Raw genomic sequence first — 72,089 nt, forward strand, 5'->3', positions numbered from 1 at the left:
CCACCCAGCTGGAAACAATAGGCTTACCTCCTGCTATGCCCTCTGAGATAGCAGACCCACTACCTGCTGTGTCCATCAAGTGCTGTGCTAACAGGGCAATCTTGTGACTATTGTGGAAGGGACATTTCAATCATATGTGAAACAGCCTGTTTGGGGGTATACAACCACTCTGTATACCTCACTTCCTTGGTGTCCTTTCTTCCTTCGGGAAGAAAGTCCCCGGGCCATGGTCCTCAGATTTAGGCTCAGAATAAACTCTCCCAAATTTTCATTTATAGATTGGTTATTGATTATTTTCATCAACATACCGAACCCTGTATATACTGTGTGTTTTCCTACACATACATACCTGTGATAAGGTTTAATTTATAAATTAGGCACAGTAAGAGATTAACAACAACAATAATAAAATAGAACAATTATAATAATATATTGTAGTAAAAGTTACCATAGATCTTAGCAACTTCGGCATGATCTTTTACTTTCCTTATTAAGTAGAGAACGTTTACCTTTCCGCTTAAAGGAAGCACTTTATGGCTTCTCTTTGGCACATCCATAATGCCAGCATCACTACTCTTGCACTTTGGGGCCATTATTAAGTAAAATAAGGGTTACTCAAATATAAGCACTGTGATACTGAGACAGACGGCTGCTAAGTGACTAGGGGGCACGTAGCAAATACAGCATGAATATGTGGACAAAGGGGTGATTCACGTCTTGGGTGGGATAGAGCGGGACAGTGTGAGATTTTGTCATGCTACTCAGAACAGCACTGCAATTTAAAACTTATGAATTGTTTATTGCTGGAATTTTTCATTTACTGTTTCAGACTGTGGGTAACTGAAACCATGGAAAGTGAAAGGACAGATAAGGGGGGCCTACTATATCTCAGATTAGATGAAGGATGTGAATAGAGTAGAAATTGCACTTTTATAAAAAGACAGTTGTATCTGGCTAAGATGGTAGGTTCTGGGGGCATTATTTTCTTTTTATTTCTATTATTGGGGTTATAATAAAGTTTGAACAATGCATTTAACCATGTAAATCACGCTTTTCTGTAGATATGCATTCATTGCACTTTTAGGAAGAAATGTCTGTGTGAGGTATGGGAACAAGCAAAGGGTGGGGCAAGCTTGGGAACTATGAGGAGAGGAGAAAAAATGATCCCCATGACACCCCCTGGATTCTCTTCATCCAGTTCCTTTCAAAAGGGTCTCAAGGAACAGTCCAGCCTCCCGCTGTGTCCTGATGGGAAGTGGGCAGGTGTGAACTCTCTGAGTGAGTGAGGTTCCCAGTTCACCAGAGTGCTGTGAGATCTGCAGGACAGACGGGCACAGAGGTGCAGCGAGGGTGCTGCCAGTAGCGCTCAGCTGTCCTCAACTTTCCCACTACTCTCCCACCACTCTCCCCAGTCCTTCTTCCCTGCCCCCTCCACGCCTGCTTGTCCTGCGGCGTGTGAATGCAGACTGGACGTTACCTCATCTCTGAAGGCTTGCCACACCAGGAAGCTTCCACCTTAGACAAGAAGCTGGAAAGAAGGGAAGCGGACGACAGGAAGGGACGACAATGGGAGGAAACTATTAAAGCTACGTCTAAGAGCCAGACAATTAAAAGGAAATGACTCTGAATTAAAACACACACACACACACACACACACATTAATTGATTGGGTTCTTTATTTCTCGGGTTGGGTCAAGGAGCCTCGTCCCTGACTATTTGGAGGTTGCCCAGTTCGCTGTTATGTAAGAGAAGGTGCTTCTGTTATTTGTTTTTTTTCTTTTAGGGATGTAATCACTACTTGTTATTACCATCCTCTTCTACATTTTATTTTTCCCTCATCCTTTAATTGTAAACTCTTTGACTTTTCAGATCAACTCAAATACTACCTGGCAGACATTTACTGCCTAAATACTTGTATTATTAAATGGTGAGTTGGAGTAGAACACGTGAGAGGAGTAGAATGTTGTCTTTTCACTATAACAGATTTGATGAAGCTTTCCTTGTGGTGCTGAGGAAAATGAATCCTTTTTCATTACCTTCTTACCTTGCATGTTCTTAGAGTTCCAGCCTGATAATACTGGTAACTGAATTGAGGTATGAGTCTCCTGCCCAGCTGTGCGCCCCTAATGGTCCCATCCAAGCGTGTTAACAATGCTAGGTTAGGAGACTAGAATATGGAGTTCTACTCCCAGATATACACATAGTTGATGATGTGTTTTTTGGCAACTCATGTGATCTTCCTGGGTTTCTACATCTGCAAAATAATGGGACTGAAATTATTTAATGATTTAACTTTCTAGTTTCTTCTAGTCTTAGAGTTCTGTTAAAACTAAATCAATGTGAGCTATTTAGGGCTTTGCAACGTAGGATGAGAAATTAACACATTGATCTTCACTCCGAAGAATCCTCATATTTATGTTGCAAATATTTCCCCCTATTTAAAGATAATTGAGAATCAGAGATAGGACAGGACTTGCTCACGATCACACAGTTATTCAGGAGTGTATCCAGGATTTAAATCCAAGTGGATCTGAAGCCAGAGTCCATTTTCTACCACCCCACATGGCCTCTTATCTGGGAAACTGACCTATATAAGAGGACTGTCCTTTTTATTTCAGGACACAACTGAGGCCCAGGTTGTGCTATATTAAAATGTAGTATATTACTAAGTATAATCTTTTTTCCAGGCTTCACTTGGATTTTTTATAACAAAGGACCAGAGGCATTTTTTTATTATTTTAATTGAGCTGTTAAGAACATGGAATTCATCCCATTCCTGTTTTGAAAAGACCCTGGTGTCAGTATCCTCATCATCCCCCATCCCCACTTACCCATCTCCACTTTGTCACTCAAATGTTACCAAAGTTTATTAAAAATATTATTAAAATTAATATGCCCTAGCTACAGGGTCCATGGCTAGAAAACAGCTCTGGCTGATAAGATTAATTAAAATAAGAGCTTTTACATGAAAATAATCTAGTTGGTAAGTAGTTGTGATTAAGATTGTCTTTTTTAATGTAAAAAAATTGAGCAGTCTCACGTGACGATAATTATATATTTAGTTTCCCATTGATTGAGAAAAATAAGTGATAAGCCACTTAAAATGTAGTAAAGATTTTGAAACTCATTTTCTTTTCTTCAGCATAACAGCATCCATATATCTTGAAATATAATTTTTCACGTATGCTCATGATGTCTCTGATAGGCAAGGCAGGAAGGCCAATTATAAAATGATATTATAAAGAGAACGGAAATGACGGTGGAAGTGACAAGGGCGATGAGAAGTTTCTAAGTGGAGTGGAATGATCAGATTGACTTTTTCAAAAGCTAACCTTGATAGCTGTGATGAGGGCCGACTGCAGTGGGGAGGCCCGCAGCAGGAGGTCAATTAGGAAGCAGAGGAGAACGTCAGCAGCACTGCGATGCAGAGGCACACTTCAGTGACTTGGAGACCAATGGACATGCAGATGAGGGAAAGGGAAAATCCAGAACCTTCTAGACTTGGGGAATGGGCTAAAGGAGAATCCATGACAACAAATAAGGAATATCAGAGGAGGAGATACTGAAATAGGGACATTTGCGGGGTAGAGAAGGGGTTGGAATGAGGAGCAATATTGAGCTTAGTTTAATATCTACTAAGATAAATATGCCTGAGCTACATCCATTAGATAATTGGATGGGTGCACCAATCAAAAACTAAGGAGATCTAAGTTAGAGTTTTAGAAGACAATAAAACACAGTGGTTATAACCTATCAGCAACATTTGATACAGGTAATCACTGCCTTCCCTTTAAACATTTGACTTTCAAGACACATATTCTCTTGATTTTCCTCCTTGTTCGCTCTATCTCCTTTGTTAGGACCACAGGCTCGACCCTCCACCAATCCTCCCTCTACCCCATCCCCTGATATTAAAAAATCCGGTTGTATCACAAGGTCCTGGATTTCCACTTATAGTTGTATATGTTGTAATAGACCATAGACTTATGCTAAAAAGAAAATAAAATGAAATAGAAGTAGGTAGGTAGATGGGAATTATATGGAAAGGTGGAAGCTTATGTGGTCTCAACTAGCTGGGTGAGTTGAAGTAGTACGTTACAGGGTACTTGTTTTATCATAATCATCATAGATTAGAAGAGGTTTATGCAAATTTGTATGGATTAATGTATGTAAAATTATATCAATTTTCTGGCATATGGCAATTCACTAGGTTACAGTGAAGTATAAAGGAAAGGGAGAAAGAGGGGCTCCACCTACCCTCAGCTGCTCACAGCCTTCCCTCTGCTCCTCCCGCTCTTGCTTGTCTTGACGTTTCATTTCTGTTGGGAACATTACTACAGTTCTGCAAAGATGGATCAGGTTTCCAAATGGCATAGGGCCTCTGTTGCAGCTGTCAGGCCAACTCTAACCTACACTATAGGCTGAGAAGAAACGAGGTCTGGGGAAGGAAGCAAGAGTTGGAGGGAAGGAAAAGGGAGGGAGAAAAGCCCTTCAGTGTATCTTTGAGCCAAACTGTCAGAACACAAATATAAAACTCCAGGGATGATCTGGATCTTATTTCCAAAGACCTGCCTCGCCTGCTACTTGGAGATTTCCTGGTTTGTTGCTCTGTAAAACAGGAAGCTTCTGCATTTGTTTATATCCCCTTTGGGAGGAATTATAAATTCTTATTGTTATTTGACTTCCAGTCTTATTTCCTCCATCCCTGTATTGTAAATTGTTTGACTCATCGTTCTTCTTTTTCTCAGATGATGTCAAACACAATGCCTGAAAGAGACATTTTGCTCCAAATATATTTGTTGAATTAATGATGGGTAAGATAAGTTGGAATCACTCTTCAGCAGGTTTCCCACAGCCTTCTTTTTGATCCTCAGGCAAACTCCTCCTTCCTCTGTGCTCCCAAGCAGTTGTCATTCCTATCACAATTATCATCCCATCCTAAATAATATTTATTTAGTTGTGTTGATGTCTACTACCTGGGTCACACCCAAGACCAAAAGAATTTTAAAATTCCGAGTTAAAAACTCTGGGTGAGGTCCAGGCATGGATAAGTTTGAAGACTTCCTCCAGGTGACTCTAGTGTGCAGCCAATGTTATGAATTTCTAGGAGTGATCTCAGAAAAAGGAAGTATTTTTATTCATCGTTGTCACCCAGTAGCACCAGCTCAGTGTCCAGAATTCAGAAGATTCTCACTTATTTGTTCCATTCAATCCATTTACTATCTCATTAGCATTTGATTGAAGATCAATTTTCCATCACTAGCAATAGACAATATTAGACTAGGAGGAGACTCCTCTGTCTATTGCCAACTACATAATAATTTTATGCCGTCACCAATAGATCTCACACAGGCTTTTGATATTTTCACATTTGTGAAATAAGGAGCCAGACTAAATGAGAGTTATGTTTCCTCCAGCCTTAGAGTTTTAAGCACTAAATGGAAGTGAGCTATTTGGGTACATGGTACCATAGAAAGAGAAATCAATATTTACTCATCTTTTCAAGTTCAACTCTGTCTTATTTAAACTCCCAAAAACCTTACAAAATAGGCTTTGTTCCTATATTGAAGATAAGGAAACTGAGATATAATATTTGGTGACTTTGTATCCAAATCTTAACCCAAATAAGTCCAACTGCAGAGCCCAATCTCCTCCCCCACCACACAGGGCCTCTGTACAGGGAGAATGACCTATATAAGCTAGTTGCCTTGGGGATGCTGCCAGAAGAACAGGTGGCGTCACTAAGATGGAAAACAACTTCCATCCCCTGCTTTCAGTATAGATACAACTGAGGAGCAAATTGCATTGGACACAGAATTGTAACTAAATATCATTTTTTCTCCTTGATGTCATTCCTATTCCCATATTGAAGCCCACCATAAAGCATAGATGCATTTAAAAGTTCTTTTTTTTTTTAAATGGTTCGTAACTCGTTTTTTGTTGTTTTTTAAGATTTGCCCTGAGCTAACATCTGTTGCCAACCTTCCTCTCTTTTTTCCCTTCCTTTGCTCCCCAAAGCCCCAGTACACAGCTGTATATCCCAGTTGTAGGTCCTTCTAGCTCTTCTATGTGGGCTGCTGCCTCAGCATGGCTTGATGAGGGATGTGTATGTCCACGCCCAGGATCTGAACCAGCCACTGAAGTGGAGTGAGTGAACTTAACCCCTCAGCAAGAGGCTGGCCCCTAAAAGTTCTTTATAATGAGCTATTAAGAATGAAAATTAAGTTCTTCCTTACTTTTCAAAGATCCTAGGGCTAGTAACCTTATGCACACCCAGGTCCACACCCAAAACTTCATTTCATTGTTCAGCCCAGGTACAACCTTGGCTACAGGGTCCACAACCTTGGAACTACAATGGCTAATCATGTTCATTAAAATTACTGAACTCTAAATCCCCAAATAAAGCTTTTATGAAATGATGATCAATAAAAAAGGAGAACCAATCGGTGGATCTCAGCCTTTTTTACTTGTGGGATCCTCTTTTTAACATCAAAAAAATTGAAATACCCCATATGAAAGTAGTTGTACTTTTGATATATCATTGAGAAATTCACAATGACAAAAAGCCACTATAAATTTAGTAATACTTTGAAATTAATCTGTATTTTGTTCCTTATATAATATGCATATACATTTGAAGAAATAATCATTCACATACATGTGAGACAAATCTAAACAGAGAATATAGGTGGGGCCAATTGTGAATGACCTTGGATGAATGCTACAGAGATTGGTGGGCAAAAAGGACTCAAGGAGCCGAGAGAGGTTTTTAAGCAAAGTGACAGGATCAGATTGATTAAAACTATCTGGTAACAGTGTGCAGGACAAATGAGTTGTGCAAAGTCCAGCCCAGGAAATCAGTTAGGAGGCAGGAGATGATGTCAGCAACACATACTCACCATGACATCTGTGAACTAAATGCTGCTGGACATGATAGACCAATTTGACAGAGGATAACGGAGAAGAAGGAGTGAAGGATGTTTCTAGATTTGGAGACTGTATGGAAGAAAGAATCATGAAGCAAACTAAAGAATACAAAGAGGAGGTGTTTTGTGTTGTTGAGTTTGGGAGGAAGGGTAGAGCTGGAGCGAGCAGGAATTTTGGAAGGCAGTGAACCACAGTTGTCATGACAATAGTTTTGGATTCAAATGGGTCTGTGTGCAAAACCGAGGTCTGCTACTTGCAGACCATGAATGTGGGCAAAATCCTTAATCAAAATGAATCTGTTCCCTCATCTGAAAGCAGGGATAGTGATACTACATTACAGTATGGATAAAATGACACAACACGTACGTAGGGATTGGAGATGTGCTGGCACATAATGATTGCACCGTCAATGGTAAGTGCAATTATTATTACATTGATTTTCAAACCATCAGAAATGTCCGGGAGTTGAAGCCATGCAAGTCAAATTGGAGAAGTGATTTCTTACCCTGAGAAACAAGAGAGAAAAATCAAAGCAGAGCTTATGGATGTCAAGACTAGAGAGGTAGTCAGATGAGAGGGAAAAGGTGAGAGAATCAGGAGAGGCTGGTGACCTGAAGCCAATGAGGTAAAAGTTTTAACAAGCAAGGGAAGAGGTGAATATCATCCCAATTGTCACTGAGCACTGGGGACAGGGACTAAAAATCAACCCTGGATTTGTCAGTAGGTTAGTACTCAGTGTCCTCAACAAGATCAGTATGAAGAGAATGATGGTAGCAGCAGTGAGCAGGGGGTGCCTTTACACCAATTTATAAGGTAAGGAATTTATAAGATAAGAGACTGTACTTTAAATTCAAAACAGAAAGACCCTAATTCAAAGCAAGGATGATCTGGTTCAATAGAAAAAAGGTTTTAGAGGGAGAGTTATTCCACATAGCTTTTTCTTTCTCCCCCACAAACCCAGTCCATTAGTAAATGATTTTAGTTCTACTATCAAAATAAATTCCAAGTCATCTACCTTTTCTCTGGCCTCTCTACTGCTACCACCCTGGTTCAGCTTACTATCATCTCTCTCCTGGACTACTAGTCACTTAATTAGTGTCCTGGTTTCATCTCACTCCTCTGAGAAACAAATCTCTGTAGAGTTACCCAAGGACTCTTTTAAAAGTGCAAACCAGATAATATTCCCCTGCTTCAAACCTTCAGTTGTTCCCCACTGCATTTAAAATACCATCCTCACTATTTACCCTGTGTCTATGACGCTCAAGTGAATGGACTCCTGACTATTTCTTTTACCTCATCTCCCTGCACACTGCCCCTCGGCTACCAAATTTAGTACATGGCCATCTTTCCTTTCCTCTTGCAAAACAACTCATTTCCATCTGAAGCCCTTCGCACTTGCTGTTCCCTCTCTCTGGAGTGCTCTTTCTCATGATCTTCCCATTCTTCTTGTTATTCTCATTTCAGCTCCAATGTCACCTCCTTAGAGAGGCCTTCCATGACCTTGTCATAGTAGCTCTTCTGCCCTCCCATAGTTAATTTCCGTCTCTCTTCGCCTTCACAGCTCTATTGCTATCTGAGTAATCTTCTTTGCTGGTACAATTGTTTGTTGTCCATCTCCCACCTCCAGAATGAAAACTTCAAGGACATTGTCACCTTGTCCATAGTCTTGAATGTGGAGGGATTACTTGGGAGAGATTCAGATTCTACTTCTCTGGGAAGAGACAGTAGGGGGTTAGGGTAAGCAGAGTTGATGGGTAAACCCAGAAAAGGAGGGACACTTCATTCAAAAGATTTGCCCCTAAGGCCTCTATTTCCTCCAAGACAGCATTGTCTGCTGAGAGTGAAAAGGCTGCAGGTGACTTAGGGAGAATAGTAAATAATAACAAAGGGACTGCCATGCACTACTAAGGGTCCGGCCAAGAGTGGAAGCCATACACCTCTAATGGGGCCCTCAGTGCTGGGACCGTCCCAAGAAAGCAGGAGAGAACAGTGAACAAGGGTTGATTCCATGAGCATGTAGAGCTTATGAAGCAGGGGCCACCTGGTCTCCCTGATTCCACCTGAGCTCCAGACAGCAGCCAGGCTGATTTCACAGGGACACAAGTCAGAACACAGTGCTTCCCCATTCCGAACCCTTTAAGGGGTTTCATTCACAGTCAGAACTAAATCCAAACTCCTCAAGCTCTATGTGAGTTGGTCCCTGCCTCCTTCCCCTCTGACATCATCTCATATCTGTCCCTTGCTAACCACACCCCAGACAAGTTGGACTATTTTCTCCCGCATACCTGCCAAGGTTATTCACACCTTAGGGCTTGGCTCTTGCTGTTTCCTCCACCTGGATCACACAGACCTCAAATCTCAGCAAGACTAGTTCCCTTGTATGCTGAGCTCGAAGCTCTAATGTCACCACCTCAGCAAAGGCCACTTACTCTGAAGGGGCCAACTATCTCCTCACCCCTACTACTTCAACCTGTTCATTCTTTTCCAGTGCTTATTGAAGGCTTACTCTTTTCCAGGCGCTGATCTCAGCATGGAACACGTACTAATTCATTTATTTAATCTCAATAACAACCCAATAGGAAGGAAGCTTTTATTACCATACTCATGTTATAGAAGAAGAAACTGAGGTCCAAAGAGGTTAAATAAATTGTTCAAAGCCACCTTAGTAAAATATGGAGAAGCTGTGTTTCAAACCCAGGCAGTCCGACTCCAGAGCCAGTGTTCTGTCATCCCTTCACACACTTCAGCACATAGCATACAGCAAAGGCTCAATAAATATTAGTTGTATAACCATAAAGGAAATAAGAAATCCAACACAGAGATGTGCTTTACCACCCTCTAAATTATCAGTTGCCAAAATTAGCCCGCAGACTCCCTGACTAGGAAACTAGACTTCCAGGGAAGAAGAAAGGGAACCCCACTCCAAGAAGTTCTCTACACTGGGAACAGCCAGCAGGTGCCAGAGCTGGCCACAGAGGGTCACCCATTCTTGGCTAAATATGGGTGATATCCAGGGGACTTTGTGGAAGCCTTCACAGAATGGAGAGCTGAAAGGGCTTCATCAGGAAATACAAATGGCAGGTTCTGACCAATAGCAGGCATTCTCATTCCCAACTCCACCATCCCTCCTCCACCCTCACAACTTCAGTGTGATACACGAAACACTCCCAGGAGCTTTTGGTGGTACCTATGTAACAGGTATCTCTCTAGGCCCTGGAAGCTAGGGTATAATCACCTGTGAAGCCTGCATCCAGGACAAGGACAGGATGGGCCGCCTCAGGGTCTGCTGTACTAGCCCTAGCTCTGAATGTCCTTCAGATACAATGACCTTCACTTCAAACAGACTTTCTGACCCATGTACCTAAAAGTATGCCCTGTATTATCCTCCATCAGGGCTGGGGCCACTATACTGTTAACCAAAAAATTCTCTGTCCTCGTGGTCTACTCAGCCACCTGGACTTTAACTTTTAACCATGCGTATTCTAGTCTTGGATGGCACAGTTCAAAAGCATACATACAAGCTTCATCTTGTTCAGAGCTCATTGACAGCCAGCTGGTCAGGGTGTATTCATTGATACTATACCACTACCCTCCATGGATAACAGGGATAGTCCATCTGCCCAGCTTCCATGGAATCTGCCTAGAGCAAGTCACTGTTCCTTTCTGCCTGGACCACTCAGTACCAATTCCCCAGTTCCTCATTTCTCCTGGACACAGCAACACTCCAGCAGCCAGCCCACTTAAGCCCTCCCAAAGTAACCTTCTGGTGTACCAAAGAATGGCATAAAAGCCATGTCCAGCAGGGGCCCAAGCAATCAAGGTGGGAGACCCTGCCATCTTTCCTCCCAGTGTATACATTGGTGCAGCTTTTCTCCCAGCAAACTTAAGGAAGCCACAGTTGTGCCATGCCCAGGGCTTGTATTCAAACTGAACAGGTAAAGGCCCAGCCACTATAACCTCCTGTCTCTGCAGGAGACTCCTACTGTCTCTGCAGTTGGTCCTACTGGCCAACCACTCACTCACTCCAAGTTCAGAACTATGGTATGGACCAAATGTCTCTCTAGCTTCTCAGTAAGCTCTCTTGGCAGAGAAGCCATATTGTATAGTAGAGAGGATGCAGGCTTAAATAAGTTATTTTATCCCTAATATGTAAAATAGCTACATTGAAGGATTATCTTGAGACTTAAAAACAATGTTTGAAACATACCAAACACAGTCCCCAGAATCTGGTAGGAGTTTGATAAATGGCCGTTACCATAACTAAATGTGATTTGACATTTGCTCTCTGAATGTATACACCTCAGCTGCAGGTCAGAGTCCTTGCTCCTAGATCTCGAAGAATTAGAGACCCCGTAGCCTCCCCACCCCTTCAGGCTTGAGTCCACTTTAAACCAGACACTTCCCTGTTCCCACATGGGTCACCCACTGTTCTGTCATCACAAGGAAGCCCTCTGCCCTGCCACCACCTTCTCCAACTTGCCCAGTCCCAGCCCAAAGCCAAGCATTCACCTTGGTACTTGGGTGAGGAAGACAAGTGGGAGCGTGAACTCGCAAGGACAAGTGTGCTCCTGATTGACACAGGCACTGAGAAATCTAGACGAGAGGGAGCTATAGGAATTCTTGCTCACTGCTTTTCCTTCTGGAACTCCTATGTCATTTAAGCCACTCAACAACATTGCAAAGTCAATATTTTTATTAAGGCAAGGATGTGGAAACATTAGAAGCCTCATACATTGGTGGGAATGTAAAATGGCTCAGCCACTGTGGAAAACATTTTGGCAGTTCCTGAAAAAGTTAAATACAGAGTTACCATGTGATTCAGAAATATACTCAAAAGGATTTTAAAAACAGGCACTCAAAGAAGTACATATACGAGAATGTCCATAGCAACACTATTCACAATAGCCGAAAGTCAGAAGCAGAGCAAGTGTCCCTTAGTGATGAATGACTAAACGAATTGTGGTATACACACACAATAGAATACACATATACAGGCACAAATTTAGGCATAAAAAGAAGTGAAGTACTGATACATGTTACAACATGAATGAACCTCAAAAACATTACACTAAGTGAAAGAAGCCAGACACAAAGGTCACATATTGTGTCATTCTATTTACATGAAATATCCTGAATAGATAAATCCATAGAGATAAAACGCAGACTGAGAGTTGCCAGGGATTTAGAAAAGGGGGAGTGGGGAGAAACTGCTCAAAGAGTAAGAGGTTTTCCTTTGGAATGATGGAAATATTTCAGAGCTACATAGGGGTGGTGGTTGCGAAACATTGTAAAGAAAAAGAATTTAAGTAATTTTAAAAAGAATAGAAGCCTGAATTATAGAAATGGCTGTGGGAAAGAAATGGGAGGGATGAAAATACAAAACATAGCAGTAGGAAATACAAGATATTTAATAGATTAGTTTGGCTATTATGAATTTAATATAATGATAATTTTTAAAGAATCGATATTTATTTTAGAAATAAAATCAGTCAATTTTCTATGAAGTTAAAATGGAATTTAGAGATTTCTGGGAAGATGGCAGTATAGGAAGGCTCTGAACTCACCTCCTCCCATGGACACAAATTTACAACTATGTGTGGAACAATTACCTCTGAGAGAGAACTGGAAACTCAATTAAAAAAAAAAAAACCCACAACAAGGGACAATATGGACAGAGGTGGAAGAGGCAGAAATACCTTTCTGCTGCAGAAAAACCTGCATTCCAGCCATGGCACTTCACAGCTGGAAGCAATCTTAAGGTAGGAAGTTTACCTGGAGGAGCGGGGTATCTGAGTGGGAGAGCTATGCCACAATAAGCAGCCTTTGAATTCAGCACAACTGAGAGAAATGCCATAATGCCTGGCTTAGTTGGCTGTTAAAACCAATGGGGAATACCTCCAGAAAAGCTGTCAAACATAAGAGAAAGAAAAGCCTGCTCTTAAAGGGCCCAGGCACAGATTCACCCATTCACATGCACCAAAAAGAAAGGTGCATAGTCCTTTGGTAAAAGAAATTCTCTGATAGGCTCTGGGCACATCTCAGAGAGGCAGGGGGCAGCTGGGCCCACCTCCTCAGGGACTTAGACACTGGCAGCAGCTATTATTGTGACTTAGTATAGATGTTCTGACACAGATGTTGGCAGATGCCATTAGATCTCTTCCTCTGGCCTGTTAGTCCAAGGGTTTGCCCTGCCCACTAAAGCACTGATTTAATCCAGCTCCGGCAGGGCAGGCAACCCACCCTAGGAACTGGCCCTGCCCACCAGCAAGCCCTCAGGAAACTAGTGGGCCCCGCATAAGAGACCTCTGTAGTGGGACAAGTGAGTTCCTCTTGGCAGGGCGGGGCATGTGAGAGGGGTGGGACTGTGTTGGTGGGGTGTGTGGGACCTCTGCAGTGAGGCAACTGGGTCCACGTAGGTGGGGCAAGCCATGCACATGGGGCAGGACTGCATTGGCAGAGTGTGTGGACCCATGAACAGCGGGGCTCATCGGCTATAGCAGCCATGTGCCACTGGCTTTCTCAAACAGCCACACAGGGGATCTGCCCCACCTTCCAATGCCTGAAAGCATTGTATGCTGTCATGCCTGGGGCTGGTCCTACCCAGATGCACTCCTGAGAGAGCTGACAACAACCTCACTGGCCAGAGGCCTACAGCAAGTGTGAGCCCCTGAGCCATGCTGGGGGCCTACCAACTTAACAGCCAAACAGCAGCAGGTGTATGCCATTAGACGTTGTAGCCTGCTGTACTGGGGCCTGCCCTGCCCAATAAAGTGATCAAAGTCACTATAGCAGCCACAAACAGCTGAGCCTTACAACCAACAGCTAGGGGGACAGCCTAGCCTGCGATGTGCCCATAGCAAGAGCAACCCTGCCACAACAGAGGGACACATGTAGTCCACATAGGGGAAACTCCTGGAACATTTGGAACTGGTGACAAGAGGGAAGCTCATTGCAAGCCCTCATAAGCATCTCTTACATAAGACCACACCTCCAACATTGAGAGCCATAGCTGATCTACCTAATACACAGATATAAGAACAGAGAAGTAGGCAAAATGAAGAGACAAAGGAATATGTTCCAAATAAGGGAACAGGACAAATCCTCAGAAAAAGAACTAAATGAAACAGAGTAAACAATCTATCTGATAAAGAGTACAAACTAATAGTCATAAGGACGCTCACTGATCTTGGGAGAAGAATAGATGAACACAGCAAGAACTTCAACAAAAAACTGGAAAATATAAAGAAGAACCAATCAGAACTGAAGAGTACGATAATGGAAATTAAAAATTCACTAGAGGGAATCAACAGCAGAGTAGATGACACAGAAGAACAAATCAGTGAGCCGGATGAAAGAGTTGAGAAAATCACCCAGCCAAACAGAAAAAAAAATTAAGAAGAATGAGAACACTCTAAGGTACCTCTGGGACAACACCAAGCATACTAACATCCATATTATAGGTGTCTCACAGGAGAAGAGAGAGAAAAAGGGGCAGAGAACCTATTTGAAGAAACAATAGCTGAATACTTTCTTAACCTAAGGAAGGAAACAGACATCCAGGTACAGGAAGCACAGAGAGCACGAACCAAGATGAACCCAAAAAGGCCCACACCAAGACACATTCTAATTAAAATGTCAAGAACTAAAGATAAGGAGAGAATCCTAAAAGCTGCAAGAGAAAGGCAACAAATTGCATACAAAGGAAACCCCATAAAGTTATCAGCTGACTTCTCAGCAGAAACCTTATAGGCCAGAAGGGAGTGGCACAACATATTCAAAGCGCTGAAAGGAACAAAACCTACAGCAAAGAATACTCTACCTGGCAAGGTTATCATTCAGAATGGAAGGAGAGAGAGAGTTTTCCAGCCAAGCAAAAACTAAAGGAGTGCATCACCAATAAACTGGCCTTACAAGAAATGTTAATGGGACTTATTTAAGTGGAAAAGAAAGGACCACAAACAGGAATAAGAAAATTATCAAAGGAAAAAAATCACTGGTAAAGCAAATATACAGTAAATGTAGCAGATCAACCAACTATAAAGCTAATACTAAGGTCAAAAGACAAAAGTACTGAAATTATCCATTTCTTTGGTAAGAGGTTGATGGATACACAAACAAAAAAAGAAGAGCTTAAATACGATATCAAAAACATAAAATGTGGGGTGAGGGGAGCAAAAGTGTAGGGCTTTTAGTAAGAGGTCAAACTTAAGAGACCATCCACTTAATTTAGATTGGTACTTACACAAGTTATTATATATGAACCTTATGATAATCACAAACCAGAAATCTATAATAAATACACAAAAAAGGGGAAGAACTCAAACATAATACTAAAGAAAGCCATCAAATCACAAGGGAAGAGAACAAGAGAAGAAGAAAGGAAAAGAGAAGAACTACTAAAACACCCAGAAAAAAGGTAACAAAACGGCAATAAGTACACACTTACCAACAGCTACTTTAAATATCAATGGACTAAATGCTTCAATCAAAAGGCATAGCATGGCTGAATGGATTAAAAAACAAGACCCATATATATGCTGCATACCAGAGATGCACATTAGATGGGAATGAAAAGAAAGCTGTGGTAGGAATATTTATATCAACCAAAATAGACTTTAAAACAAAAACTGTAACAAGAGACCAAAAAGGGCACTACATAATGATAAAGGGAACAATACAAAAAGAGGATATAACACTTGTAAATATCTATGTACCCAACATAGGAACACCTAAATATATAAAGCAATTATTAACAGACATCAAAAGAGAAATAGACAGTAACACAATAACAGTAGGGGACTTTAACACTCCACTTACACCAATGGATAGATCACCCAAATAGAAGATCAATAAGGAAACATTGGCCTAAACAACACATTAGACCAAATGAACTTAGTAGATATATACAGAACGTTCCATTCAAAAGCCACAGAATGCACATTCTTTTCAAATGCCCATGGGACATTCTCCAGGACTGATCACATATTAGGCCACAAAACAAGTCTCAACAAATTTAAGAAGACTGAAATACCAAGCATCTTTTCTGACCACAACGGTATGAAACTAGAAGTCAACTACAAGAAGAAAATCAGAAAAGCCACAAATATGTGAAGATTAAACAAAATGCTTCTGAACAATTGTTGGGTCAAAAAAGAAATCAAAGGAGAAATCGAAAAAGACCTGAAGACAAAGGAAAATGAAAATACAAGCCAAAATTTATGGGATATAGCAAAAGCGGCACTAAGAGGGAAGTTTATAGCAATATCTCAAGGCCTATCTCAAGAAACAAGAAAATTTTCAAATAATCAATCTAACAGTGTGTATAAAGGAACTAGAAAAAGAGAGCAAACAACTCCAAAGTCAGAAGAAGAAAGGAAATAATAAAAATCAGAGTGGAGGGGCCGGCCCTGTGCCCCAGTGGTTAAGTTCACACACTCAGCTTCGGCGGCCCAGATTTTCACCAGTTCAGATCCTGGGTGTGGACATGGCATTGCTCCCACATAGCACAACCAGAAGGACCTCCAATTAGAATATACAGCTATGTACTGGGGGGCTTTGGGGAGACGAAGAAGAAAAAGAAGAGCGGCAACAGATGTTAGCTCAGGTGCCAATCTTTAAAACAAAAAAGAAGTCATTTGTTAAAAAAAAAAAAAAATCACAGTGGACATGAAAGAAATGGAGACAAAAAAATAGAAAAAATCAATGAAACTAAGAGCTGGTTCTTTGAAAAGATAAACAAAGTTGACAAACCTTTAGCTAGACTCACCAAGAAAAAAAGAGAGAAGGCTCAAATAAATAAAATCAGAAATAAAAGAGGAGAAATTATAATGGACACCTCAGAAATACAAAGGATTATAAGAGCATACTATGAAAAGCTATATGCCAACAAACTGGATAATCTAAAAGAAATGGGTAAATTCTTAGAATCATAAAATCTTCCAGAACTGAATCAAGAAGAAGTAGAGAATTTGAACAGACCAATCACCAGTAAGGAGATTGAAACAGTAATCAAAAGTCTCCCAAAAAACAAAAGTCCAGGACCAGATGGTTTCCACAGTGAATACTACCAAACCTTCAAAGAAGATTTAATACCTATCCTTCTCAAACTCTTCCAAAAATTGAAGAGGAGGGCAAACTTCCTAATTCATTCTATGAAGCCAACATTACCCTGATACCAAAGCCAGACAAGGACAACACAAAAAAAGAAAATTACAGGCCAATATCACTGATGAACATTGATGCAAAAATTCTGAACAAAATACTAGCAAATCGAACACAACAATACATTTAAAAAAATCATACACCATGATCAAGTGGGATTTATTCCAGGGATGCAGGGATGGTTCAACATCCACAAATCAATCAACATGATACACCACATTAACAAAATGAAAAATAAAAATCACATGATCATCTCAATAGATGCAGAGAAAGCATTTGACAAGATACAGCATCCATTTATGATAAAAACTCTGAATAAAATGAGTATAGAAGTACCTCAACATAATAAACGTAATATATGACAACCCCCTAGCTAATATCATACTCAATGGTGAAAAACTGAAAGCTATCCCTCTAAGAACAGGAACCAGACAGGGATGCCCACTTGCACCAGTCTCATTTAACATAGTATTGGAAGTCTGAGCCAGAGCAATCAGTCAAGAAAAAGAAAGAAAAGGGATCCAAATTGGAAAGGAAGTAGTAAAACTGTCACTATTTGCAGATGATATGATTTTATACATAGAAAACCCTAAAGAATCCATCAAAAAACTACTAAAAATAACAAATGAATACAGTAAAGTTACAGGATATAAAATTAACATACAAAAATCAGTTACATTTCTATACACTAAAAATGAAATAGCAATCCCATTCACAATCACAACAAAAAGAATAAAATACTTTGGAATAACTTTAACCAAAGAGGTGAAAGACCTGTACACCAAAATCTATAAAACATTGTTGAAAGAAATTGAAGAAAGCATGAAGAAAGATATTCCATGCTCATGGATTGGAACAGTTAACATAGTTAAAATGTCCCTACTTCCTAAAGCAATCTACAGAAGCAATGCAATCCCTATCAAAGTCCCAATGACATTTTTCACAGAAATAGAGTAAAGAATCCTAAAATTTATATGGAACAAAAGACTTGGAATAGCCAAAGAAATCCTGAGAAGACAGAACAAAACTGAAGGTATCATACTCCCTGATTTCAAAATATACTACAAAGCTATAGTAATCAGAACAACACAGTATGGCACAAAAACAGACACACGGATCAATGGAACAGAATCAAGAGCCCAGAAATAAAGCCACACATCTATGGATAGCTAATATTCAACAAGAAAGCCAAGAACATACAATGGAGAACAGAAAGTCTCGTCAATAAACGATGTTGAAAAACTGGAAAGTCACAAGCCAAAGAATGAAAGTAGACTATTATCTTACACCATTCACAAAAATTAACTCAGACTAAAGGCTTGAATGTAAGACCTGAAACCATAAAACTTCTAGGAGAAAACACAGGCAGTTTGCTCTTTGACATCAATTGTAGCAGCATCTTTTTGAAGACCATTTCTCACCAGGCAAGGGAGACAAAAGAAAAAATAAATGGGACAACATCAAACTAAAAAGCTTCTGCACAGCAAAGGAAACCATCAACAAAATGAAAAGACAATCTAAAATTGGGAGAAGATATTTGCAAACCATATATCTGATAAGAGGTTAATATCTAAAATACATAAAGAACTCATACATCTCAACAATGAAGAAACAAACAACCCAATTTAAAAATGGGCAAAAGATATGAACAGACGTTTTTTCCAAAGAAGATATACAAATGGCCACAAGGCACATGGAAATATGTTTGAATTTGTGACAACATGGATGGACCTTGAGGGTATTATGCTGAGTGAAATAAGTCAGAGAGAGAAAGTCAAATACCATATGATTTCACTCATAAGCAGAAGATAAAAACAATGACAAATAAACACGTAGCATTGGAGATTGGATTGGTGGTTACCATAGGGGAAGGGGGGAGAGGGGATGGCAAAAGGAGTGATTAGGCTCAGATGTGAAGGGATGGACTATAATTAGTTTTTGGGTGGTGAACATGATGTAATCTCCACAGAATTCGAAATATGTTATGATGTACATCCGAAAATTAATTAATTAATTTTTAAAAAAAGAAAAGATGTTCGAAATCACTAATTATCAGGGAAATGCAAATCAAAACTACAATGATATATCATCTCACGCCCATCACAATGGCTATAACTAACAAGACGAGAAATAACAAGTGTTGGAGAGGATGGGGAAAAGGTAACTCTCATACACTGCCAGTAGGAATGTAAACTGGTGCGGCCACTATGGAAAACAGTATGGAGATTCCTCAAAAGATTAAGAATAGAACTACCATATGATCTACCTATTCCACTTCTAGGTATGTTCATTGCAGCATTATTCACAATAGCCAAGACTTGGAAGCAACCTAGGTGCCCGTCAATGGATGAATAGATAAAGAAGATGTGTTATATATACACAATGGAATATACTCATCTATAAAAAAAATTAAATCTTGCCATTTGTAACAACTTGGCTGGATCTTGAGGGTATTATGCTAAGCAAAATAAGTCAGACAGAGAAAACCAAATACCATATGATCTCATTCATAAATAGAAGCTAAAAACAATAACAAAAACAAACAAACACATAGATACAGAGATTAGATTGGTGGTTACCAGAGAGGAAGTGGGGAGGGAGGTGGGCAAAAGGGGTGACTGGGAACATGTGTACAATGATGGATGGTAATTAGTCTTTGGTCAGTGAACATGATACAGTCTACACAGAAATCAAAATATGATGTACACCTGAAATTTATATGTTATAAACCAATGTTTCCTCAACAGAAATAAATAAATAAATAGAAGTAGATGAAAAAAAAACAATGATGACCCAAAACTAAAAAAACAAAAAAAATGGAATTTAAAATATTATGCTGGCTTCTTGACAAACTTGTACTCATTCTCTCACTTCTGAATCTTGTGTTTAACAAAACAAAAGGATATTGACTCCAGAAGATGGCTCAATAAGAATGGGAAACATCAGGGGAAAAAATGTTTATCCCCATTTTACAGGGATAAACACCAACTGATGTTCAAGAGAAATTAGGTGACATTCCAAGAACATACAACCAGGAAAGCTCATCAAAGATTTCAATTTAGGTTTGCCCAAATCTGGAATTCATTCTCTTTCTACCATGAGAACTTTCTAGGATGGTGGAAGACTGGTGTGTTACCTATAGCACTGCTAACCTAGAGATACCTACTAAAGACAGAATGGCTTTAACTAGCATAAAAAACAATAAATATTTTTCCCTTGCCAGCTGGCACAATGTTAAGCTTTGCCAGTAGAGGGCACAGGAGGAAAGGGTTTTCTTCCTGGTTCTGGTGAAGCATATTTGTCATTCTCTCGTGTCACACTCAGCTTCCCCAGTGCCTGGCAGCCAGCAGCTCCCGGTGGCCAGCAGCTTCCCCAGTGACTCCCCTCAGAAGATTTTGTAGCAGAATGCCTTCAGTGAGATACTTCCCTGTGAACAGCTTTCCTTGACACCACAGAAGGCTGATTTCTGGCAAGTCCTGCCAGCTTGCACCATAGCGACTTCCAGTGCCCCTTCCAACAAGGTATATTAAACTTTCCCATTAGTGTGTGGTTTCTCTCTCCTGATTGGGCCAAGACTAATATACCTGGTTTCTAAATTCATAGGGATGGTGACATCATTAATAAATATGAAAAAGAGGGAGGGGGGAGGTTCGAAAGGCAGATAATTGTTCTGTTTTGTACATAGTAAACTAAGGTCTTGACAGGCATTCAGGAGACAGTCAAGAACAGGGTTTGACATTATCTGATGCTTTTCCAAAATACAGACATCTTAATCCACCTACTGAGATGTTTTTTCAGATGTAGTATGAGATTAGGGCACAGACACCTGTACTTTTTTTAATATCCACAGATGGTTCTCATGTGCAATTGCAATATTTGGCAGTATGGGGTGCTGATTAAGAAAATATTTTTGGGGGCTGGCCCAGTGGTGCAGTGGTTAAGTTGGCATGTTCCGCTTCAATGGCCTAGGGCTCACTGGTTCAGATCCCGGGTGCGGACACGGCACTGTGTGGCAAGTCATGCTGTGGTAGGCGTCCCACACATAAAGTGGAGGAAGATGGGCACAGATGATAGCTCAGGGCCAGTCTTCCTCAGCAAAAAGAAGAAGATTGGCAGTAGATGTTAGCTCAGGGCTAATCTTCCTCAAAAAAATTAAAAAAGAGGGGAGGAGGACAGCGCCATTCCGCCCGGCCGCTCCCTGCGTCCCCTCTCCCTGCCCCGCAGTGGCCCGCGAGCCGCCGGCGAAGGAGCGCGCGCCTGACGCGGCCCGCCCTGCTCGCTCCCCGCCGGCGTCCGCCGTCCGTCCGCTCACGGCCCGGTCCGCGGCCAGCGAGCCGCTCTGAGGCGGGCCGCGCGGAGTCGTGGGGCCGCCGCCGTGGCCCTCGCTGTCGGCGCCTCGCCGCCCGCCCGCGGTGCCCGCGCACGCCGGCCGCCATCGTCTTCGCGCCTGGCGGGCGGGGGCGCTGTCCTGCCCGGCCGTCCGCGCCCCGCATTGCAGCTCGGCGGAGCGCGGCAGCCAGGGCCGGCGGAGGCGCGAGAAGCCGGGCGCCGGCGCCGCGGGGGCCATGACCGTGGAGCAGAACGTGCTGCAGCAGAGCGCGGCGCAGAAGCACCAGCAGACATGTTTGAATCAGCTGAGAGAAATTACTGGGATCAACGATGACCAGATACTACAGCAAGCTTTGAAGGATAGCAATGGAAACTTGGAGTTGGCAGTGGCTTTCCTCACTGCGAAGAATGCCAAGACCCCTCAGCAGGAGGAGACAACTTACTACCAAACCGCGCTTCCTGGCAGTGATAGATACATCAGTGTGGGAAGCCAAGCAGATACGAATTGTATTTCATTGGTATATCCTTTCATAGAGCACCTCATGGAGTATTCATTGTTTTGAAATATGGAACAGCTACAGTGTTACTCATTAAAGAAACAAAAATTTCTAGAATTTTAAATGGGCAAAATCATTTGTTTTATGGATTTTAAGTGTTGGTAGAGGCTTAGTATTATTTTTGAAGATAAAGTAGTATTTTTAATTACTGATAGCTTTACCATTTAGTAGAATTTCCCTTCTTTCAATCCCTGCCCCTCCCCAAAATAAAGATTTTGGAGAAAGGTTTATTACCATGTAACAAAATAAGCACACATACATGCGCACACACAGGTACATATGGAAAATTTTATGGACTAATTTTTATTCATAACATGAATACTTTGTGCTTATATAGCACTGAGTTTTTCAAAATACATTCAGTTACCTCCATATCTCATTGTGGTGTAACTGTGTTATATAAAATGTAGGTATTTATTTTTATGCATTCTCAATTAGAGAAGTTTGATTACTAACTTGTATTGGAAGAGAATTTCTGATTTTGTTTACTTTTTGAGACTTTCTCAAAGTTAGGAAATAACCAGGAAGAACCCATTCACATAGATGTTTATAGCTATTAATTGGCATTAAATACTGTTTAATGTTGGTTGATTTCAAGTTTTCAGGATAATCTTAGTATTTTTGCTCTACAAATGATCTTATGTCGGCTAAGCCTGGAATACTCCTACTTCACACAGATAATAGGTGATAATCGGGAGAAGTTTTATGTGTGTAAGACAGACCCAGTTGCTGTGTCCAAGTTGAAGACACACTGTGGCTTGACTCCTGTCTGCATCTCTGGCTTCGTTTTCTACTGTTTTGTTCTTTTCTCTTTACACTGTGATGACGCAGAATGGCTTGAAGTTCTCATCCACCCAGTGCTATTTAATTTCTTTTGTCTTTATGCTTGCTTTTCCTTAGAAGGAATCCCTTCTAGCCTTTACCCCCAGCCTAATTTCTTCTGGCGTTGTAGGATTTAGCTCAGGAGCTAATGGCTCTAGAATGTTTCCCCTGGCCTCTAGTTTGGACCAAGTGCTTTTCCAGCACCCAGAGCATACCTGTGTCTTAATGAGTACTGTGTTATTTTAAAATTATTTGCTTGTGCCTTTCTTGCTTACCAAACATGAAGCCTAACAGGGCAAGAGACTATTGATGTTCCCATCATCATATTAGAATGTCATAGTTTCTCAAAAAGTGTTTGTTGAGTTATTTTTGATAATATGTGTAAAAACGCCATCCCCAGAGGCCCACCTCTGAAGACAATTTGGTGGACTGGACCCTCCTCAGGGCCACCTTGGGAAGCTTATACTGAAGATGGCAGGGCCACATGAGGAAAGGAGCCCTGGTCACTGTGTCACCCCAGGAGAGTCACTTCCACCCAGGAACACTTGGATTGAATGAGGACATATTGTCTCAACCAAAATCCATAAAATGTTAAGATTGCCAGTTCATATTGATGACTCTTGAGTTGTTTGGATTGGAATCCTGGTCTCTTAGTTCATACCTTCAGGGACACCCTTCAGTCTTTGCCCTTGCTTGTCCCCAGTGACCAACCAGAAGGACAGAGGGAGCCTCAGACTAGGAAGATTGGGGAGCTGTGTGGGCAGTCCCAGGCGTCCCTGCACAGAAGGAAACTTGAAAACAGGAGGAGAGTGGGCCTCACCCAGGGATGGCCCCCACCACTTGCTCTTGTGCACAGAAAGGGACATGGCCTGGCCCTGCTTTGTCCCCTAGGTGTGCTGTAGGGCCAGGTGGGCCTAGACTGGCAGAGCCAGGCTGCCATCAGCCCTGTCCACCTCCCCCAGTGCCTGGAGAAGTGAGACCCCTTCTACTTTCAGAGCTCACTTAGGGGTCTGTTTCCTAGACCCTAGCTGGCCTCCCCTCCCCCAACCAACTGACACACCCTGGTTCTGGCCACCTGTTTACTTTGGAGATGGAACACTCCTCAGGGTTCCGAGCGGTCAGTTGTGGCCCACAGGGCACTGGCACTCAGAGGCACAGCTGTGGAGCTCTCCCCAGCCATGGAGGGCCTGCTGCCTGCCATCGCATCCGCTTTCCAGCTGATCCTGGGGTACCTGTGGTGTGCTCTGCTGGTGATTTCGGAAAGCTTGAGCCAGAGGCCAGGTCTCCCTGCGTTCCCCTGGGAGATCCTGGTATGTACTGTGGTGGTGGCTTTGATAGTAAAGACAGGACATATTTTCAGAAGAGGGAAGTCTCCAGGCGAAAGGTGTTCTGCCTGCAGTGAAGTCAGTGGAGAATGTGGGGAGAATACAGGACCTGAGAACCGAGCCGAGGAAGCCCTTCAGTGCCCTCGGGTGGAGGCCAGTCCTCTCCCGTTACAAACCTTGTGCTTGGCAGCAATGAATACAATGGTGAGCACATCAGCACTTCAGGACACTGTCGACCTTCTGGAAAAGGCTTTGAAGAGCCTGCCTGTTAAAGTCTCCAAAGCAAATGATGCAAACCCCATCTCAAAATCATCAGAGAAGGATGGAGAACAACTTCAGAAGAACACAATGAATGATTTGAATGAAAACACTCCTTTTCCAGCAAGTCCATTAGTGCTCCGCCAAGACATGCCGAGATGGGAGAAGACGGCACAGGAAAAGGAGGAGAAGAACGGAAGGCTGGAGCAGTCGAACACACAAATACTGTCCATCCTGAAAGATCAAGTCGGCCAAATCCTGCCAGCGGTCGCAGTCCCGCTGCACACCGTCCCTTTGCCTGACCTCCTTGCCCAGCAAATGGATGACGGGAATGCGGAAGTCCAGCAAAAGAGGGAAGCAGGAAAGGGGGAACCCCCCATCCCTAAGTCAGAAGTTGGTCTGAAGGGGGTCACTGATGATGCTGACCTCAGCGCGCCCCTTCAAAGTCCTGAAGAGGAACATCAAGAAGGAGCCAGACGGTTGTGGCAAGAAAAGCAAATGAAGGAAGAGCTTCCAAGACAAATCCCCTCCTTCCAAACCGAGGAAGCAACTTTGCAGCACGAAAACGCCAAGCTTGAAAGTGAGATTCAGAAGCTGAAGCTCAAACTTCAAATTCTGCATGAGCTACATGATGAAGAAGTTGGGCCACTTTACAGAAAATTCTTTGAGGAGGAAAGGGTCTGCTCCGAGTTGGACAAGAAGCTCCTCAACGTGTGCTGGGAGATGAACTCCACGTACCAGCTTCGCAACCTCTACAAGAAGATGGCTGAAGACCTGGCCCAAGAAGTGAAGACGTGCACTTCCTACTATCACAAGGAGAACCTCTTCCAGATGCAAAGAGCCAAAGAAAGCAAGAGGGCAGCCGTGTTGGCAGAGAGAAAGCTCGAGGAGCTAAGAAGAGAAAATGAACACAACAGGCAAAGGCTGGCCATGTTGGAGGCCTCGTTCCAGCCTTTGCCAAGAGGCAATTTTCCTCCAGCTGCTCCTCCCACGGTCCCCAGAGGCCCAGAAGTGTGGGGGATCCCCTGGGCCGGTAGGACCCCCCAGGAAGGAAGATGGCCCTGCCACGAGGCCTCAGGGGTCTGGGGTCACCTGCAGATTTGACTCAGCATCCACAGCAGCTGGGCCCTTAGCACCCCAGCCACGGCAGGACATCTGCACAGGTGTTCTCTTTTCAAAGGAATTTTGATTTTTCTCTTTTTAGTTTAGCTATTATTACTTAATTGATTATTCTTATTCAAGTAGATAAAGCATTCTAATGTGTAAGATATTTTTTCAAATAAAGTTTCATTTAATACCTTTAAAAAAAATTAAAAAAGAAAGTAGTTTTGTAGTTAGATTAATCTGGGTTTAAATCACAGTTTTGCCTTTTATTATTGGTGACTTTGAATAACGATGAGCCTCTTCTGCAAAATGTGCCTAGTAATATTTAGCTGTTTACATTTTAATGATCAAATCAAATGAAGACATGTAATTACCATAGCTCTTGGCACATCATAATATTTTAGTAAATGGTAGGAGTGATTATTCTTCTCATATGTTCTGAATCTACTTTATTTTTCTATATTTTGCTTATCCCCAACTGATATATTGTACATTTATATCGTTATTTTACAATTCACCTCTCTATAAAGTAAACTCCAAGAAAGCAAAGAATTTGTTCTAATCATAGTTGCTCTCTAGGGCCCAGGACCAATGTAAGTACTCAGAAAGTGTTGGTTGAGTGAATGAGTGATACAGATCTGAGCAGCAGCATGATATTTAGGGAGCAGAATCAGTTGCCCTGAAAGAGCAAGAGAGAGTTGAACTTAAAACAAAGCCAATATTTGAAAAATAGGAAGAAGATAAGCAGTGAAAGATATTGTAGAGGAGGAAAACTGTTTCTTCTCCCCTCTTAGGTTCTTTTCTTGGGATCTGTGAATTAAAGTGACAAGGGACAGATGAACAAGAGAAAAGGCATACAAATTTTATTTGATGTTAATTTTTACATGTACACAGAGGTCTTCATAGAAAATGAGAAGACCCGAAGGGACATTTAGACCCAGGGGCTTATATACCATTTTAACAAAGGGTCATAAATTGTGGAGACCTAACTAGACAAAGGAAAGGGGTGTGGGCTTCTGAGGGCAGTAAGTTGTGGGAAGATAAATATGTGGGAGAAATTAATGGAAGATAAGGGTTACTTAGTAAAGTATTGTTTATTCAGACTCATCTTGGTGCTATCTCCACCTCCAGTGATAAAGGTTGTTTTTCCCTTCCTGGTATGAGAGAGGGAAACATCCTCACAAAGAGAAATTTATGCCCTGTTGTTTTAGGCAGATAGGGGAGGTAGAGAAATTTTCCTGCTTCTGATGTTTATCAGTTGCCGTTAGCTCAAAATAATCCTTACACCAAAGTGGCATATTCTGAACCCCTTTAACATTAATGAGGACAAGTCACAGAAGAAGAGAATGAGGAGAGGATAGAGGAAGAAGCCAATGGAATAACATGATAGAATAACCAGGGGGCTGATTAACATCTTTATGGAGGATTGAGAGTGAAAATTGGCCCCTGGGTTTGGCAATGAGGGAGTCAGTGGTGACTTGACCTGCTGTAGTGAGAGTAGAGGCAGTACCTCTCTGGATCTCTGAAAGCCATAATAGTAAAACCAATATGTAATTCTAACAAGCACAACATAGTCAAAACTATGTAAGAAGAGATTTCACTGTAGCTCACTGATGGTCCTAAATTTATTTAGAGGAAGATGAAATGGTCCACATGGGAACCATGAATCTGCTCAAAGAAACAAAATTTATTTGTACAGCACAAATCTCAGCCTCTGAGCTACAAACTTGGGTTTCCAAACCTGCCAAATATCAATGTTCTAGAAATAGTTACCTCCACGTGTGATCAGTTAAAATCATGAACCATTAAAATAATAAGCTCTTAAGTTATCAAGCTCACTGCTTGAAATGCTGGCTCACAAACAACTTTCTTTACATAATTTGGCTTCTTGTGCACTTTTAGTATTGAGAAAGAATTCTTGTCCATAGAGCAGAAATAATTCTCACTTCAAACAGTAGTATGTTGGATTCTGGTTTAATATCAGGCCACTATGAGTTTGACCACCATAAGTCTATCTACCTAGATCTGATCACTTCTGAGACACTTGGAAAATTTCACTTGTAGATGGAAAAGCTGAGGTTCAGTGTCCAGAGTGTGATGACTTTAGAAAATAAAACATACCGTTAGCCAAAAATGGGAGTGCAACCTTCATTTCTTTCCAACCATCTCTGACCACAAATTGGAGTTGCTCTGACTGAAACAGGCACATCCTCGGAGTTGTCAGTATTTGGATATGATGCAGACATGCAGCCTGGGTTTACTAGTCAAACAAGCTCATGTTATCCTTGTTACAAGTTTGTCAGCAAAATAATAATAGCTGATTTTGTCTAGTGTCTCATGAAGTTTTCATGGGTAGTTGAAATACAATTGTTGGAAACAAATGATTTAGATAAAAATAGGAAAGAGTTTTGGGGTACAATAATTATGTTTTATGGTCTGTATACTTGAAAAAACAGCTTCCAAATTCTTCTTGATAACAAAACTTTAGAGTTTTGCTAATGAAGTTAAATGATAAAAACTTTATTGAGTATCTAGGTCATTTGCACATAAGATAAAATACTAGAAATTGATTATTAAGCAGAGATCTGTCTGCCTTTGGTCTCTTACCTCAGAGAAACTGAAAAATGCTTGGGTTTGTTGATAAACATGTTTTGTACATGCTGAGAAAATTTCTATGAGAAAGCATATATTTCTAGAAAGTCTGTATACAAGGAAAGTAAAATGTTTTTAGTAAAGAAGGTATAAAGAATAGAGATTTTTTGTTAGTTTTGTTAAGAAAGATAGATTTGTCCTAAAGTACTAGAAGAAAAGGCAGTATGGGACAAATTATGAATGTAAAAATGAAATTAGAGAAGGTTTGTGGAAAAAAAGAGACCTTGAGAAAAGAGTTCTATGCATGGCCAAGCTGGCTAAGATTGGAACAAACTTAATTAAATAAACGAGTTTCAATATCAAAAGCTGGTGCAAAATTAGAATTTGATTTTTTTTCCTTCTCTTAAATGGATAATTTTCTTAAACTTTTAGTCTGCTCTTGGTAAAGAGATTGTTTTTATGTTTCATCAAAATAAATTTCCTGTATTGGTTTTATCAGATATTTAATCAGAGGTGCTAAGGTTTTTCTTAGAGGTATTTAATTTTCTGCATTTGCCTGAAAATCTTCAATTGTCTCATGGTTAAATGGATAACTAAGCATTGTTTCATAGGGACCTATTATATTATGTTGGTAAATGTTATTCATATAAGTGTTTTAAAACTATATAACATTACTAAAATTCTGATCTATCCTGGTTATCAGTCATAATTCTAGTTATTATCTTAAAGTGTTGTATGTCACAGAAATAACCACATTTCTTTATCAATTGCCATTTTGAAGTCTTTTGTCATTTACTGGCAGTTATTGTTTTACTCTGATGCTTTTGCAAATATGTTTCATCTTCAGAGAAATTCATAGAAAGGACTCTGACACTCTAGAATATAAATTTCACATAAACTTGCAGATCATAAAACTGAACTGGGTAAAATTTTACAGAATTCTAATGGAAAAACTGACTTCATGAAACTGCTAACAGAAGGTCAAGATCAAGAGTTCACTTCATGAGACTAAATGAAGTGAAGAGGCTGGTTATAATTCTTACAACTTTTTGTTTGAAATACCACTGATTTTTTGAAGAAGAAGAAGATTGGCCCTCAGCTAACATCTGTTTCCAATCTTCCTATTTTTTTTCTCCCCAAAGCCCCAGTACATAGTTGTGTATCCTAGATGCAAGCCATTCTAGTTCTTCTATGTGGAATGCTGCCCCAGCATGGTTTGACAAATGGTATGTGGGTCTATGCCCAGGATCTGAACCAGCAAACCCCAGGCGACCAAAGCATAGTGTGTGAACTTAACCCCTCAGCCATGGGGCTGGCCTCTGCCACTGATTTTTTAATTTTTTTTTCAGATTTAAAGAAATATTTTTCTTTTTACTCTTAAGCTAATTATGACATAACAATTTGGTAAACTTTACCTTTGTAAGCAGAATTGAAACATTTATCTTTTTCTCCCCAGCTTATCCCTCCAGAATTTGAGAACTCTTAGTGAGTGGATGAGTATTGTTGTTTTCATGGCAATATAGTTATTTGCATAAGTTCAATAAGAATCTGTTCTCCATAACAGGACACAACTGGAAACATTCGTTATATTAACAAAGCTTTGACTGGAATGCCATATTTGATAGAAACAAGCATAGACTAAGATATGACCAGACAGCTTTTATGGACTTTATGAAGTAAAGCCACTTGGAAACATTGGCCTGGTACCTTTCTTAAACAGTTCCCAGCAACCTTACCAGGTGAGTAAAGACTGTCACTTCTCTGGCTGGTGAAACGAAACTCAAGGATATTTTTGGGAAGCTCAAGAGAAGAGAGGAATTCACCCACATCTAAGGTATTGCAGGTGGAGTATGAGCCCTTGGCTTGATTTTCCTGGCCTCAAGAGGCCTTTAAAGTTCAACTGAGGTTCCTTATGAAAAGTTCCAGCAAAGCAGATTTAATAGAGCCTATATGATCAATTGCTATTCTTACTGTACTTGCATTAATAATTGGGCCAAGTTTATTAAAACTAGGCTTATTTTGCAAACCAGTTATTCTTAATTTGGCTATCTTTGGTAAAAATGAGGACGATTTTAGAGAGAAAAATTATGTTGCAGTAAAAACTATGGTACACACTTGCAGATATTAGATTCTAATTCTGTTTATTGTCTTTGAGGTTTCTGTTTTCTACCTGTAAACTGGACTGGATCCTGAATTCTTGTAGTCTCCTGAAATATCAGGCTATTCCTTATAATTAAATTGGGGATTAAATCTGTTTCTAAACTAATCCCTAAGCTGTCTGTGTCAGTGACTCAATGACTCCCTTTCTGGAGTCATGGTGGCCCTCCAATTCACTATAAGACATGAGTGACTCTCTTTCATTCAATGGTCCCCCTATGCTGACCCCATTGAGCAGGAAGTAGCCAGACAGACAACTAGCCTGTTCCCATTACTAGCATATCATTATGCTGGGTTACAAATGACAGTAGGGAATTGTTGGCACCACTCACATGAACAGAAATCTTTACTGTACATATTAAAGATTTTGTTCTTATTATCTTTAAACTAAAACAAGGTGTAGGGTGTTGCTCTGGTCTCTGATGCATATCTAGTAAAACAAAAGATTACCAGGAACTAAGACCAGACGGCTGCCCCACCGGGAGACCAGCCTCCTACTTAACTGGCCTGTAATCTTTGTTCTGTAAGATAGTTCTTTCAGACATTAGGCAGCCATCTTCTCTCTTGCTAGCAAGCTATACTAAAACCCTTTCTCTCCTACCACCTTATCTGCCTCTCAACTATTGGCATGTCTTATGGTGAGAAGATGACCCTACCTTTGGCAGTAACGTATCTACTGGCCAGGAAGCTGGAAACAAGAATTATTATTAGCCAAAGCTGCTATTAAGCCCTAGAAGCAAGACATTACAAAACTAGCAAGTGGTGATGATTTTACTGAGACAACTGTCAAAGGCTTGCTGCCCAAACATCAGCAAACATAACCTGTTGATAAACAAAGCCAAGTTTATTGTTTACAGCAGTAAGAGAGATCATCATCATCACAGAGCTTTGGCAGTGTCTCCTCAAGGGGGAGCAGGAAATGGATGGCAACATGAGGATTTATTGAGAATTAGAAGTTTCATTTAAGGAGGCTCTTCCAAATCAGCAGGGAAGGGACTGATTAGGATTAGGCATGGATCACAATGCAAGTCCAGGATTAGTGAAAACAGCAAGAAGATGATTTTGAGGCAAGGGATTAAAAGAATATTAGGGTTGAAACTCTCTGTGAAGCTTTCCATTGAATAAGAGTTGATAGGTCTTTGTTAGTTTCCTATTGCCGCTATAACAAATTACCACAAACTTAGTGTCTTAAAACAACACAGACTTATTATCTTACATCCCTGGAGGTAAGAAGCCCCAAAATCAACGTGTCAACAGGGCTGCATTCCTTCTGGAGGCTCTAGGGGCGAAGCCATTTACTTACGTTTTCCAGCTTCTAGAGATCACCTGGTTTCCTGGTGTCAAGAGATTTTCACCTATTGAGGTATATGGGATAACTATTTGAGTTCAAAGCTGATTTGATTTGAACTAAAGAAGCCTGACTTATGGCCTCTCAAACATATATTGTAGATCTGCTTTAACCATTAAAGTAAAGGACGCACTATTTTAAGATACGAATGCATACTTCCCCCACTACACCCTATTGGTAAGGCCCGTATAAGTCCTTTTTCTGACATCAGGGTCATGTTGACCTGCTGATTTTCAAGTAAATACCTCTTTGAAACTTGGAAAATGTATCCTGGATGTGTTTAGTGTTCTAAAAAGATATAAGACTGTACTGAAACCCATGCTTCTCTGGAATGCTTTCTAAGGCCTTCCCAGGTTATAATCCTCATTCTGGCTCAAGTAAAACCTACCTGTCTCTCTTAATGGTTATTAGTTATTTTGCCTCAATGCTGGGCTCATGGCCTCTTTCTCACATCACTCTGATCTCTGCTACCATCATCACATCTCATTTTCTGATTCTGACTCTGACTCTCCTGCCTCCCTCTTATCAGGATCCTCATGATTGCACCCAGATAATCCAAAATCTCCCCATCTCAAGATCCTTAATGTACTCACATCTGCAAATTTCCTTGTGCCATGTAAGCTAAAACATTTTATCTTGAAAAAATGTAAGGTAACAGGTTATAAGGACACAGGTTTCAGAAATTAGGACAAGGACATCTTTGGGGAGACATTATTCTGTTTTCTGAGACTCTCCTATAATAAACAATCCAACTGTTTGTCTGGGCGGGAGACTCTGGGAAAGTAAAGTAATGCTAACAAAGATAGTGGAATAGCAAAGTCATGTTAATTTATACAGGAAGTTGTGGTTCTCAGAATCCAGGCTGAGTATAAAGGTAAGAAGGTTTTGGTTCTCACTGCCTTGGCTTACAGCAACAAAGGTAATTAAGATCCAGACATGAAAAAATAGACATGGGGGCGGGCCTGGTGGCACAGCAGTTAAGTTCGCACGTTCCGCTTCTGGGCAGCCCAAGGTTTGCCAGTTCGGATCCTAAGTGCAGACATGGCACCACTTGGCAAAAGCCATGCTGTGGCAGGCATCCCACATATAAAGTAGAGGAAGATGGGCATGGATGTTAGCTCAGGGCCAGTCTTCCTCAGCAAAAAGAGGAGGAGGATTGTCAGTAGTTAGCTCAGGGCTAATCTTCCTCAAAAAAAAGAAAGATGATTTATTGAATCCAACCTTCTTCATGTGGTTTAAATTCACCATTTGCTAAGTGTCCAACAGTCAAACTTGCCAGTTAACCACCCTGTCTATGAAGCTCAAATCCCAGGGAACAGAGGCTGCACCTCTAGGAAAGTTTTCAGTCTGAAAAAGTATAGCCACAAGGTCAGCCAACTGTCTTGGCAGTACTGGAACATCGCCTCAGGACACCCCGGAAAGTGTCTAAAGTGGGTGGCTGGAGGCAGCAAGAAGCCTTAGGATGGATGGGGCTGAGAGGGCCTTACCAGGGCCAGTGCATTACTCCCACAGACAAGTGTAGATCCCTCCTCAATAGAGCTCACCATCTGTGGCTCTGAACACAGCCTGGGGCACCTTCAGTGATGTAACATACTCAGATACCCTCTTCAGTTTGATCTTACCCTTGTGTCTACTGTTGGGGAAATGTAACTAAAAAAATCTCTTCCCGAACCAGAAAACCTCTCCACAAAGGTAGAAGAGAAAGAAAATAACTTTATTATTGAATAACCATTAAGCCAGAATGTGATGCACATCACAGGCAACTCACTGGAGGGATTGCAAAGACTGAAAGAAATCTTATTCTTTTCTTAGCTAAGTGGATACAAACCACTATATTCATATTTTCAAGATAAAATTGCTAAATTTATCATATCTTTGTGATTAGAGGTAGGGTTTGCAGTTTGGATAGCTGAAGTTAGGCCCCTCTCCTCCCATGAAGTAGAAATAGAGCATTATCTTCCTTGGTTTCAAAGTGATGGCTCTCAGGTAGTTGGGAGACTGGCAAGAGGCTTATTTAGCATTTGACCTCACACTACCACCAGGAAAAGGTCAAGCCCAGCAGTGCACAGGTCTACTTCCCCACCCCCAACTCTGGACCCTTGACTTTGGCCTCAATTTTAGGTGCTGTCCCCAACCTCTGCCACATTAATCTGAAATTATCCTATCATTCTAACCAGCGTTCCGAAACTTCAGTCCATGGGTATATCCCTGCTTTGGTGAAATCAATTCAAAGCCCTCCACGTTATCATCCTCCCACCAGAGGTCTAACGTAGAAAAGAATTTGTGTGTCAGCAAAAAATTATGCATTGCGTAGAGGACATTCCTCCAAGTTACCTGGTTCTAGCCCTGTCCATTGTCGTTGAGCTCTTTAAGTTGTAGGCAACTGATAGACATGCAAATTCTATCCTGTCTTGTAGAGGTTCAATTGTCTTGCCTGCCAATGCATGAAAAAAGAATTGCCTCTATTTGCATATTCAATTCAATATCTCTGCTCTATATACCTCTGTGCTTTTTTGACTTTTCCTTTGCACAAGTTATAACATCTGCCTGATTCTCTCTCGAGTTAAGTAAATGTGTTCATTTTTATACCTGGATAATGAAAAGGCTCAGAGTATGTCACCCTAAAATATGCCACTCTGGCATAAGAATTATTTTTAGCTGAAGGCAATTGAGAAAAAGCAGATGCAGGACAAGCTCTCTGCCCTCTCCCTATCTGCCTGAAAGCAAAACATAAATTCCCTTGTGAAGGTGTCCTCCCCACCCACTACTTCCCATACCGGGAGGAGGATAACAACCTTATTGCCAGAAAAATAATGGCACCAAGAGGAATCTACATACAAACCTTACTAAAACAATCCTTATCTTCTATTAGATTCCCCCATACTTTTAGCTCCCCACAGTTTGCCATCCTTGGAAGGCTTAAACCCTTTTCCTTTGATTTGTCACTTCTTTATATAGTTATCCTTCTTTGCTAAGATGCTATATAAGCTGAAGTTCTAATCACCCCTTTGAGTTCCTCATCCCTGAGTTTCTCTCACTTGTATGGGCACTGCATGTGTTAATAAACTTCTGTTTGTTTTTCTCTTGTTAATCTATCTTTTGTTAGTCTAATTTATGGGGCCCCGGAAAGGTAGCGGGAAATTTTTTTTTCCTCACTCACAATAAGAATCATGATTTTAACTTCTTTTGAAAATTATTTTTTAACACTAACAGTAGCCAAAGTGGGAGAATTAGCCAAGTGTTTTTTGCTTTACCTGCTACAGATTCCACGCTCCTCTGCCTACCCTGCTCCCATGGAGCTTGTCTATAGCACACACCACCTCCCAACACAAAACACCTTCTTCCCTCCAGTTTATTGTTTGTTCTTCTATCAACTCACAGATCTTCATCCTTCCTCCCCCCACCACCACCTTATGAGTCAGCTACCTTTGGACCACCTAAGAGGTCCAGCCCATCCCCTTCCCCGCTTCTCCTAGATCCACTGATACTGCCTGCACTTGGCTTAAAGCCTGGTCTTTATAGCACTCTTGTCGAAATATCAGCAGGATGATCATATAACTTATTGTCCACCGAGGACATCTGAGAATAGAAAGGGACTACTATTAAAAATTATAAGGCTAGAGGAGTAAGTCAGGACTGCCTTGAGCTGCCTTGGATGTATGTTCATGCTATGAATCTTGGGAGAATTTGGCTTTAGAATGAATCAGATAATAGATGAGTGCTAGAATCCTGGATAAATCACTCACAAGTTGTGTGATGGTGAACAGGTTGTTTTACTTCATTGAGCTTTGGTTCCTTCTCCTGGCAACGGGAAGTAGGAAAACAACTTTCCAGCACCAGTTGTGAAAATTAGAGCTCATTAGAAGGTTAGAGGTACTTAATGTAGTGTGCCTTGCACAAAAGAGTGCTGGAAAAAAAATGGTATCTCTGATTACCAATGTGAGACCTGATGTGGTTCTCGCCCTTCAGCTTCACATCATAGTTGCAGATTAGGGGCCTGCTCCTGGTCCTGCCAGCAACTCAATACATCCTCCTCAGGCCTGCAGAGAGGAATCAACATACTTCCCACCTACTGATGAGAATTTTTAGGCTGCTTAATTTTAAAACAGTTTATGATGAGGATTTTTAGGCTGGTTACTTTTAAAACTACAGATAAGAAGAAGGCTCCAAGGAGTGGAATTTGTTTGCCCTTTGATCAGAGACAATTACAGTTGTAAAGGAAATCTCCATGCCTCCCTCTCTGGAATTTGTTTGCCCCTTGTTGGGAAAACATTTACATTTCTAAGGGAAACATCTATCTGTGAAGATGCCTCCCCCTCTGAGCCAGGAGGAAGGGGGAATGGCCTTATCTCTGGAAACTGTCTGACAACCTCATGTAACTGACCCCCCACCCCAAAATCCTCCTTTGTCTTTAGTTGAAGATAATATTTGAGCGGTGACTTCTGCCATTAACTCAATCCGGTTTGATTCTTATCTTAAAATTATGGGACCGCCAAATGGCCAGACCAAACGGGCACTAATAAAGAGATAACTCACTTACCTATGCCTTAAATTTGGCCCTAACCCTCAGTTCGGGGCAGCAGGAGCAGCAGAAGCTCTGACTGCCCATGGGTCCTGTCCCCATGCTACTCTATCTCTATTCTCTAAATAAAAGAGCACTACTGCCAGATCTTGAGAGTCTAAGAAATCTTTCTTTCGACTCCTCGGCTCACCGATCCCGCATCATTTCTGGTGGCCCGTACGGGGAATTGCTTCATCGGCTTGTGAGCTCGAGTTCTGGTAAGTGCCCTTTTCTTCCTTGTGCCTTTCTCTTTTTCAAGGATGGATCTAAACTCACTTCTCCATCGGGAACTTTCTTGGATGGCTGTATGAATCCACGTTTGCTGCCCATGGCTACTCTATGGGGCAAATTGTGGCATTCAGCTTGAAGAGATTCAGTACCTTAAGCCTCAGGGTGATGGAGAATGAATTAATCCATTCCTTCCTGACTCTATCTCTAATAGACAAATTTTACGTGGGCGCGGGTCGGCCACTTAAGTCATTAGGACGGCCGCCAATCTCCAAGACTCCCGTGGAAGGTTTCTTTTCCTAAGGCTGGATTGGGATCCCTCCCTCTGGCACCTGACCACTCTCTGAACTGCGAGGAAAGTCCCACTCGGGACTCCAGTTCAAGGGAAGTACCAAACTCTAACCTTTGGTGGAGTATGGGAACCCCTTCTTGGGAGAATGGCTCCAGGATGCAATTGGGTAGAATGTCCCCCAGACTGGCGGAAAATTCCTCGCTGTCTTTCTCTTTCTCACTGTCTTTGTCCTTTTCTCTACTGGGGACCATACGCCAGGCACCTATTCCTGCCAGGCAGAATAGGGAAGATGTTCAAGGGATGCCCCCATCATCCCTTGCTACAGGAACTCCATTGGGGGGATTTTCAAGGTAATGGCTCCCTTTCTCTGGGACCATACGCCAGGCACCTATTACTGTCAGGCAGAATAGGGAAGATGTTCAAGGGATGCCCCATCATCCCTTGCTACAGGAACTCCATTGGGGGGATTTTCAAGGTAATGGCTCCCTTTCTCTGGGACCATACGCCAGGCACCTATTACTGTCAGGCAGAATAGGGAAGATGTTCAAGGGATGCCCCCATCATCCCTTGCTACAGGAACCCCAATGGGGGGATTTTCAAGGTAATGGCCCCTTTTCTTTCTCCTTTTCTCTCGGGGACCATTCACCAGGCCTATGCTGTCAGGCAGAATAGGCACCAGGCACCTGTTACTGCCAGGCATAACAGGGAAGGTATACAAGGGATGCAATGCCGGGGGACGCCCCCATCACCCCTTGCTATAGGAACCCCACAGTAGGAACGACGGGTAGGACGCTGCCCTAGGTTCAGGGGGGATTTTTCATGGTAATGGACCTGTTTCTTTCATCTCTCTTAGAGTTACAATGGCCATTTTCGTCTCTGTTTGAGCTTTGCAACTGGGAAACAAAGAAATCTTTAAAGAGTAAAAGGCTCCACCCCTGGGAGCCCCAACTTTGGGTTTCTGGGCCTGATCACCCCAGCAACCCTAAGTGGGGGTGCCCTTTCTTCCTTCGGGAAGAAAGGCCCCGGGCCATGGTTCCTCATAAAGCTTTGTTTAATTTTCTCTTGCTATTCTGTCTCATGTGAATTTAATTCTTTCTCCGGCTGGACGAACCCACATTTGGGAAGAGGAAATGTCTTCCTCCCCTACAGTTTTGGTGCAGTCGGCAAAATAAAATTTCACTGGCTGGTAACTGCTTGCTCCTGGACTGCTGCGGCCAAGAGATCCCGGACCCATGACGAGAGCCGGCAAGAGGTGAGAGTTCTTACCACGTCAGTCTCCCGGATCTCTGCCTGCAGGCTCCAATGGAAGCAAGAATGGTGAGGTTTTTTTTGCTCTTCTAAATTTAGATTAGCAGGAGAAAATGTTGGTGAGGCTAGCTTCTCGGATTCAGCGACTATACGATTTGAGTACTCACTGGTTGTAGATCCTTTTCCTCCCAGAGATAGACTTTTCCTTGTCTCTGTCTTTTTGTTTGTCATAAGACACAGGCATCTCTATAAGCCTGTTGTCTGGGCTTTTTGTCTTGTTCTATGTCTTGAGAGCTTGGTTTTGTGACCTTTCTGGTCTCTGCCATCAGAGGATGCATGTACCGGCACGTATCTTGGCAGCCAGTCACATAGACTGGGGCTCTGGGAAAGTTTGTCTTGAGAGCTTGGCTCTCTTTGTCCGGCTGTGTAAGCTCTCGGGGAAGTTTGTCATAAGAGGTCCCAATTGATTTCATAAGGGGCCTTTGTCATCTCAACCTTTGTTGCTTGCCTTTACTTTCTTAGGCTATTTTTGGGAGTGAATTTTCTGGATCTCTTGGGGACGCCTCTTTGTCCTTGGTTAAGCTTTGGTTGAGTCACTGTTAAGATCCTACTCGTCAATTCGGCCTGATCACCCCAACAACCCTCTCTTGACGGTTGACTCATTGAGTGTTTTAGTCACCTACTGAGTCGGTTATGAGGGTAGGAGACCTGTGATTTATTCTGTGAACTGTCGTGCTAGCGTAGTGTGCCCCAGTACGGGAACTGTTGTGTGACTCTTATCTTGATAACCCTCTGGAATAGGCCATGAGGGTGAGGTCTGATCTCTTCTTTTCCTTTCTTTGTCTGTTTTGCTCATCATCTCTTCTGTTGTCACCAAGTCGAGGTTAAGTTCAGGCTAGACCTGAGCAGAACCTTGACCTTCTGTAAAATTGGAAAAATAAGCCCTTTGCCAGGGACTTAACTCTCAACCTTGGCACTGGGAGTGCCTCCAGCCAGTTCCAGGCCTTTGCCTCTTGCTTCCCTGCCTCAACCATGCTGGCTCGGAGACAAAGTGCCCAGGCTGAGCGGGACTTGACTAAATCTTATAACTATGTCAACACCCGCAATCGGCCTCTGCACACCCGCAATCGGCCTCTGCACCCTTTCTCCAGCTGCTGTCAGTCAGACACTGGCTTTACCGCCACAGGGAAGGCGCCTGAGCATCCCCGGAGGCCCACCCTGCGGATGCATTCTAACTCCATCTGGGAGAAAACTTGAGGGGTTTCTCTGTGCTTTTGTGATGCAGCTGGACAGGTAGATCAAACTAGAATGTAATTTGCGTTACGATCCAGTTTCTGGGAAATCAAGAGCAACTGTCTTTAGAAAATCCTTGCAAGACTGGAAATACAGCTCTAGAGGCAGTTCGGACTCCACCTAGTTCCTTTATCACTAAAAGGATTATCATCTCCCCTCTCCAGGAACTACTATCTAAGTCCATCACTAATTCCTAAGACTGAAGGAAAAAAAAAAAAAAGAAAGAAAGAAAGAAAGAAAGAGGAGGGGAGAGGCAAAACGGCCATAAGCGTGCCCTTGCAAAACATCTAGCATCTTGAGTATCTTCTCCACAAATATTGGTAAAAAACAATAGCTGTGCAGTCTCTGTATATGTGTGTCTATGTGTACGTTGTATGTGTGATATTTTACCTCCGGATGGTATGGCCAAAATTAAGAGCTCTGTTTAATTGGCTTAAAATAAGCGCTTACATAAATTCTAAATGTAGTAGAAATTAATCCAATGTCTTTCAAGTTAACGTGATGTGAATTAACCTTTGGTAAATGAAAGCTTGTTTAAGTTTGTTGGTTTGATTGAAAATAGTCTTCTTGTCAGAGTTGTCGGTATTTGCATATGATGCAGGCATGCATCCTGGGTTTACTGGTCAAATAAGTTCACGTTGTCTGTTAAATTCGTCAGTAAAATAATAGCTTTAAATGATGACCAGTTTTGTCTAATGTCTCACAACGTTTTCGTAGGCAATCTGAACATAATTGTTGGAAACAAATGGTTTAAATAGATAAAAGTGGGTACAATAACTGTTTTATGGTCTGTATACTTGGAAAAAAAAAACAGCTTCGAAATTCTTTTTGGTAACAATCTTGAGTTTTTTTAAATGATAAAAACCTGAATATCTGGGTCGTTTTTGGATTGAATAGAAGACTGAAACATTATTGCTAAACGTACCTAAGTTATTTACTTTTGGCTTCTTATTGTAAAGAGGCTAAAAGCATTTGGGTCTGTTAAAAACGTGCCTTGTGTTTTATTGTGAAGCGGCATGTTTCTGAAATTATGAAGTGTTTAGAATGCTGATATAAAAGACAATTCGTAATTACTTACCTTTTTAGTGTTTACTAGTGTCTGTTAAGGGTTAAAAGTTATTAACTTATATAATTAAAGCTACTGGGAATTAATAAGGAAAACAGCTCTGTATTCAAGGAAAGTAAGGTGTAAGTTTTCAGTAAAGAAGGTACAAAAAATGGAAGTATTTTTGTTTGATGGGTTAAAAATGATAAATTTGTCCTAATGTACTAGAAAGGAAAAAAAGAAAGACTTTGGGACAAATTCTGAAGGCAAAAAGAAAGTTATAGAAGGTTTGTGAAGGAGAAATTCTAAAAGGAGTTTTATGCCTGGTCAAGTAGACTAAAGTAAATCCAATTAAGTGAATGAGTTTTAATGTTAAAAATAAGCTGGTACAAGAATTAAAATTTGGTTTTCTCTCAAAGGATAATTTTCTTGAACTTTTGGCCTGCTCTAACTCTACCTAAAAGACAGAAAATCTATGTTTTGTTAAAATAATTTCCTATATTCAGAAAGAAAGTGGTCTCTTCTAAAATTTTTTTTTAATGGTGTTGTTTGCTCTTGACTGTCTCTGTTGTCACTTTGAATGGATGCCTGAGCATTGTTTAACAGTGAGCGTTGTTTCCTATTTGAACAAACATTTTAAAAACTTTTGATATTTTTGACAAGCTTCTCCCTCAAAAATATTCAAGTCCTGAATGAAGGCTTTCTTTTGACCTGGTAGATGGAAGAAGAATTTCTCTGAGGATTTTCAGAGGGCCCCTGAGACTTCTCAAAGAAATTTGCTCTCTTCCTATAAGGAGGAAAATACTAAATTAATTAGATTTATTTGGTTTATTAAATTACATGGGTAGCATTGTCAAATAAGCAATGATAAACTTTCTTATGTGGTATTACGTGGGTAAATGTTATTAATATACGTGTCTTAACATTATATAACATTCCTAAAATTCTAATCTGTTCTGGTTATCAGTCATAATTCCAGTTATTATCTTAAAGTGTTATATGTCACAGAAATAGCCAAGTTTCTTTGTCAATTGCCCTTTTGAGTCTTTTATCCATTTGCAGATAGTTGCTGTTTTACTGTGATGCTTTTTGCTTTTACAAATATATTTCATCTTCAGAGAAATTCCTGGAAAGGATTATGACAAAGGTTCTAAACTACAGGTTTCTGATAAACTTTCAGATTGTAAAACTGAACCGTTAAGAAATTACAGAATTCTAACAGAAACTAAGCTCATAGACCTGCTAACAAAAGACTAAGCTCAAGAACTGATTATACAGGACTGTGTGAACTAATGAGGATGATTATAATTTTTTATGACTTCTGTTTAAAATATTGTTGAGTTTTAATGTTTTGTTTTGTTTTCTCAGATTTAAGGAAATCTTTTCTCTTATGCTGACTATGACTTACAGCGATTTAGTGAAGTTATACCGTTATGAGCGAAACTGAAACATTTATTTTCTCCCTACCTGATCCCTCCAGAATTTGGAAACTCTTTGTGAGTGAGTGATTATTTCACGGCAATATTTACATAAGTTCAATAAGAATCTGTTCTCCTTATAACAGGACACATTGATTATATTACCAAAGCTTTGACTGGAATGTCATATTTGAAACATACAGGCTCAGATATGACAAGACAGCTTTTCAGGAACAAAGATTGGACTTTCTGGAATACAGCCACTTGGAATCATGGGCCTGGTACCTTGTTTACAGAGATTCTGACAATCTTACCCGGTAAGTAAGGAAGCTTGCTTATCTGGCGGGTGCAAAAAACCTCAGAATATTTTGGGGGACCTCGAGAAGAGAGGAGTCCACCCAAACCTGTAGGTACTGCAGGCAAAATCTGATGACAAGTCCTTGGCTTGGCTTTTCTGGCCTCGAGAGGCCTGTACAGTTCAATCTGAGATTCCTCATAAAAATTCCAGCAAAGCAGATTTAAAAAGCCTGTATAATCAATTGATATTCTTACTGCACTTATGTAAATAATTGGCAGACCAGTTAATCTTAATTTGGCTATCTTTTATAAAAATGAGGGTGATTTTAGAGAGAAAAAATTATGTTTCAGTAGAAGATATAGTACACATTCATGAATATTAGATTCTAGCTCTTCTCTTCTGCAAGATTCATCTGTTACTAATCATAATGTTTCCTTGTGGCCATCCATCTCTGATACCTGGGAGTTCCCTGGCCACAATCAAACCTTTTCCTTCAATACTACTGCCCAAATACTAACTAGATTTGCCTTGTCACAGGTGGATCATAAACAACAAGTTCCAAAGGTAAAGTCCCCAACTTATGGATACACACAGGACGGACTATATCAAATTTGGGATAAATATATTTGGCTCACTCCTACTAGTGGTCAACTCAGTCAAAAGGCCACTCTATGCTGGGAACAAACCAATCACACCTGTGACACATGGCCTAATAGCACCCGACCTATGGGAAAAATTCCCGTTATATGTGTTCTCATATCATAGCCTTAAGAAATACTGATTGGTTTGGGACTGACTGGGATAGACAGCCCAGCGTACGTTGGTTAGCCCCTAATGGCACTCACTGGTTATGTGGCTCCAACTTATGGGCTTGGCTGCCACCTAGATAGATTGGACGATGCACCCTAGACTTCGTCTGGATGCAAGGTAGAGCTACATTTACTATATCTCCTCCTGCTAATTTACCCAACCTACAACAGCACTGGACCCGCTGTCTTCCACTGGTATGACCATGTTGCCTCAATTTTCCTTCCCCAATTAAAAATCGAAAGTGTCATCTGGCACATGGAAGCTCTAAACAAATTTACTATGAAAACATTAAATGATATGCAACATAGCCTTTCGCTGCTTGGTTTAGAAGTGTCCCAAATGCGTAAGGCAGTCCTCCAAAACCAAATGGCACTGGATGTCTTCACAGCAGTACAGGGGAACACTTGTGCCATTATAAAAACTGAATGTTGTGTTTATATTCCTGACTACCATCAAAATATCTCTGGCTTCCTATCTGATATGAACCATCAAATTAAGTCCATGTCTGACCCTACCCTATCTCTAAATGATTGGTTGAACTCTTGGTCAGGTCCAGGTTTCTGGACTGCTATCAAAACCTTATTCATTGGGTTAATCATACTGCTTGTATTTCTTATTATACTTTGTTGTCTGTTTCGTTGTTTGTCTTCCGCATGTCAACAAAGTTTCACCTCCTGGACCACCACTCATCAAATGATTCTCTCATCGCCAGAGGATTTGTACACCTTGTCAGCCTTGAACGCCATGGGCGCAGCCTTCCGGTCCGCTGAGCCTCCTACCTGTACCCATAGCCCCATTTAGGGACAGCTCTACGACCTTGTACAGCCGGAAGTAGTTACAGAAGACTGACCATCGTCCATATCCCCAAAAGATTTTGGGGCCAAATGGGTTCAGGGGGGGTTTATGATGAGAATTTTTAGGCTGCTTAATTTTAAAACAGTTTATGATGAGGATTTTTAGGCTGGTTACTTTTAAAACTACAGATAAGAAGAAGGCTCCAAGGAGTGGAATTTGTTTGCCCTTTGATCAGAGACAATTACAGTTGTAAAGGAAATCTCCATGCCTCCCTCTCTGGAATTTGTTTGCCCCTTGTTGGGAAAACATTTACATTTCTAAGGGAAACATCTATCTGTGAAGATGCCTCCCCCTCTGAGCCAGGAGGAAGGGGGAATGGCCTTATCTCTGGAAACTGTCTGACAACCTCATGTAACTGACCCCCCACCCCAAAATCCTCCTTTGTCTTTAGTTGAAGATAATATTTGAGCGGTGACTTCTGCCATTTACTCAATCCGGTTTGATTCTTATCTTAAAATTATGGGACCGCCAAATGGCCAGACCAAACGGGCACTAATAAAGAGATAACTCACTTACCTATGCCTTAAATTTGGCCCGAACCCTCAGTTCGGGGCAGCAGGAGCAGCAGAAGCTCTGACTGCCCATGGGTCCTGTCCCCATGCTACTCTATCTCTATTCTCTAAATAAAAGAGCACTACTGCCAGATCTTGAGAGTCTAAGAAATCTTTCTTTCGACTCCTCGGCTCACCGATCCCGCATCACTACCACCTTGGATTTCCTGCAACTCTACGTCACAGCACTGTGTGTAAAACTAAGAAAAAATTACCTACTATTTTTGGGACAAAAATATTTTTCTTAGCCATATCCCTTATTGAAGCATTATCTCATAAAAATCTGAAAGGCAGTGATGTTGTAGATAATGTCAGCACAGGAAATGAACTTTTAAATCTAAATTCTACACAAAACTGAACCTACGCTAGGCGTTCTCAACCAAGGAGCTTTTTAAAAATGCTAAACAGAAGCCTGAGTTTCACCCAGAAATTATGGTTCTGTGATCTTGGTGTAGGGCCACATCTTTTTTTTTTTTAAAGATTTTATTTTTTCCTTATTCTCCCCAAAGCTCCCTGGTGCATAGTTGCGTATATTTTTAGTTGTGGGTCCTTCTAGTTGTGGTATATGGGACACCACCTCAGCTTGGCTTGATGAGCAGTGCTAGGTCCACACCCAGGATCCGAACCTGCAAAACCCTGGGCTGCCGAAGCTGAGCATGCAAACTTAACCACTCAGCCACGGGGCCAGCCCCAGGGCCACGTCTTTTGAATATCTCTTGATGATTCTAATGGCCAGCCAGGGTGGAAAACCACTGACCTCTTCTCCAAATGTAAATATTTCAAAACTATGCCAACGTGATGAAGGGGAAGATAGTGATGCGGGGTCGGTGAGCCGAGGAGTCGAAAGAAAGATTTCTTAGACTCTCAAGATCTGGCAGGTGTGCTCTTTTATTTAGAGAATAGTGTGGAATAGCATGGGAACAGGACCCATGGGCAGGCAGAGCTGGTGCATGGGGACAGGACCCACAGGCAGTCAGAGCTCCTGCTGCTGCCCCGAGTTGAGGGTTAGGGCTAAATTTAAGGCATAGGTATGTGAGTCATCTCTTTATGAAGACAAAGGAAAGAACATGAAAAAGAGTTAAAATGGTATCAGTGCAGGTGGGGTCTGGTCATTGGGTGATCCCATGACTTTTAGACAGGAATCAAATCGGATTAAGTAAAGGTCAGAAGCCACCACCCTAAATCAGTTACATGAGATTGCCAGACAGCAACCAACTTAAGTTCTTGCCTGTGGCATTAAGAGTTTCTAGAGATAAGGCCATCCCCCTTCTTCCTGGCACAGAGAGGGAGGCATCTTTACAGATAGAGGTTTCCCTTAGAAATGTAAATCTTTCCCAACAAAGGGACAAGCAAGCAAATTCCACTCCTTGGAGCCTGCTTCTCATCTGTAGTTTTAAAAGTAACCAGCCTAAAAGTCCTCATCATAAACCGTTTTAAAATTAAGCAGCCTAAAAATCCTCATCAGATAGCACATAGAAAAATGGCAGTCGTTAACTTGTTAAGATGGTGGACTCCATTACTGTTATTGTAATATTATTTTGTAAAATAAGGAAAATGATATCAATTACATGTATCTGTGGGGTTTGAGTCATTTGCTTCTAGAAACATCCACTTGGAAGCCTGTGAAAAAGGCAAGGGAAGGACAAGAAGGAGTGGCTTTAAGGTAAGAAAACAAATCCCACCCACATGGTACTCTCTAGACTCCCTCCACCTCATCTCACTCCACCCAGTTGCAAACACAGGCAAGCATCCTCCACTGCCCAGCTGTCAGCTGATGCTCAGGATATATACTTGCTGGCAGATGTCAGAGGTTGCAGTCTACCATCAACTCTTCTTAGCCTCCCACGTCTGGATATTTTAATTCAGACTAGAGAGTACATCATTTCTGCAAGGCCCTACCATGCCTTTAAAAGTGTCTGAAAATCTATTGCTGCCAAAAAATTCCAGCTTAAAGAAGAGACTGGGAGAAAGGAAGGAAGGAAACAGGCATGTTAAGCTAGATACGTGAGCCACGCTGTCAGAAAAGACATGCAACTCTGAATCATGGAGGAAGTTTTGGCTGCTGGTCTCTCATTTCCATGAGGAATAAGGTGGGGCTGCCTTTTTCTACTATTTGATGATTCCTCTGGCTTAATCTTCTGCAAATGCTAGTATCTCTCATATTTGTTTACATCTCTTTTGAGGAAATTCATTCATTCAACAAATATTTACTCAGACCTTACCTTGTGTCAAGAACTGTTCTAAGCCCTGGGGACACAATGAGCAAAACCGATGAAAATCACTGCCCACTGGAGCTGACATGCTAATGAGGAAATTATCACCTATTATGGTAATTATTCTTCATATCTGACCCCCTACCCTTTGTTATAAACTGTTTGACACATTATTTTCCTTCTTTTCCTCTGACCAAATTAAACACACTGTCTGGTAGACTTGTTCTTTAAACATTTGTTGAACTGATGAATGGTGCCTCTGTGGGGACCTGGAAATGGCCACCCCAAGATATGTCTCTTTGGCATCAAGATTATTTGAGGCTGATTGCTTTTGATAAACTGGGACAGGGAAGGAGGCTCTGAGGAATGGAACTTGCCCTTCCTCAGGACACACTTAGATTTGTAAGGTAAATCTCTATCTGTAAAAGGTGCCTCCCTCTCTGTACCAGGAATAAGAAAGGCGATGACCTTCTCTCTAAAAACTCTTAATCAATACCAAAGGCAAGGACTTAAATCTGCATTTTATTGTGCTAGTCTGGTAACCTCCTGTAACTGACTTCCCTCCCCCTCCCAACTTTGGCATTTCTTTAAGGATTAAGCATCTTTCTTTAGGCTAGGAACTGATTGCTGAGCTCACCTGTGACCGCCCAGCTCCAGACAATTGACTTGCCTCCTGCTACACCCACTGAGATAGCAGACCATTACCTGCTGTGTCCATCAAGCGCTGTGCCGACAGGGCAATCTTGTGACTATTGTGGCAGGGACATTTCAATCACATGTGAAACACCCTGTTTGGGGGTATATAACCACTCTGTGCACCCCACTTCTTCGGTGCCCTTTCTTCCTTCGGGAAGAATGGCCCCGGGCCATGGTTCCTCATAAAGCTTTGTTAAATTTTCTCTTGCTATTCTGTCTCATGTGAATTTAATTCGTTCTCCGGCCAGACAAACCCACATGTCTTCCTCCCCTACAGTTTTGGCATAGTCGGCAGGATGAAATTTCACTGGCTGGACACTGCTTGCTCCTGGACTGCTGTGGCCGAGAGATTCCGGACCCCTGACGAGAGCCGGCAAGAGGTAAGAGTTCTTACCACGTCAGTCTCCCGGATCTCTGCCAGCAGAGTCCAATGGAAGCAAGAGTGGTGAGTTATTTTTGCTCTTCTAAATTAGATTAGCAGGAGAAAATGTTGGTGAGGCTAGCTTCTCGGATTCAGCAACTCTAGTATTTGAGTACTCACTGGTTGTAGATCCTTTTCCTCCCAGAGTTAGACTTTTCCTTGTCTCTGTCTTTTTGTTTGTCATAAGACACAGGCGTCTCTATAAGCCTGTTGTCTGGGCTTTTTGTCTTGTTCTATGTCTTGAGAGCTTGGTTTTGTGACCTTTCTGGTCTCCGCCATCGGAGGATGCATGTATCGGCACGCATCTTGGCGGCCAGTCGAGTAGACTGGGGTTCTGGGACACACTCTTTGTCCGGCTGTGTAAGCTCTCAGGGGAGTTTGTCATAAGAGGTCCCAATTGCTTTCATAAGGGGCCTTTGTTGTCTCAACCTTTGTTGCCTGCCTTTACTTTCTTAGGCTATTTTTGGGAGTGAATTTTCTGGATCTCTTTTGGGGACGCCTCTTTGTCCTCGGTTAAGCTTTGGTTGAGTCGCTGTTAAGATCCTACTCATCAATTCAGCCAGACGATGGATCATTTAAATTCAGAAAACTTCTACATTGGGGAAAAAAATTGTGAGAGCTCTCATCATAATTTTTAATTGGTATCTATGAAAAAAGGCCAAATTGAAAAGGAAACACAAGAAAATAGTAACTAGGTTTAAACCCTGACTAAGGTTATAATTGAATTGGTAAAATATAAAGGTCTGAGTGTTGATAAGATTATAAAGGTTGGAATGCTTGAGCTGACTTTCTTTTTATGAAGAGGTTATATCAACTTTGCTTGAGTATGCTTTAAAACGTCTTTCTGGGAATGCTTCCTTATGCAATATTATAAGACTAAGACCTGTTGAGTCCTGGCCATGGGTCCTGTCGCCATGCTGCAGCTCTTCACTGCCCATAGGCCCTGTCCCCACGCTATTTGAATAGAGGAGTGCTACTTCCAGGCCTTGAGCCCAGGAAGTCTTTCTTTTGATTCCTTGGCTTGCTGAGCCCGCTTGCTTCACCAGCTTGTGAGCTGAAGTTCTAGTCTTCCTTGTGCCTTTCTCTTTTTCAAGGATGGATCTAAATTCACTGCTCCATCGGGAACCTTCTCAGACAGCTGTATGAATCCATGTTTGCTGCCCATGGCTACTCTATGGGGCAAATTGTGGCATTCAGCCTGAAGAGAATCAGTACCTTAAGCCTGAGGGTGATGGAAAATGAATTAATCCATTCCTTCCTGACTCTATCTCTAATAGACAAATTTTACATGGGCACGCGTCGGCCACTTAAGTCATTAGGACAGCCGCCAATCTCCAAGACTCCTGTGGAAGGTTTCTTTTCTTAAGGCTGGATTGGGATCCCTTCCTCTGGCACCTGACCATGCTCTGAACTGCAGGAAAAGTCCCAATTGGGACTCCAGTTCAAGGAAAGTACCAAACTCTAACCTTTGGTTGAGTATGGGAACCCCTTCTTGGGAGAATGGCTCCAGGATGCAATTGGATAGAATGTCCCCCAGACCAGCGGAAAATTCCTCACTGTTTTTCTCTGTTCTTTGATCTTTGGGACAGCTCACCTGGCACTTAATGACTGCCAGGCATAATAGGGAAGGTGTACAAGGGATGCAATGCAGAGGGACGCCCCCATCGCCCCTTGCTATAGGAACCCCACAGGCAGAACAAGTAGGACGCTGCCCTAGGTTCAGGAGATTTTCAAGGTAATGGACCCTTTTCTTTCCTCTCTCTTAAAGTGACAGTGACCATTTTTTTGGCTCCTTTTGAGCTTTGCAATAGAGAAACAAAGAAATCTTTAAAGAGTCAAAGGCTCCACTCCTGGGAGCCCCCACTCTGGTTTCCAGGCCTGATCACCCCGGCAACCATGTGGGGTGCCTCTCTCGGTGATTGACTCGTTAAGCATTTTAGGTGGCCTACTGAGTCAGTTAGGATAGGAGACCTGTGATTTATTCTGTGAACTGTCCTGATGGTGTTGTGTGCCCCGGCACGGGAACTGCTGTGTGACCTCTATCTCGATAACCCTTGGGGAAGAGGCCATGAGGGTGAGGCCTGATCTCTTTTCCTTTGTTCTCCAGGCCTTTGCCTCCTGCTTCCCTGCCTGGCTCACCTGTGCTGGCTCAGGGACTAAGTGCCCTGGGCTAAGTGGGATTTGACTAGATCATAACTATGTTGATGCCTGCAGTCAGGCGCCTTTGCACCCTTTCTCTGGCCTTGTCAGTCGGACACCAGCTTTATGGCCATGAAGAATGCCTCAACCTAGACACTCACCCCCCTGGGTGCATTTTAACTAGTTGGAAATGCCTTCAGTTGGATGGTTTATGTCCCAGAAACTCCAGCTTGGAGAAAACTTGAGGAGTTTCTCTGTGCCTTTGTGATGTAGTTGGACAGGTAGGTCAATCTAGAATGTCATTAAGTTAAACCCAGTAACTTCCACCTGTCCTTGGAAAATCCTTGCAAGACTGGAAGCACAGATCTAGAGGCAGTTCAGATTCCACCCATTTCCTTTATCTCAAAAAGGATTATCATCTCCCCTCTGCAGGAACTACTATCTAGCCCATCACTAATTCCTAAGACTGAAAAAAAAAGAAAAGAAGAAGAGGGGAAAGGTCATAAGCGTGCCCTTGCCAAGAAAAAAATCTAGCATCTTGAGTGTCTTCTCCACAAATATTAGTAAAAAGTCTCAGAACAAAATTTGGATTCATAGCTAGGGAGCTTTATATTATTGTACCTGATTCATGGACTGATTTTTAAAACAATAGATGTGAAGGCTCTGTGTCTGTGTGTCTCTATATGTGTGTGATATTTTTACGCCCGGGTGATATGGCCAAAACTAAGAGCTCTGTTTAATTGGATTAAAGTAAGCACTTACATAAATTCTAAACGCAATAGAAATTAACCCAATGTCTTTTAAGTTAAGATGATATAGATTAATCTTTGGTTAATGAAAGTTTAAGTTTGTTGCTTTGATTAAAATGTTTGGATATGTCCTCCAGAGTTAACACTGCAAATGATGCAAATATGCAGCCTGGGTTCACTAGTCAAATAAGTTCATGTTGTCTGTTAGAAATTTGTCAGCATCATAGTTTTAAATGCTAGCTGTTTGTCTAATGTCTCAAAGTTTTTGTGGGTAATCTAAACATCATTATTGGGAACAAATGATTTAGATATAAATGAAATAAGAGTTTATAGATAAACTTTTAGCAATAATTATAGTTTATGGCATGTGTATTTAAAATAACTTCCAAAATCTTTTTGGTAACTTGAAACTTTGAAGTTTTGCTAGGTTAATTTAAATGATAAAATTCATTGAGTAACTAGATCATTTCCAAATAAGATATTAGACATTAATTATTAAATGTAAGTTTATCTACTTTTGGCTTCTTATTGCAAAGAGGCTAAAAGCGTTTGGGTCTATTGGAAAGTATGCCTCGTGTTTTATTGTGAAGTGGCATGTTTCAAGAAATTATGAAGTGTTTAGAATGTTCATATAAAAGACAGTTCGTAATTGCTTAGTTTTTAGTTTTTATTAGGGTCTGCTAAGGGTTAAAAGTTCTAATTAACATGTAATTAAAGCTACTGGAAATTAATAAGGAAAATGTTTCTGTATTCAAGGAAAGTTAAAATGTATGTTTTCAGTAAAGAGGGTATAAAGAATGGAAATATTTTGTTTGATTGGTTAAGAAAGATAAATTTGTCCTAAAGTACTAGAAAGTAAGAAAGAAAGCATGGGACAAATTCTGAATGTAAAAAGAAAGTTATAGAAATTCCTAAAAGAGTTTTATACCTGTTCAAGTTGGTTAAGATTAAAATGAATCCAATTAAGTAATTGGGTTTCAATGTGAAAAAGTAAACTGGTACAAAAATTAGAATTTGGTTTTCTCTCTCAAAAGGATAATTTTCTTAAACTCTTAGTCTGCTCTTGATAAAGAGATTATAAAAGGCTTAGAGGATCTATGTTTGGTTAAGATAATCTCCTATGCAAAAGACAGAGGTCTATTAAGTTTGTTTTTTTTTTTTTTTTTTTTTTTTGCTGTTGTCACTTTGGTTAACTATTATGAAGCATTGTTTCAGTGACCCTTGTTTTACAATGACAAAATCAGCAACCTCTTGATCTTGTTTAAGTAAATGTTTTAAGATCTGTTGATATTTTTGACAAGCTTCTCCCTCAAAAATATTCAAGTCCTTAATAAAGGCTTTCTTTTGAACTGGATGAAGGAAGAGGATTTCTCTGGGGATTTTCAGAGGGTCACTGGGACTTCACAGAGAAATTTGCTCTCTCTTCCTATAAGGTGGAAGATTCTAAATTAATTAGGCTTATTGGTCTGTTAAATTACATTGGAAGAATTGTCATATAAGTGATGATAATCTTAGTTGGTATTATGTGGGTAAATGTTATTGATATAAATGTTCTGAAATTATATAACATTCCTAAAATTCTGATATGTCCTGGCTATCAGCCATAATTCTAAATATTATTATAAGGTGTTGTATATCGCAGAAATAACCAAGTTTCTCCTTAATTGTCATTTTTAAGTCTTTTGTTATTTACAGTCAGTTGTTTTACTCTGCTTTTTTCTTTTGCAAATATGTCTCATCTTCAGAGGGATTCATGGAAAGGACTCTGACACTTACTTTGGAACACAGTTTTCTGATAAACTTTCAGATCATAGAACTGAACTGGGTAAGAAATTACAGAAATCTAAAGGAGAAACTGATGACCTCATAAAACTGCTAACAGAAGATTAAGATCAAGAACAGATTATACAGGACTGAATGAACTGAGGATGATTATAATTTTTGTGACTTTTATTTGAAATATTGCTGATTTTTTGATGTTTTCTTTGTTTTTTCAGATTCAAGAAAATCTTTTTCTCTTTTTTCTTGTGCTATGACTTATAGCAATTTAGTGAAATTATACCTTTGTGAGCAAAACTGAAACATTTATCTTTTTCTCCCTACCTGATCCCTCCAGAATTTGGAAACTTGGTGAGTGAGTGAGTATGGTTATTTCATGGCAATATAGTTATTTGCATAAGTTCAATAAGAATCTGTTTTCCTTATAACAGGACCCAATTGGAAACATTGGTTATCTTGCCAAAGCTTTGACTGGAATGTCATATTTGAGGGAAACATACAGACTTGGATATGACAATACTGCCTTTGAGGAACAAGGTTGATTTTGTGGAAATAAAGCCACTTGGAAATATGGGCCTGGTACCTTGTTTACAGAGATTCTGGCAATCTTACCTGGTAAGTAAGGAAGCTTGCTTATCTGGCAGGTGTAAGGAACCTCGGAATATTTTGGGGGACTTCAAGAAGAGAGGAATCCACCCAAATCTGTAGGTACTGCAGGCAAAATCTGACGGCAAGTCCTTGGCTTGGCTTTTCTGGCCTCGAGAGGCCTTTACTGTTCAATCTGAGATTCCTCATAAAAAATTCCAGCAAAGCAGATCTAAGAGCCTGAATGGTCATTTGCTATTCTTGCTGCACTTACGTAAATAATTGGGCCAAGTTTCTTGAAACTAAACTTATATCGCAAACCAACTAGTCTTAATTTGGCTATCTTTGGTAAAAATGAGGGTGACTTTAGAGAGAAGAATTATGTTTCGGCAAAAAACTAAAGTACACATTTGTGGATATTAGATCCTAGTTCTGTTAATTGTCTTTGAGGGTTTTTTTTCCTACTTGTGAACTGGACTGAATCCTGAATTCTTCTGCTGAAATATCTGGTTACAGATCTCCAAACTAATGTTTTCAATCTTTTCCTCATTTTCATTTGGAATCCTTGAGAATTGAACCTGCTCTTTTTCCTGAAGCCTTGCAGACTAAAGCTGGACAACTTGATAGAAACTTGAGAGATTCCTGTCTGTTGCTGTGTAAACTGCAAGCCATCTGAATGCCTGATGACATCTTCAGAGACATTTCACGCTGCAAAAGATGCTTTGACTCTGACATCTAGAAATCTTCTTTACTGGCTGCCTGCTGGACTCAGGAACTAGTTTATAATTTGCTCCAACCATTAACCTTGTTTTTCTTTTATTTCCATAGAAATACTTATTAAATACCTGATTGCTTGTTTCCAAAATATAGGCCTTACTTTGGGAGCCCACCTGCATCACTGCCTTCTAAAATGACTTTAACTGGAGGGATATATTAACAGGACTAAGAAATGCGTTCAGTGAGATGAAACAATCTACCACTCAGCTTCTGGACTATGAAACTTTAAAAAGTTTCAAAGGCGGGACTGTGGGGACCTGGAAATGGCCACCCCAAGATATGTCTCTTTGGCATCAAGATTATTTGAGGCTGATTGCTTTTGATAAACTGGGACAGGGAAGGAGGCTCTGAGGAATGGAACTTGCCCTCCCTCAGGACACACTTAGATTTGTAAGGTAAATCTCTACCTGTGAAACGTGCCTCCCTCTCTGTACCAGGAAGAAGAAAGGCAATGACCTTCTCTCTAGAAACTCTTCATCAATACCAAAGGCAAGGACTTAAATCTGCATTTTATTGTGCTAGTCTGGTAACCTCCTGTAACTGACTTCCCTCCCCCTCCCAACTTTGGCATTTCTTTAAGGATTAAGCATCTTTCTTTAGGCTAGGAACTGATTGCTGAGCTCACCTGTGACCGCCCAGCTCCAGACAATTGACTTGCCTCCTGCTACACCCACCGAGATAGCAGACCATTACCTGCTGTGTCCATCAAGCACTGTGCCGACAGGGCAATCTTGTGACTATTGTGGGAGGGACATTTCAATCACGTGTGAAACACCCTGTTTGGGGGTATGTAACCACTCTGTGCACCCCACTTCTTCGGTGCCCTTTCTTCCTTCGGGAAGAAAGGCCCCGGGCCATGGTTCCTCATAAAGCTTTGTTAAATTTTCTCTTGCTATTCTGTCTCATGTGAATTTAATTCGTTCTCCGGCCAGACGAACCCACATTTGGGAAGAGGAAATGTCTTCCTCCCCTACACTTCTAAAGGAATGGCTAGAATAGCAAAACCACTTTCATTATGCATATAATGGATTTAGTGAAGCATTCCCTTTTGTCTACAGGCAAAATTAATAGCTCCCTCCCTCTGCAGGCTCAAGTTTTTATTTCAGCAGCTATCCCAGCCCAACCGCAGCTAGGTTTGGTTGAATTGATGTCTTTGACTCCACCAGATTGAGGATATCTTCTAATAAAGAAATTACTGGGAGTACCACTGCATTCACCAGCACTAAGACAACTCTCAAATATTTATTCAGTTCACTTCAATGTTGATTTTTCATTATATTTAATTGCTATATAATCTCTCCATCCATAGAGTAGAAACTACAAGTAGGATATAAGGTAAGACCCTGGGTTCAAGCTCTAGTCACATAGTTGATTTTGGATGTGACCATAAGCAATTTGCATTTTGAGGTTTCCACACCTGCCAGACTATAAGCCCTAATTAATACACTCTTAAGATTCCTGTTAGCCCTAGAATTCTAAGCACTGAATAGATGTGAGCTAGTAAAATATGGCACTCTTAAGTAGGGAAAATACCAGTTGTTAACCTTCAAAAGATCAAACTTATCTCATTTACACCTTGTAGGGGAGGAGGACATTTCCTCTTCCCAAATGTAGGTTCGTCTGGCCGGAGAACAAATTAAATTCACATGAGACAGAATAGCAAGAGAAAATTAAACAAAGCTTTATGAGGAACTATGGCCCGGGGCCTTTCTTCCCGAAGGAAGAAAGGGCACCGAAGAAGAAGTGTGGTGCACGTAGTGGTTATATACCCCCAAACAGGGTGTTTCACACGTGATTGAAATGTCCCCCCCACAATAGTCACAAGATTGCCCTGTCAGCCCAGTGCTTGATGGACACAGCAGGTAGTGGTCTGCTATCTCGGTGGGTGTAGCAGGAGGCAAGTCTATTGTCTTGAGCTGAGTGGTCACAGGTGAGCACAGCAATCAGTTCCTAGCCTAAGGAAAGATGCTTAATCCTTAAAGAAATGCCAAAGTTGGGAGGGGGAGGGAAGTCAGTTACAGGAGGTTACCAGACTAGCACAATAAAATGCAGATTTAAGTCCTTGCCTTTGGTATTGATGAAGAGTTTTTAGAGAGAAGGTCATTCCCTTTCTTCTTCCTGGTACAGAGAGGGAGGCACCTTTACAGATAGAGATTTACCTTACAAATGTAAATGTGTGCTAACAAAGGGCAAGTTCCATTCCTCAGAGCCTCCTTCCCTGTCCCAGTTTATCAAAAGCAATCAGCCTCAAATAATCCTGATGCCAAAGAGACATATCTTGGGTGGCCAACCTCAGGTCCCCACAACCTCATAGCATCTTTTTTAAAGTATTTTATTCCTTTTTAAAATTATTTTTAGTGAGAGACTTGAGGTTCAAAGATACAACCTGTCAAAGGGTTAATCTGTGTTTATCCAACATTTGAACCCAAATCTGTCTGATTCCAAGCCCAATGTATTGTCCATGTAGCATGAGGCTGACTTATATAGGTGACTAGCTAGGATGGAAACCAGCTTCATCATCCATTTTTTATTGTAAGACACAATAGAAGAACAAATTGTCATGTATTAACATGATGCAGGGTCGGTGAGCCGAGGAGTTGAAAGAAAGATTTCTTAGACTCTTAAGATCTGGCAATAGTGCTCTTTTATTTAGAGAATAGTGTAGCATGGGGACAGGACCCATGGGCAGGCAGAGCTTCTGCTGCTGCCTCTGCTGCCCCCGCTGGCATGGGGACAGGACCCATGGGCAGTCAGAGCTTCTGCTGCTGCCCGGAGTTGAGGGTTAGAGCTAAATTTAAGGCATAGTATATGATTCATCTCTTTACAAGACAAAGGAAAGAACGTGAAGGGGCTGGCCCCATGGCAGAGCTGTTAAGTTCGCGCACTCCGCTGCAGGCGGCCCAGTGTTTCGTTGGTTCGAATCCTGGGCGCGGACATGGCACTGCTCATCAGACCACGCTGAGGCGGCGTCCCACATGCCACAACTAGAGGAACCCACAACGAAGAATACACAACTATGTACCGGGGGGCTTTGGGGAGAAAAAGGAAAAAATAAAATCTTAAAAAAAAAAAAAAAAAAGAACGTGAAAAAAAGTTAAAATGGTATCAGTGCAGGTGGGGTCTGGTCATTGGGTGATCCCATGACTTTTAGACAAGAATCAAATCGGATTAAGTAAAGGTCAGAAGTCACCACCCTAAATCAGTTACATGAGATTGCCAGACAGCAACCAACTTAAGTTCTTGCCTTCCCCATTAAGAGTTTCTAGGGATATGGTCATCTCTCCTCTTCTTCCTGGTACAGAGAGGGAGGCACCTTTTACAGATAGAGATTTACCTTACAAATGTAAATGTGTCCCAACAAGTGCAAGTTCCATTCCCCAGAGCCTCCTTCCCTGTCCCAGTTTATCGAAAGCAATCAGCCCAAAACAATCCTGATGCCAAAGAGACATATCCTGGGGTGGCCAATTTCAGGTCCCTACAAGGTCATCCCCCCTTCCTTCACAAACACAAATGTCTCAAAAGGGCAAGCAAAATTCCAGTCCTCGGAGCCTGCTTCTCATCCGCAGTTTTAAAAGTAACCAGCCTAAAAATCCTCATCAAACAGTTTTAAATTATCACTAGATATTTTTTCTTCTTGCTCCATTCACTTACTGGAACTCATAAGTACTGGAGATTTTAAAAATTCTTTGATCTGTGCTATTGAGAATCAACTCAATTTCTAAGCAAAGGTGCTTGAGCTGGCATTACCTCCTTCCCCACCTACTGCCTCTACATAGGCCCACACAAATCCAAACTGCTATGCAGAAGAATATGCCTTTGGCCTCAGGATCCATGGCCATGGAATAATGGTAGCTGAAGAAGTTCTCTAAGCTCTGAAACCAAAAGAAGTTTTTCACACAAGTCTTGATTTGGTTGATTTCACACAAGTCATAGATTTCAAGTATGAGAATCCTTTTTATAACATCGAAAGATCTCAAGCATCATAAATTGTACTTTCAGTAAGCCATTGATTGAAGACATAGATAATGAAAAACATGATTTAAGAAAATCTTTATATAAACATGAATTTTCTTCATCATAATAGGACCTACATGTACCTGAAAAATAATATACTCGTGTGGACCAAACATCTTGCCTGGGGCCTGGCTGGGAGAATTGTAAAGAGATTTGAGTGACTTACTCAAGAAAGGTTTTTAAGTAAAATGGTAGGATTTATTTTTTCAAAAAATAACTCTGAAATTAGATAACAGGACCAACTGGTTTGAGGAAAGAATTGGGAGTCAAGAAATGACTCAACAATAGTGGAGATACAAAGATAGAGCCAAGGGAAACACTCAAGGTAGTCTTTGGGGATTAAGAGAATGTAAAGGTTGGAGTGAAAGAAAGAGACATGAATATTTATAATTTTGAAGACTGAGTATAAGGCAAAACCAAAAACAGTGTATCACTTTTGTTATAGAGCATGTTGGGAGATCAGTTTGAAGTGCCTGTACACATGGATCCATTAGGCAGCTAGATGCACAGGTCTAGAAATGTGGCCATCTGAACTGGAGCTCAGAGGCAGTAAAGCACAGTGGTTATAAAAACAGCCTATGAGTCACCCAGGCCTGGGTCCAATATCCAGCTTTAACATTTACTAGCTATGAGAGCCTAGACAAGAACTTTAACTTTACTGAGTCAGTTTCCTCATTTGAAAGTAGTGATAAGAACATATTCCTCCAAGGGTTTGAGGAATGGATTAAATGAGAAAATGTATACAGCAATTAGCAGAGGGCCAGGCAGCAATAAGGATAGGCGCTATTATCATGGAGATGTGGAAGTCATCACAACACAGATGAGGGCGTTGCCAAGGGCGTGACGCTGGGAAGCTAAAGAGAATCAAAGACAAGAGCCCAGGGACTCCAGTGCCAGAGAATTGGGCAGAGGAGAGGTAGGCATAGAGATGGAGACAAGGCAGCCAGAGGAGCCAGAACACCAGGGGAGAATCAGGGGAAGGTAGTGAGCTGGAGGCTGATAGGAAAAGTGTTTCAACAAGCAGGAGAATGGAACAGCTGAATTCCACTTTGCAATAGTTGAGAATACAGAATAAAATTTAACCCTTGGAACTGGCAAGTGAAAGTGACCAGGAAAACAGCAGTTTGCAGAGCTCTGTGAGGATGGAGGAAGTACACAGAAATATCAGCTAGCACTCTTAAGACTTTGAAATCTTAATCATAAAAATGGATGCATAATCCTAAGAAAGAATATAATCTGAAACCAAGAGCCTAATTAAAAGTCTTGGCACATCTAACGGCATAACTTGGCTCAAGCTAGAAACCTCAGTCTTCTTGATTTTTTTCACTTATCTTAAAATTAAATCCATTAAAAACTCCTTTTGGACTCTATTTAAAAAATAAGCCCAAATTCATCCATTTTTCTTCTATCTCTCTGTGGCTACCACCCTAACTAAAGGCAACACTGTCTCTCCTCTGTTGCCGGCACCTCATCAGTCTTCTGCTTCCTTTCTTCCTCCTGTAGAATTTATTCTCCTTACAGCTGCCATTGTGCTATTTTTAAAACAAGAATAAGATCGCATCAATCCATTGTTTTAAACTTTCCAGAGGCTAACTATTGTAGTTAGACTAAAATCCAAACTAAAGAGTTTGTGTGGGGTCCAATGGGGCTCCACCCCAGACTACCTCTCTGACCTCACCTCAGCCCATATGTCCCTTTATTTCCACACTTCAGCCACATTTATCTTTCTGTTTCTTATACTTGTCAAGAAATTTTGTATTTTTTTTTAAAAAAAGAATCCTCCAAATGACATAAGCTTCCGGGCTTATTAAACTTAGACCCACCTCTGCTCAACTCCTTGTCACTATCACGTTAGTCTGTTCTTTAATTGAGCTCCTTGTATGTGTCAAGCACTGTTATAAAAAATTAACATGTACTTTTTTCATTTAATCCTCCCCACAACTTCATTAGGTCAATAATATCATGATTCTGACTTTACACATTAGGAAAAAGAGTCATGAAGAGGTTAAGGAATTTAACTAGGTCCATACAGCTAGAAAGAGGAGCTGGGCTATTCAACCCCAGGCAGCATGGCATAGAGGAGGGAGAGAAAGAGAGAAAGAGAGGGAGAAAGAGAGAGGAGGCTATAGGTGAGGACTTCGAGCAAAGTAAGGCAAATATCATTGGAAGCTAGAGAAAAGGAGACTTTTATTACGTAGTGGCAGGAATTTATCATTCTCAGCTCTCTAAATGACAGGTGATTCTATTATTAAGAAATGGCCTCCCAGTAGAGATAAAATTCAGGGCCCTATCAGAAACATAGCCAGCCCTGGTGAGGTAGTGGTTAAGATTCAGAGCTCTTACTGCCACAGCCTGGGTTATTTCTTATTCAGGGAATCACACCACTCACCTGTCAGTCATCATACTGTGGTAGCTGCATGTTGCTGTGATGCTGACATAGCTGCAGAGCTTCAGATGATATAGTACCAGAAGATGAAAGGATGATGCAAGAGATTGGGCAGGATTCTGCTCTGCTGTACATAGGGTCACTAAGAGATGGAATTGATTCAATGGCACTAACAACAACAAGAAATCAGAAATATATGGTATAAAGATGAAACCAAGGGAGTGACTGTAAAATCCTTTCTTAAAGCCTAAGAAAAATTTAAGGTGGTATCTAAAACAGACCAAAGTCCCCCTAAGGATCTTAAGGGGGTGTCTCACGGATCCTCTCTTTTAAAGAATATTGTGATTCTAAGAATTTTAAGAGCATTATCCTACAGAAACCTTACAAAAAGTTCAGAGTAGAGAATGGTTTATTTCAGTGAGATTTGTGGGTGTGGCTTTTGGCTAACGGAGGGAAACAATAATGTTCAGAGGAGAGCTACAAAGTTTTTAAGAGAATTATATTGGTAGATACACAGCTTAAACTAAAAGAGACATAGAAAGTACAAAATTAAAAGAGGGCTTCGGACCCTCAAACAACCATGTGTCGGAAGTAGGCTGAGAAAATTACTCTGCTGCAGATGTGAGCTATTTATTATGAAAAGGGATTGATGACTCAGATGGCAGATCCAAGAACCCAGACAGCAGAGCCAAGATCCACAGTAAATCATTTCCAGGCAATAGGATTGAATCCCAATCAAGAAATGGGTATCACACGCCTAGCTGAATTTCAAAGTTGCTTTGGAATGCTGACTCCTGTGTGCTTCCCATTTCTCCCTTTAGAAAAGGGAAGTTTATAGCAGTTCTTCTCAGCCTGTTCCACTATTGTATTTGGGTGTATGGGGAGCAGAGAACTTGTCGTTTTAGTTCACAGATCTTTTAGATAAAGCAGAATTATACTGAAAGAGCTATACACAAGGAAATGTACCCAAGGAGCCTCATCTTTACCTGGGCCAGATTTATATGACAAGATGCTGGACTTTGATCTGATGCCATAAGGGCTTAGTGTTGAGGGTCTTATGGGAAGGGAAGAATATTTTTCATGTGGGAAGGATACAGTTGTAGCCAGAGGGTGGGCATATTTTTCTAAGACGACCACATCTATACCACATGCCCTTCTTACACTGCACCACTGACACTCCTCCAGATCTTTGTAACTACCTCAACAAAGAGCATGTGGCAGAGTGACGTGGCATATATTTTTAGGGTAAGTCAAAAAAGGTGATTGACTCCCATTTGGCTCCCTGTCTTAAGAAGCATGCCTCGAGAGCTGATATATAAGAAGCCTGACTACTCCGAAACTGCCAATGCTGGAGAGATTTCATGTAGAGGGCACATAAAGATAGAGCTGGCCAAGGAGCCTAGCTATAATTGCCCCCAGCTATTTGAGTCTTCCTAGCATTAACTGCCAGAAATGCGAGTAAGACAGCCTTCAGATGATTTCAGTCCCCAGCCTTCATGCTGCCCCAGCCCACACCAAGTAGAGAAGACGTGAGCACAGCATACATTGCATATTCGTGAGCAAAATAGATGTTAAGCCAGTAAATTTCAGGGTGGTTTGTTATGCAGCCATGGTAATTAGAACAATACTCCTGCCTCCAAATAGACCCTTTTGCACCAGATCTAAGAACTTTCTTTTCTAGAATATAATTACCTGAGGCACCCACATTACAAAGATATTCCCAGGCACCTAAAGTTCTGTTGCTTTAATCTTGACTCCTGAATCTCATTGGGACCCAATGACCCTCATTTCAGCAATCACACAGCCACACTCACTCTAGAATTTCTCCCACTTTGTTTCCCCTTCAGAACTAATTACCACAACCCCATGCGCAAAAAATACTTTCTATCCTTATGGTCTAACCAACCACCTAATCATAACTATTCAACCTCAATGTTTATTCCAGTTTGGGAGGATAATTAAAATATGCACTTATCAAAGCACACAACAGTCCAGACAAATTTTCTGTTTCTATACCTCCAAAATCAAATATCACTGGTTCAGCAACTCAGGATCCATTGACTCTTCAGAGGAAAGCATTGCTCTCCTCCATGCAGACCACTCTTTTCCATCAATGTTGGTGACTACCTGATCCATCCTCTAGCAATCCTCCACGTCCCCATTCCTCCTGGACTCATTGTCATTCAGCCAATTTAGGGTCAAAACCATTTATATTTCTACCTCGTTTCACCTCCAAAATTTTAGAAAGAGCAATCTATATGTCTCCACTTCATTGTTCCCTCTTTACCATTCAAAGTGGAAGACAATTCAAAGGGCATGGCTAGGTAGAAAGATAAGGTCTAGGCTAAGCTGACTGACAGCCACCCAAACATGGCTTCTTGTTATTCTTGCAGACATCACAATCTGAAATTTGAAACTTTGCTTATGCATCAAAAAGTGTATCTTTCTGGGACTAGAGTTGATATGATCCATAAGTAGACTCATGGTCATCAAATTCTGACATGTAAACTGGAATTCCAGGATCTTAATTTACAATAAGAAATCATACCTGCTTTGTGGACCAGAATGCTTATCCCCACAAGATTTACTATTGTTTTTTCCCTCAACTGACAACAGAGGTCAAATTTTTATATCCTTTTACACCAACCCTAAGAGACACTTTTTTTTTTTTTTCAAATTTAACCTCTCCAAAATCAGACTGTTTTACGGTTAATGTCAGCCAGGTGGCAGTCATGATATAGTAGATTTAAAACCTTCTGTTGATTTGATAGTTCCTCAAAAAGTTAAACATCGAGTTACCATTTGGCCCAGCAATTCCACTTCCGGGTGTATACCCAAGAGCATTGAAAACACATGTCTACACAATAATGTGTACATGAATGTTCATAGCAGCATTATTCATACTAGCCAAAAAAGTGAAAACAACCAAATATCCATCAACTAATGCATGTATAAACAAATTGTGATATCCATACAATGGAATTATTCAGCTATAAAAAGGAAGGAGGCACAGATTCACGCTACGATGTAGACGAATGTTGAAAACATTATGCTAAATGAAAGAAGCCAAACACAAAAGAGAGTATATTGAATGATCACATTTATATGAAATGCCCAGAATAGGCAAATCCATAGAGACATAGAGAAAGTAGGTTAGTGGTTGTCAGAGGTTGGGAAAAAGAGGTAATTGGAAGTGACTTATAATAGCACTGGGATTTCTTCTTGGGGTGATGAAAACATTCTGGAATTAGATGGTGGCACAATGTTGTGAATATACCAAAAACCACTCGATTATATACCTAAAAAGGGTAAATATTATCATATGTGAATTATATCATAATAGAAAATGGGAGATTAGTAATAAAAAAAGTCACAAAACCCATGTCAAAAATGGCGGAAAAAACTTTCTGGTAAGATTAAGAAATTGCCATCACCAGCGTGTCTGAGATTCAATGACAAAATATGCGACACACAATATGTGGGAACACCATTTGCCAAGCACTGGCAAGACCACTGAATGACGTAGATGTTTAAACGACCAAAGGCTTCAAGTTATCACACATGGGGTGTTCACCTGCTTTCATTTTTACAGCAGGGGTCAGAAAACTATGGCCCATGAGCTGAATTTGACTCTCCATCTTTTTTTGTATGGCCTACAAGTTACAAATAGTTTTTACATTTTTAAATGGTTGAAAAACAACAAAATAAGATTAATATTTTATTATAAATGAAAATTGTATGAAATTCAAATTTGTGCCCAGCAATAAAGTTTTACTTGAACACAGCTGTGTCCATTTTGTACAACAGTGGCAGAGTTGAAGAGTTATGGCAAAGACCACATTGCCCACAAAGTCTAAAATAGTATATGGCCCTTTATAGAAAGTTTACCCTCCCCTGATCTAAAATACTGATATTACAGAAGGCACCAGATAACTGATTCTGCTTTTAAGAGCACTCAGGGTCCAGAGCAATGCAGCTCCACCACATCTTGCATCTTTTCCAGGTTGGTATTTCGCTGATGACTATTTCAGCTTCTTTTAAAGATTTTATTTTTCCTTTTTCTCCCCAAACTCCCCCGGTACATAGTTGTATATTTTTAGTTGTGAGTCCTTGTAGTTGTGGCATGTGGGATGCCACCTCAGCATGGCTTGATGAGCGATGCCATCTCCGCGCCCAGGATCCAAATCAGCGAAAACCTGGGCCGGCGAAGTGGAGTGTGCGAACTTAACCACTCGGCCACGGGACCAGCCCCTATTTCAGCTTGTTTTAAACACATTAGCCAAATAAGCTGGGCTACAGTGACATTTTCCCTTCCTCTTCAATTGAGATTGCACTGTTTCTGTGTTTCCTGTTGATTTCAATAGTTAAGTTCTTAGAGGTCTAAGGGTGCCTTCCTGCTACCCATGTGTATGATCTTTTCCCTCAGGACTGAGGGCAGCGGACACAGTCAGTGCCCTCCATATCCTTCAGACATTTTGGTGGGCTCCAGATGACTTCCAACTGCCACTATCTGCCTCTTGTTGCTTGAAGACTCCCCTCTCCCCCGCCAAACACAGCAGGCCTCTCAACCAAAGCTTCTGGCAGGTGACAAGTGCAGAGGAATTAAGATCCCTAGGAGCAACCCTCGATCAGTAACTCTTGAGAGCTGGCATATAAATATCCTAGCTGCCTCAACCCCTGGGCATGTATTTTGCATCAGTTCCAAGACGGTCCTTGTGGGATTAAGCTCTAGTCTCCCACTATAGTAGATCTCATAATACTACCTTTTATTAGTTGCTTTTACTTCCCTATTTCTCTTCTCCACTTCACATGGGTATTTCCTGAAATTCCCAAATGCCTGCTTATACTCAAATGCTTGTCTCAGTCTCAGCTACTGAGAGAATCCAAACTAAACACTGGAACTGAAAGCACCCCTCCTCTGGCCCTTTCACTCTCATCACCTGGGGGGAAGTTGTACTTAGAATAATATACAGAATCTCCAGAAATTTAACTCTTTCAACAAGGGTCAAGATAGGTACAGACAAGAAGTAAATTTGTTCTCCTCCCAAGTTGGGTCAAGAACAAACCCTTGCACTGAGAACAAAACCAAGCTTTCCCTAGGTCTTTACTTGTGCCATCAGGGGCATGGGTTCCTGCTATCTGCAGCTCTAACTGAAATTGCCTCAGTTTAGACCCATATGCACAGCTGCCTAATGGACATCATCTGGTTGTAGCCCACACTTCAATATTTGTGTATATATATATATGTATATACACACACACACATGTATGTATGTACACACACACATATACACACACACACACTCCACAGAGAGAGAAAAATATATGTATATATAAAATCCAACTTCATATTATCTATATCTTCGCCTATTCCAACACCCTCCCTTCAAACTAATAAATTAATAAAAAGCCTCTTCCTCTGATATTCCTAATTCCCCTCATGTGCTCACCCTCCAACACAGTTTCCAAATTTAGAAATATTCCTGGCCATGTCCTCTCTGGCATGCCCCATACCCAGCTGGTCACCAAGTCTTCTGGGGCTGGGGTCAGAGGTATCTCTGCATCACTGTGGCTCCTGATGTCATCTTCTGCCTCCTAACTGACCTTCTGCTATTAGTCTTTCTCTATGCCATATGGCTCTCCAGTGCTGCCACAATTATCTTTCAGAAAAAACAAATTTTGCCAATTTTCTTTTAAACCTCTTTGACTCCATTTTGCCTAAAGAATAAATTTCAATATTTTTGGTATGTCCCCCAAGGCCCTTAACCATTGGCCCAGCCTCCCTAGAAGTTAGCCATTTCTCACACAAACACAAGTGATTATTTTTCAGATAGATATATATGCTGAGATGAAGAAAATATAAACTTATTTCAAAGCTTTACTAAATTCTTACTGGTTTATTCATGCATTTTTCAATCAATGGAATACAAAAAAGCACAGATATTATCTGAAGTTGCAATTTTCTGAAGCTAAAAATAGAGATTCTCATCCTTTAAAAGTTGAGAGCCAACCAGATTTATATTTTTTAAAGTCCTCTTCTAACTTTCAGCATTTATTCATGCAAAGTAACTTTTTAAGGCAAGGTCATTCCAAGGATACGGACTTTGAGAACAATGGTATATCTGGGCTGAAAGACAAGTTTGATTTTGTGTTAGTGTGAGCAAGTGTGTATATAGTGTGGGTGACAGGAGAAAGGAGATTAGCCTATGGCTTATATAAATAGGGCAGGATGCTATACGTTATTTCCAATAATTCTTTTAAAACAAGTCTTGCTCCTTTGGTAGGCTTCAGTAAGGTAACTGGAGTAAAGGCATCTCAATTATAACACAGTACAATTTACAGTACAATTTAGGCTTCCATAATGTACTATGACAAAAAGGGAGAATAGACAGTTTCCCCCTAGTGAAGCCACTAGCTCTTCAGGCAGCATCACCAGGACATCATCTCATGTTGGACAATCTTCCATTATAGAATCAGAACGTGGAAGAAGTGGACTCTGGATTCAAATGGATTTGGGTTCAAGTCCTGGGAACACTCTTGGTAACTCTGTGACCTTGAACAAGTCACTTCTCTGACTCTTAATTTCTTCATCTATAACATGAATAACCAATACATTGTCCAACATTGTGACAACTTCAAATGAAATTAAGTTGCTCTTGTGGGTATTAATGTATCTTTTTTCTTTCCCTATTACTAAAATTACCATGCTCCCAAATATCTCATATGTGTTTAAGGCTTCAAACCCTGGGTCCAGAAGGATCCTTAAAGCGTATTTAGACCACCTTACTTAGTTTTCAGATATAGAAACCAAAAGGGGTCATATAGGTTGCCTGTCATTATATCATGAAGTGGTAATATTTGGAATAACCACAAAGGCAAATAAGGGGGGAAAAGCTTATGAGTATTTCTAAAAATCATCAAGGTAAGCAGAGGTTAAAAAACAAAAACTAAAACCCACAAATGTACATCAGGGAGGGGATTTTTCTCCAAAAATACTTGACGGAACCAGAATGAAGAAAGCAGGTACTAAAGATTCCCCTGCCCCCACACCTACTGCTATTGGGAGACAATGATTCACAGGCCCCTCATGTTTCTGCATTTGTGCAAGCAGAGGCACTGACGGCCTTTGTACCAAACTATCTTTTCAAGAGTGCTTGTATAGTGAACACTCTTGGGAAACAAGGATAGCGTCTCCCTCTAGAGCAAAGAGAGGTTTTGCTTACTTCCCATTATGAAAGATTCAGGTTCTCTAAGTTCAGGGTTCCTCTCTGTAACACAAGCCACTCACTGCCTGTGCAGCTGTCACCTAGCCCTCTTCACTTTGCCCTGTGGAAATATCAGTTTAGGGAATCAATGCATGAAGATGCTGATACTTGGATATTGTGTTACGGTAATTAAATTGTTTGTCTCTGACCCGGGGGTCCCATATCTTCTACTACCATCCATAAAACTGTCAGGCTCAATTGCTGGTTTGCAAGAACAGTAAAAAATCCCAGACCCTCCACAGTTCTTGACATTTGCTAAGATTTATCCGTGATCAAAGTTGCCTTTAAGTCCTGGAAGCAGAAACTTTATAATAATAAAGTTATATAAAGGCAGACCCAGAAATAGTGATAATAACCACTTACTTAGTGTACTGAAACTCCTAGTGCCCCGTTAAAATCCCCCTTGGATCTCTTCCTCAGCTCCATGCTCTAATCCCCCAGCTTCCTAGGGCTTTGCTGCTATCCACTCTCACCTGTGACCTTCTCCAGAGGATTGACCTTGAGTACTGGATCCACACCCCCAGTCCAGAGTACAAGAAGTAGCCGGGAGTTTATATTTCTCCTGGGAGGCCAGAAGAAAATGACTGACTGAAGAAGTAGGGGAGTCCTGCTCCTTTTCCTCAAGGCTGGACAAACTCTGGGGGTATAATATATGTTCCAGAACTTCCTGTGTGATCAGGCTAAGGATGGGGCTTGCCTTGAAATGGCACCTTTGCCTGGCTTCTTTCCCTTACCCATCCTGCCTCCCCACTCCCTTACTGGTTTCCTTTTGGAATATCCTTAATAAATAAATGGCAAATCCCTAGCCTGAGGTCTGCTCCTAGGAGAACCTAAGATAGCCATAATTTTCAACCCTGGTTGTATATTAGAATCAACTGGGGGAACTTTTTAAAAATTATGATGATATCCTACCCTAGACCAATTAAGTCAGAATCTCAGGCAATAGGGCCACGGCATGTACCTGTTTAAAAGCTCCCCAAATGATTCTAACGTTCAGCACTGATTTAGCTCATTTGAGGGTCTTCTTAGGGTATCTTAATTTTACCATTTTCTGTGTTCCCAGCACTCAAACAGGTCTAGCAGAAATCCTATCTAGGAAATTGCCTATCCAGGAAATCCTCCAATCTAAAAACTTGGCAGCAACATGGCCCAGCTCAGGGAGAAAATATTTTTCCTTCGCAGTCCTGGTAGAGATCTTTGGCATTTGGGGGCAGTCCTGAAGTAGGAAGGGCCTATAGGGCTTCTCTAGGGAAAATTGTATACAGCCAGTAAGCCAGAGCAGGCTCCTGGTCCTTCCCACCACCCTGAAGAGACCACTACTGTCCACATATGACTCCAAATCCAGTTTGCAGGAATATCTGGCAACACTACACCCACAATGAGTCTCATCTCAACATCACTCCTTGACCCCTACCTCCGGGAAGTCTAAGGATATTGAGATGGTTAAACTTTTTGTGTCAACTTTGCTAGGTCATGGTGCCCAGTTGTTTGGTCAAACACTAGTCTAGAGGTTGCCATAAAGGAATTTTGTAGATGTGATTAATTTCTACACTCAGTCGACTTTAAGTAAAACAGATTACTCTTGACAATGTGTGTAGGCCTCATCCAAGTAACTGAAGGCCTTCAAAGCAAAACTGAGGTTTCCTGCAGAGGAAAGAATTCTGCCTCAAGAATTTAGCATAGAAATCTGCCTGAGTTTCCAGCATGCTGACCTGCCTCAGATTTCAGACTTTCATCCCCCACATATCATATGAGCCAATTACTTAAAATAAATCTCGTTACATATACATACAATCAACTACTGGTTCTGTTTCTCTGGAGAACTGAGACTGATATAGGTGTGTTCTGCTACTCCCAGTCTCAAGTGCCCCTGGAAAACATAACTATGGCCTTCATTTTAGCCAATTCCTCAGCCACATTCAACCTAACTGAATTTGACCCAACCACCCCTAAGCCTTCTGCTTCCAGCTGCCAAGTATATCCCCATGATTATCTGTCTGCCTCGTGCCCAACAGTAGCCAGGTGCTCTTTTACACACTCTCTTTAAGACAAGTAGCTGATTACATGGCTCAGCTACCTATCCAGCCCCCCTAAATATTCCTAGAGCCAGTCACCACCTTCCTTCGCACAGAACACCTTCTACCCTCAAACTAAACTTTCTCTTCTACCATCTCCTAGGACTCCATTTCTCCTGGAACCACTGACACAATCCAACACTTAGCAAACTTCCTGACATATGGAGGTGCTTGAGAAAAATCTAATGAAGCAAAGGTGGTCACTTAGCAAGCTCAGGAGCTCCAAGAAGACTTTTGAGAAATCTTCTGGTGGGCGAAGGAAACTTAGAATGTCCATCTACAGCCTCCCCCAAACGGTAGACCACTGACATTTCAGTGGAATGCTACACTGTCAGAGTCAACTCGTCCCCACCTGAGTATGCTCACTGGAGCACAGGTCAAGGTTTAGCTCCAGGCAAACCATCTCTATCAAAGGGAGGGGGTCTCAAATGGGAACACACAAATGGCTGAGTACAACCACATCTTGTCTCAGCAATTAATCTGTCCACCTCCTGTCCCCCAGTTCTAGCCTCCTTAGGGCCAGCCATATCTTTGGTCTATACACTCAAGCATCCTGGCTTTTACCTGACGTTTGGCCAAGTTTCTCCCCCCAGCTTCATGTTCTCACAAGCTCTCATATTGAGAATCTGACTTTTGGAATTTGAGATATCTATTTTGGAATCCTGGCTTTATCAGTTATAAACTGGGTGACATTAAGCCTCAGTTCCTTTACCTGTCAAGTGGAAGCCATATAAAACCTTCCAGGACTTCCAGGTTTAGGGGTAAGCAGAGAACTAGTGATATCTAGCAGAGCATTTGGCACACAGTGGGAGTTTTTAAGTGTCAGCCATTTTTGTCATTATTGGACAAAAGTTAATATTTGACACCCAGACACCACTGTATTATAAATAAAGAGATCTTACACCTGGGTCAGGATACCTTGCCCGTCCCTCCGGACCAGAGAACCTGAGCAGGATGCCTCCCAACTGCTCCCGTAAGTTTCCCACAAACTTAAAAGGGGAAATACCAAGAACTATTAAAAATTTTTGTATTTTGAAATTGCAATTTCCTTAGCCATTTACCATCTTTAAGCTTAACTCTTCCATATGTTAAAGGAGATGGCTTGACAGCTTTCCATAATGGTAGCTTACAAAAATAACTTTTCAGTGGAAATGCTATAAAAAATTGAATTAATTCCGTGATTCTCAGCTCTAACTGCACATCATAAGAAACATCTGTGCAGCTTTCTAAAATGTTCCCAGACTCGATCTCTAAGCAAAGATTCCACTTCTGTGGGTCTCTGTGACCTGGATGATCACATCTTTTTAAAGCCCCCTTGAGGATTCCGAGGACCAACTAAGGTTGAACACCACTGACCTACTCTCATTACAAATAACTCAAAATTGTACAAAGAATGTGATGCAAATAGATGCAGGCTTGCACCAAAGGGGCTGCAGGCAGCCCTCAGCTGTTCTCAGCCTTCTCTCTGCCCGCTTCCTCCATGTTCTGCTTGTCTGGATATGCTGGTGCAGACGAGAAGTTACCTCATTCCTGCAGGGTCCCAGCAGGGCTTCAAAGAGGTGGAGACTGCTGCTGCTAGGCAGATGCCACCTCAGACCAGAAGCTGGGAGGAAAGGGGGGACACGTAGGAGGGAGTTGTGTGCAGAGTGGAAGAAAGAGCGGAGAAACAGAGAGAGGGCAGGGAGAAAGCTGTATCTATGCGCCTGGCTGTCAGAAAAGAAACGAGACCAAATAATAGAGGTGTTCTTACAGAGAACAACGAGCCCCGCCCCAGCTCTTCAGAGGTTGCCTGGTTTGCTGCACTGTAAATAATGCTGCTTCTGCTTTTGTTCCTATCTCTTCAGAGAAAATTATTGCCTGGTGTTGCTTTTATTTTCCTCTGCATCTTATTCCTGTCCCCACTCCGTGACTGGACATTATTTGGTAGGCTGTTTCTCCTCCTATTCTCAGATCTAGTCCTGTGACACAGTAGTTACCTGACACAGCTTTCTTATTACACAGATTTGTTGAATTGATGAATAGTGAGCTGGTAGACTGCCCTCTCCATACACAGCACCCCCAACCTTCCACGCCGTTTTACTTTGTCCCCAGGCAGAATGCATCCCTCCTTCCTCCGGGTCCACAGCTCTCGGCACCTCACTTAGGTTATCCCAGCCTACCCTGTCCTGCAGACCAGGGGTTAAGTCTGCGTCTCCACCAGGCAGTGAGCACCTCAGGTAAAGGGACTGCTTATTGACCAGCTCCTGGGGCGGCACTGGCATTTGAGTAGCCTCTTGAATGTTTGCTACATCCAAGCCAATTTTCTATCTCTGTATCACTTGACTGGTGTCTGGTTTCCTCATCACTAGGAGAGAAATCACTGCTAGAAAGGGAAAAAACACGGGGTAGGGTCCTGGTCACACAACTCCTCTCTGACGTACCTGCAGATAACCTGTGAGACCATAACCATATCTGTAAACCAAGTGGACTAAATCAGCTCTAAGGACACTTCCGGTCAGAGACTGAAGCACTAAACACACAGAAGGGATTTGGAAGCATGGCGCATAGAAAAGCAAATGAACCTGTATGAATTCCCTGCAGATCAACCTGGCTTCATATAAGCTTCACCATAACTTTGAAATGGATATTTTACTCCCATTTGAAGAAGAAAAAATAGAGTTTCAGAGCTTTGATTTGTTCAAGGTTAGATAGTATGCCTAGGATTTGAACCCGAATATGTTTGAACCCACAGCCCACTTTATCCACACACTGCTTCACTAGCGGGAGGCTGACCGCACAAGACAGCATCCTGGGGATGCTGCTGAGAACCGG

General features: G+C 41.3%; 1 protein-coding gene and 1 long non-coding RNA gene across 2 annotated transcripts; both read left to right on the plus strand.

The window, feature by feature from the left end:
• Window positions 1–23,848: 23,848 nt before the first annotated feature.
• On the plus strand, window positions 23,849–52,222 carry LOC138923739 (melanoma inhibitory activity protein 2-like). Its single transcript, XM_070264500.1, has 3 exons — window positions 23,849–25,542; window positions 29,640–29,814; window positions 52,143–52,222. The coding sequence occupies exon 1, from the start codon at window positions 23,975–23,977 to the stop codon at window positions 25,481–25,483; it is 1,509 nt and encodes a 502-aa protein (XP_070120601.1). The 5' UTR covers window positions 23,849–23,974; the 3' UTR covers window positions 25,484–25,542; window positions 29,640–29,814; window positions 52,143–52,222.
• Window positions 52,223–52,606: 384 nt separating this feature from the next.
• Window positions 52,607–53,626, plus strand: LOC138923740 (uncharacterized). The gene is made up of 2 exons (XR_011437809.1): window positions 52,607–52,791; window positions 53,358–53,626. It is a non-coding gene; the product is annotated as an uncharacterized lncRNA (long non-coding RNA).
• The last annotated feature ends 18,463 nt before the right edge of the window (window positions 53,627–72,089 follow it).

Source organism: Equus caballus, chromosome 4 (genome assembly GCF_041296265.1).
Source record: "Equus caballus isolate H_3958 breed thoroughbred chromosome 4, TB-T2T, whole genome shotgun sequence".
Lineage (NCBI taxonomy): Eukaryota > Metazoa > Chordata > Mammalia > Perissodactyla > Equidae > Equus > Equus caballus.

Excerpts from the sequence above, each read along its gene's own strand:
- LOC138923739 (XM_070264500.1), top strand. The coding sequence starts at position 23,975 with ATGGAGGGCCTGCTGCCTGCCATCGCATCCGCTTTCCAGCTGATCCTG.